Source organism: Gnatocerus cornutus, chromosome 7 (assembly GCF_029298725.1).
Source record: "Gnatocerus cornutus isolate USDA-ARS CGAHR chromosome 7, icGnaCorn1.1, whole genome shotgun sequence".
Lineage (NCBI taxonomy): Eukaryota > Metazoa > Arthropoda > Insecta > Coleoptera > Tenebrionidae > Gnatocerus > Gnatocerus cornutus.
Window position 1 is genome coordinate 19,526,081 of NC_142239.1, and position 71,778 is coordinate 19,597,858.

Here is a 71,778-nt window from a genome sequence, read left to right on the forward strand (position 1 = left end):
AATTTAAATTCAGATCCGACAACAAATAACTGAGTTATGGCCGTTTGAATTTTTGGGTTGTCGCCAGATGGCCAAATTTTTGAAGGTTCCAAACAATTCATGCTCGATATCTCGAAAACTATTTCAGATATTGGAATGCGGTTTGAGGCATCGTCTTTCTCGCGATTTTTTACATAAGAAATCGTGTTTAGATTTTCCAAAAGTCGAAATTTGCAAATTTTCGCAAAAATTCATGACTAAAACTATGGCCAAACTTCTCATATCGATATCTCGCTTATTTTTTAGAGTAAACTCGAGTTATTATACATCAGTGAACGCAGAATTTTACGCAGATTCCAAATCTGGGATTTAAATTCAGATCCGACAACAAATAACTGAGTTATGGCCGATCAAAGTTTCGGATAGTTGATTTTCATTTTTTCTCATTTTTCCCAATTTTCAAAGTTAAATATCTCGGAAACTATTAGAGATATTGAGATGCGGTTTGCGCCATCGTTTTTCTCGGCTCATTTTACGTTAGAAAAAGTGCTTAAAAGCCCAAAATTCGATAGTCGATTTTTCGCGAAAAAAAATTGCGACTCAAACGATGAAAATTTTTATTTTTTTTTTTTTTGGCCATAACTCCTAAACCGTTTGTTTGATCGATCTCAAATTGGGCCAGTGGATAGATTTTGAGCTCCTCTTTCGACTGATATATAATTCAATGCTATTAAACGTCATTTTCATTTTGAAAACATTGATTGAAAATCACCCCAAAATGACCACTTCCAAACAGTTTTTGGTCAATGCTTTCTTTATTTCGTAGGTAAACTCAATAAATTTTGACTCATTTTACGCAGAATCTCACGCTGAATCCTAATCTGGAATTTAAATTTAGATCCGACAACAAATAACTGAGTTATGGCCGTTTGAATTTTTGGGTTGTCGCCAGATGGCCAAATTTTTGAAGGTTCCAAGCAATTCATGCTCGATATCTCGAAAACTATTTCAGATATTGGAATGCGGTTTGAGGCATCGTCTTTCTCGCGATTTTTTACATAAGAAATCGTTTTTAGATTTTCCAAAAGTCGAAATTTGCAAATTTTCGCAAAAATTCATGACTAAAACTATGGCCAAACTTCTCATATCGATATCTCGCTTATTTTTTAGAGTAAACTCGAGTTATTATACATCAGTGAACGCAGAATTTTACGCAGATTCCAAATCTGGGATTTAAATTCAGATCCGACAACAAATAACTGAGTTATGGCCGATCAAAGTTTCGGATAGTTGATTTTCATTTTTTCTCATTTTTCCCAATTTTCAAAGTTAAATATCTCGGAAACTATTAGAGATATTGAGATGCGGTTTGCGCCATCGTTTTTCTCGGCTCATTTTACGTTAGAAAAAGTGCTTAAAAGCCCAAAATTCGATAGTCGATTTTTCGCGAAAAAAAATTGCGACTCAAACGATGAAAATTTTTATTTTTTTTTATTTTTGACCATAACTCGTAAACCGTTTGTTTGATCGATCTCAAATTGGGCCAGTGGATAGATTTTGAGCTCCTCTTTCGACTGATATATAATTCAATGCTATTAAACGTCATTTTCATTTTGAAAACATTGATTGAAAATCACCCCAAAATGACCACTTCCAAACAGTTTTTGGTCAATGCTTTCTTTATTTCGTAGGTAAACTCAATAAATTTTGACTCATTTTACGCAGAATCTCACGCTGAATCCTAATCTGGAATTTAAATTCAGATCCGACAACAAATAACTGAGTTATGGCCGTTTGAATTTTTGGGTTGTCGCCAGATGGCCAAATTTTTGAAGGTTCCAAACAATTCATGCTCGATATCTCGAAAACTATTTCAGATATTGGAATGCGGTTTGCGGCATCGTTTTTCTCGCGATTTTTTACATAAGAAATCGTTTTTAGATTTTCCAAAAGTCGAAATTTGCAAATTTTCGCAAAAATTCATGACTAAAACTATGGCCAAACTTCTCATATCGATATCTCGCTTATTTTTTAGAGTAAACTCGAGTTATTATACATCAGTGAACGCAGAATTTTACGCAGATTCCAAATCTGGGATTTAAATTCAGATCCGACAACAAATAACTGAGTTATGGCCGATCAAAGTTTCGGATAGTTGATTTTCATTTTTTCTCATTTTTCCCAATTTTCAAAGTTAAATATCTCGGAAACTATTAGAGATATTGAGATGCGGTTTGCGCCATCGTTTTTCTCGGCTCATTTTACGTTAGAAAAAGTGCTTAAAAGCCCAAAATTCGATAGTCGATTTTTCGCGAAAAAAAATTGCGACTCAAACGATGAAAATTTTTATTTTTTTTTATTTTTGACCATAACTCGTAAACCGTTTGTTTGATCGATCTCAAATTGGGCCAGTGGATAGATTTTGAGCTCCTCTTTCGACTGATATATAATTCAATGCTATTAAACGTCATTTTCATTTTGAAAACATTGATTGAAAATCACCCCAAAATGACCACTTCCAAACAGTTTTTGGTCAATGCTTTCTTTATTTCGTAGGTAAACTCAATAAATTTTGACTCATTTTACGCAGAATCTCACGCTGAATCCAAATCTGGAATTTAAATTCAGATCCGACAACAAATAACTGAGTTATGGCCGTTTGAATTTTTGGGTTGTCGCCAGATGGCCAAATTTTTGAAGGTTCCAAACAATTCATGCTCGATATCTCGAAAACTATTTCAGATATTGGAATGCGGTTTGCGGCATCGTTTTTCTCGCGATTTTTTACATAAGAAATCGTTTTTAGATTTTCCAAAAGTGGAAATTTGCAAATTTTCGCAAAAATTCATGACTAAAACTATGGCCAAACTTCTCATATCGATATCTCGCTTATTTTTTAGAGTAAACTCGAGTTATTATACATCAGTGAACGCAGAATTTTACGCAGATTCCAAATCTGGGATTTAAATTCAGATCCGACAACAAATAACTGAGTTATGGCCGATCAAAGTTTCGGATAGTTGATTTTCATTTTTTCTCATTTTTCCCAATTTTCAAAGTTAAATATCTCGGAAACTATTAGAGATATTGAGATGCGGTTTGCGCCATCGTTTTTCTCGGCTCATTTTACGTTAGAAAAAGTGCTTAAAAGCCCAAAATTCGATAGTCGATTTTTCGCGAAAAAAAATTGCGACTCAAACGATGAAAATTTTTATTTTTTTTTATTTTTGACCATAACTCGTAAACCGTTTGTTTGATCGATCTCAAATTGGGCCAGTGGATAGATTTTGAGCTCCTCTTTTGACTGATATATAATTCAATGCTATTAAACGTCATTTTCATTTTGAAAACATTGATTGAAAATCACCCCAAAATGACCACTTCCAAACAGTTTTTGGTCAATGCTTTCTTTATTTCGTAGGTAAACTCAATAAATTTTGACTCATTTTACGCAGAATCTCACGCTGAATCCAAATCTGGAATTTAAATTCAGATCCGACAACAAATAACTGAGTTATGGCCGTTTGAATTTTTGGGTTGTCGCCAGATGGCCAAATTTTTGAAGGTTCCAAACAATTCATGCTCGATATCTCGAAAACTATTTCAGATATTGGAATGCGGTTTGCGGCATCGTTTTTCTCGCGATTTTTTACATAAGAAATCGTTTTTAGATTTTCCAAAAGTGGAAATTTGCAAATTTTCGCAAAAATTCATGACTAAAACTATGGCCAAACTTCTCATATCGATATCTCGCTTATTTTTTAGAGTAAACTCGAGTTATTATACATCAGTGAACGCAGAATTTTACGCAGATTCCAAATCTGGGATTTAAATTCAGATCCGACAACAAATAACTGAGTTATGGCCGATCAAAGTTTCGGATAGTTGATTTTCATTTTTTCTCATTTTTCCCAATTTTCAAAGTTAAATATCTCGGAAACTATTAGAGATATTGAGATGCGGTTTGCGCCATCGTTTTTCTCGGCTCATTTTACGTTAGAAAAAGTGCTTAAAAGCCCAAAATTCGATAGTCGATTTTTCGCGAAAAAAAATTGCGACTCAAACGATGAAAATTTTTATTTTTTTTTATTTTTGACCATAACTCGTAAACCGTTTGTTTGATCGATCTCAAATTGGGCCAGTGGATAGATTTTGAGCTCCTCTTTCGACTGATATATAATTCAATGCTATTAAACGTCATTTTCATTTTGAAAACATTGATTGAAAATCACCCCAAAATGACCACTTCCAAACAGTTTTTGGTCAATGCTTTCTTTATTTCGTAGGTAAACTCAATAAATTTTGACTCATTTTACGCAGAATCTCACGCTGAATCCAAATCTGGAATTTAAATTCAGATCCGACAACAAATAACCGAGTTATGGCCGTTTGAATTTTTGGGTTGTCGCCAGATGGCCAAATTTTTGAAGGTTCCAAACAATTCATGCTCGATATCTCGAAAACTATTTCAGATATTGGAATGCGGTTTGCGGCATCGTTTTTCTCGCGATTTTTTACATAAGAAATCGTTTTCAGATTTTCCAAAAGTCGAAATTTGCAAATTTTCGCAAAAATTCATGACTAAAACTATGGCCAAACTTCTCATATCGATATCTCGCTTATTTTTTAGAGTAAACTCGAGTTATTATACATCAGTGAACGCAGAATTTTACGCAGATTCCAAATCTGGGATTTAAATTCTGATCCGACAACAAATAACTGAGTTATGGCCGATCAAAGTTTCGGATAGTTGATTTTCATTTTTTCTCATTTTTCCCAATTTTCAAAGTTAAATATCTCGGAAACTATTAGAGATATTGAGATGCGGTTTGCGCCATCGTTTTTCTCGGCTCATTTTACGTTAGAAAAAGTGCTTAAAAGCCCAAAATTCGATAGTCGATTTTTCGCGAAAAAAAATTGCGACTCAAACGATGAAAATTTTTATTTTTTTTTATTTTTGACCATAACTCGAAAACCGTTTGTTTGATCGATCTCAAATTGGGCCAGTGGATAGATTTTGAGCTCCTCTTTCGACTGATATATAATTCAATGCTATTAAACGTCATTTTCATTTTGAAAACATTGATTGAAAATCACCCCAAAATGACCACTTCCAAACAGTTTTTGGTCAATGCTTTCTTTATTTCGTAGGTAAACTCAATAAATTTTGACTCACTTTACGCAGAATCTCACGCTGAATCCAAATCTGGAATTTAAATTCAGATCCGACAACAAATAACTGAGTTATGGCCGTTTGAATTTTTGGGTTGTCGCCAGATGGCCAAATTTTTGAAGGTTCCAAACAATTCATGCTCGATATCTCGAAAACTATTTCAGATATTGGAATGCGGTTTGCGGCATCGTTTTTCTCGCGATTTTTTACATAAGAAATCGTTTTTAGATATTCCAAAAGTCGAAATTTGCAAATTTTCGCAAAAATTCATGACTAAAACTATGGCCAAACTTCTCATATCGATATCTCGCTTATTTTTTAGAGTAAACTTGAGTTATTATACATCAGTGAACGCAGAATTTTACGCAGATTCCAAATCTGGGATTTAAATTCTGATCCGACAACAAATAACTGAGTTATGGCCGTTTGAATTTTTGGGTTGTCGCCAGATGGCCAAATTTTTGAAGGTTCCAAACAATTCATGCTCGATATCTCGAAAACTATTTCAGATATTGGAATGCGGTTTGCGGCATCGTTTTTCTCGCGATTTTTTACATAAGAAATCGTTTTTAGATTTTCCAAAAGTGGAAATTTGCAAATTTTCGCAAAAATTCATGACTAAAACTATGGCCAAACTTCTCATATCGATATCTCGCTTATTTTTTAGAGTAAACTCGAGTTATTATACATCAGTGAACGCAGCATTTTACGCAGATTCCAAATCTGGGATTTAAATTCAGATCCGACAACAAATAACTGAGTTATGGCCGATCAAAGTTTCGGATAGTTGATTTTCATTTTTTCTCATTTTTCCCAATTTTCAAAGTTAAATATCTCGGAAACTATTAGAGATATTGAGATGCGGTTTGCGCCATCGTTTTTCTCGGCTCATTTTACGTTAGAAAAAGTGCTTAAAAGCCCAAAATTCGATAGTCGATTTTTCGCGAAAAAAAATTGCGACTCAAACGATGAAAATTTTTATTTTTTTTTATTTTTGACCATAACTCGTAAACCGTTTGTTTGATCGATCTCAAATTGGGCCAGTGGATAGATTTTGAGCTCCTCTTTCGACTGATATATAATTCAATGCTATTAAACGTCATTTTCATTTTGAAAACATTGATTGAAAATCACCCCAAAATGACCACTTCCAAACAGTTTTTGGTCAATGCTTTCTTTATTTCGTAGGTAAACTCAATAAATTTTGACTCATTTTACGCAGAATCTCACGCTGAATCCAAATCTGGAATTTAAATTCAGATCCGACAACAAATAACTGAGTTATGGCCGTTTGAATTTTTGGGTTGTCGCCAGATGGCCAAATTTTTGAAGGTTCCAAACAATTCATGCTCGATATCTCGAAAACTATTTCAGATATTGGAATGCGGTTTGCGGCATCGTTTTTCTCGCGATTTTTTACATAAGAAATCGTTTTTAGATTTTCCAAAAGTCGAAATTTGCAAATTTTCGCAAAAATTCATGACTAAAACTATGGCCAAACTTCTCATATCGATATCTCGCTTATTTTTTAGAGTAAACTTGAGTTATTATACATCAGTGAACGCAGAATTTTACGCAGATTCCAAATCTGGGATTTAAATTCTGATCCGACAACAAATAACTGAGTTATGGCCGTTTGAATTTTTGGGTTGTCGCCAGATGGCCAAATTTTTGAAGGTTCCAAACAATTCATGCTCGATATCTCGAAAACTATTTCAGATATTGGAATGCGGTTTGCGGCATCGTTTTTCTCGCGATTTTTTACATAAGAAATCGTTTTTAGATTTTCCAAAAGTCGAAATTTGCAAATTTTCGCAAAAATTCATGACTAAAACTATGGCCAAACTTTTCATATCGATATCTCGCTTATTTTTTAGAGTAAACTTGAGTTATTATACATCAGTGAACGCAGAATTTTACGCAGATTCCAAATCTGGGATTTAAATTCTGATCCGACAACAAATAACTGAGTTATGGCCGTTTGAATTTTTGGGTTGTCGCCAGATGGCCAAATTTTTGAAGGTTCCAAACAATTCATGCTCGATATCTCGAAAACTATTTCAGATATTGGAATGCGGTTTGCGGCATCGTTTTTCTCGCGATTTTTTACATAAGAAATCGTTTTTAGATTTTCCAAAAGTGGAAATTTGCAAATTTTCGCAAAAATTCATGACTAAAACTATGGCCAAACTTCTCATATCGATATCTCGCTTATTTTTTAGAGTAAACTCGAGTTATTATACAGGGTCCGGCAACACTTGTGTCCACCCCCAAAATCGTCTTTATTTTTAAAGATAAAATTTTGAAAATTTGCGTACGCTCACAGTTGACAAAGCTCTAGAAGCTGACGTAAAAATTAGTTTTTTATCACTGATAGTTTTGGCGTCGCGACGCCTTAAAAATGTAAGTTTTAGTTAATTGTGAGGGTTTGTGATATCAACCCCTAATTTATTTTTTTTCAATATAAATATGTTAAAAATATCTCAGTTGTTATTTTAGATTCAATGCAAATTGTCTTCAAAATTTGAGAAAAAAATGCTGTTTTATCAAGTTAGTTTCCAATTTCACTACGTCAAAGTTAAGAACTACGTTTACACCCATCTGTCAGCATCTTGTGTCACAAATGACATCGATCCTTTGGCTCGCTTTAGATTGTAACAAAAGTCTTACTTGGTAATTGTCGCTTTGTCGATGTTAATTAACGATTTCTGGTGTCCATAAAGTGCAACATGCCCGTGTTAATCAAAATTAACCTTTATAAAAGTGAATGAAGTGACTTGTGAAATTTTGGTGTAGACGTAGTTTGCCCCTGCGCTGTCATAATTTTGAAAACTAACTTGATAAAACAACGTTTTTTTCGCAAATTTTAAACACAATTTGCATTAGATTTAAAATAAAAACTCAGATATTTGTATCGCAGTTATGTTGAAAAAAAATTGAATTCGCGAATATTTCCGCAAAAACTTAAAAATGGCTAAAAATTATACTTCTTAGGCGTCGCGACGCCAACCAAACCGTGATAAAAAACAAATTTTTGCATCAGCTTCTAGAGCTTTGTCAACTATGAGCGTATGCAAATTTTCAAAATTGTAACTTTAAAATTAAAGACGATTTTGGGGGTGGACACAAGTGTTGCCGGACCCTGTACATCAGTGAACGCAGAATTTTACGCAGATTCCAAATCTGGGATTTAAATTCTGATCCGACAACAAATAACTGAGTTATGGCCGATCAAAGTTTCGGATAGTTGATTTTCATTTTTTCTCATTTTTCCCAATTTTCAAAGTTAAATATCTCGGAAACTATTAGAGATATTGAGATGCGGTTTGCGCCATCGTTTTTCTCGGCTCATTTTACGTTAGAAAAAGTGCTTAAAAGCCCAAAATTCGATAGTCGATTTTTCGCGAAAAAAAATTGCGACTCAAACGATGAAAATTTTTATTTTTTTTTATTTTTGACCATAACTCGTAAACCGTTTGTTTGATCGATCTCAAATTGGGCCAGTGGATAGATTTTAAGCTCCTCTTTCGACTGATATATAATTCAATGCTATTAAACGTCATTTTCATTTTGAAAACATTGATTGAAAATCACCCCAAAATGACCACTTCCAAACAGTTTTTGGTCAATGCTTTCTTTATTTCGTAGGTAAACTCAATAAATTTTGACTCATTTTACGCAGAATCTCACGCTGAATCCAAATCTGGAATTTAAATTCAGATCCGACAACAAATAACTGAGTTATGGCCGTTTGAATTTTTGGGTTGTCGCCAGATGGCCAAATTTTTGAAGGTTCCAAACAATTCATGCTCGATATCTCGAAAACTATTTCAGATATTGGAATGCGGTTTGCGGCATCGTTTTTCTCGCGATTTTTTACATAAGAAATCGTTTTTAGATTTTCCAAAAGTCGAAATTTGCAAATTTTCGCAAAAATTCATAACTAAAACTATGGCCAAACTTCTCATATCGATATCTCGCTTATTTTTTAGAGTAAACTCGAGTTATTATACATCAGTGAACGCAGAATTTTACGCAGATTCCAAATCTGGGATTTAAATTCAGATCCGACAACAAATAACTGAGTTATGGCCGATCAAAGTTTCGGATAGTTGATTTTCATTTTTTCTCATTTTTCCCAATTTTCAAAGTTAAATATCTCGGAAACTATTAGAGATATTGAGATGCGGTTTGCGCCATCGTTTTTCTCGGCTCATTTTACGTTAGAAAAAGTGCTTAAAAGCCCAAAATTCGATAGTCGATTTTTCGCGAAAAAAAATTGCGACTCAAACGATGAAAATTTTTATTTTTTTTTATTTTTGACCATAACTCGTAAACCGTTTGTTTGATCGATCTCAAATTGGGCCAGTGGATAGATTTTGAGCTCCTCTTTGGACTGATATATAATTCAATGCTATTAAACGTCATTTTCATTTTGAAAACATTGATTGAAAATCACCCCAAAATGACCACTTCCAAACAGTTTTTGGTCAATGCTTTCTTTATTTCGTAGGTAAACTCAATAAATTTTGACTCATTTTACGCAGAATCTCACGCTGAATCCAAATCTGGAATTTAAATTCAGATCCGACAACAAATAACTGAGTTATGGCCGTTTGAATTTTTGGGTTGTCGCCAGATGGCCAAATTTTTGAAGGTTCCAAACAATTCATGCTCGATATCTCGAAAACTATTTCAGATATTGGAATGCGGTTTGCGGCATCGTTTTTCTCGCGATTTTTTACATAAGAAATCGTTTTTAGATTTTCCAAAAGTCGAAATTTGCAAATTTTCGCAAAAATTCATGACTAAAACTATGGCCAAACTTCTCATATCGATATTTCGCTTATTTTTTAAAGTAAACTCGAGTTATTATACATCAGTGAACGCAGAATTTTACGCAGATTCCAAATCTGGGATTTAAATTCAGATCCGACAACAAATAACTGAGTTATGGCCGATCAAAGTTTCGGATAGTTGATTTTCATTTTTTCTCATTTTTCCCAATTTTCAAAGTTAAATATCTCGGAAACTATTAGAGATATTGAGATGCGGTTTGCGCCATCGTTTTTCTCGGCTCATTTTACGTTAGAAAAAGTGCTTAAAAGCCCAAAATTCGATAGTCGATTTTTCGCGAAAAAAAATTGCGACTCAAACGATGAAAATTTTTATTTTTTTTTATTTTTGGGCATAACTCCTAAACCGTTTGTTTGATCGATCTCAAATTGGGCCAGTGGATCGATTTTGAGCTCCTCTTTCGACTGATATATAATTCAATGCTATTAAACGTCATTTTCATTTTGAAAACATTGATTGAAAATCACCCCAAAATGACCACTTCCAAACAGTTTTTGGTCAATGCTTTCTTTATTTCGTAGGTAAACTCAATAAATTTTGACTCATTTTACGCAGAATCTCACGCTGAATCCAAATCTGGAACTTAAATTCAGATCCGACAACAAATAACTGAGTTATGGCCGTTTGAATTTTTGGGTTGTCGCCAGATGGCCAAATTTTTGAAGGTTCCAAACAATTCATGCTCGATATCTCGAAAACTATTTCAGATATTGGAATGCGGTTTGCGGCATCGTTTTTCTCGCGATTTTTTACATAAGAAATCGTTTTTAGATTTTCCAAAAGTCGAAATTTGCAAATTTTCGCAAAAATTCATGACTAAAACTATGGCCAAACTTCTCATATCGATATCTCGCTTATTTTTTAGAGTAAACTCGAGTTATTATACATCAGTGAACGCAGCATTTTACGCAGATTCCAAATCTGGGATTTAAATTCAGATCCGACAACAAATAACTGAGTTATGGCCGATCAAATTTTCGGATAGTTGATTTTCATTTTTTCTCATTTTTCCCAATTTTCAAAGTTAAATATCTCGGAAACTATTAGAGATATTGAGATGCGGTTTGCGCCATCGTTTTTCTCGGCTCATTTTACGTTAGAAAAAGTGCTTAAAAGCCCAAAATTCGATAGTCGATTTTTCGCGAAAAAAAATTGCGACTCAAACGATGAAAATTTTTATTTTTTTTTATTTTTGACCATAACTCGTAAACCGTTTGTTTGATCGATCTCAAATTGGGCCAGTGGATAGATTTTGAGCTCCTCTTTCGACTGATATATAATTCAATGCTATTAAACGTCATTTTCATTTTGAAAACATTGATTGAAAATCACCCCAAAATGACCACTTCCAAACAGTTTTTGGTCAATGCTTTCTTTATTTCGTAGGTAAACTCAATAAATTTTGACTCATTTTACGCAGAATCTCACGCTGAATCCAAATCTGGAATTTAAATTCAGATCCGACAACAAATAACTGAGTTATGGCCGTTTGAAGTTTTGGGTTGTCGCCAGATGGCCAAATTTTTGAAGGTTCCAAACAATTCATGCTCGATATCTCGAAAACTATTTCAGATATTGGAATGCGGTTTGCGGCATCGTTTTTCTCGCGATTTTTTACATAAGAAATCGTTTTTAGATTTTCCAAAAGTCGAAATTTGCAAATTTTCGCAAAAATTCATGACTAAAACTATGGCCAAACTTCTCATATCGATATCTCGCTTATTTTTTAGAGTAAACTTGAGTTATTATACATCAGTGAACGCAGAATTTTACGCAGATTGCAAATTTGGGATTTAAATTTAGTGTCTTTATGATGTCATGGCTTTTGTAGTATCAGAGGAAGATTAACACCTAAAACTATTTGGTTTGTTTTAGTCGGAAAAAGAAATGAACACTGAAATGTCCGACAAGCTGGCTGCGGTTACATCAGCATATAAAAACAACAATGATCTACAAGAATTGAAGAAGTCGTTAAATGAGATATTTTTGAGGAAGCGCCACTTGCGAAGGACTAACCTTGGCTCTTGGCTCTTGGATCAGTTGGAATTAGAGCAATAATCAATTACCATTAATTAAGAATGGATAGTTTCGTCCATTTCAGATTGTTTCCCTCGTCTTTTTTAGGTAAGCCAACAAACATGTTCCTAATGAAACTTTTTCACACTTTTTGCAAGAAGGAGGGAGAGTGTCGAGTTTGTGTTTTTTTATTTTATTAATACTCCTTTAGTTTAATTTGAGGGTATTGTTTTTTATCATTCTTCCTTATTCCTGCAAATGGTTTTGATTCAAAAATTGTAAGTTTTAAAAACAAAAGTTTAGCCCTCTAGTGAGAGGAGGCGTGAACTATCAACTTCGGCGTTATTCCGCTAGGTGGCTTTTATGGAAAAACTTCTCTCACTTTTCGGTGTAAATAAATACAATAAACTACTTAACTTGTTAATTTTAACCTCAGAAAAACGAATCTGAACTTTGATTTAAGATTTACGACTTTGTTAATATTTTATTTAATATTATTTATGGACTAAAGACTGTTGACGCATGTCCTAGCTTCTATGCTTCGTTGACAGATTGCTTGACGCGGGAAATTGAATTTTAAAATTTTTAATTTGCATTTTCTCAAAAAATCTTGCAGATAGCGAGGAACGGAGACCAAAAATGGATGTGGAAATGTCAAATTATGCCATGTGCATAGTTTCGTGTCGATCTGCGAACTTTCGCGTTTTTCGCCAAAAAAAGTTCAAAGACTAAACATCATGGATTTTTGGCGATTTCGACAAAAAATAAAATCTCTTTGAAACCGACTTTTTCCATCAATTTGGACCTCAGGAACAAGAATCCGTCAAAGATTTTTCGATCAGACGCTCCGTTAATGTTTTATTAATTTTTCAAACATTTATTTGGTTTGCAGTTTTTCGATGAAAATTAAAGCAAGAAAATACTCTTTTTATTAATTTTGTCCTCAGGAGTAAGAATCTAAAGTCTGATTTAACATTCACGACTTGGTTACGATTCTATTAATTATTAAAAATTATTGTGTCTCTATCTTAACGTATGTCTTAACTTGACTATTTTGACAGCACACATTGAGGTTATGTTCATGATTTAACAAGAAACTACCAGAATTCTTTACTGTTTACTTTCTCGTTCTTCTGGGCATGGTAGCAAAGAAATTACACAAGTTAAGAAGTTCATTTGAAGCTATTTAGAGTTGGAGTTGATTTGCAACAAATTGATGGGTCTTTATTGAAATTTTTAAACGCAGGTAAGCTGAAAACTGTTTGAATTCCAGCCTTGAAATGTTTCGTGGTATTTCCAGGTTCCAACTTCATTACCAGAGTTTATTATTAAAGAATCGATGGATCGATGGATGATACCCATAGCCTAAGATGTCGAAAAGGCGGTTGTCGTCGCTCAACGCTGAAGGACTCTGCAAGTTATTGCACAGAATTGAAGAAACCACCCATTCAGTGCTCCCAGAGTACAGTGAATTGATCCATCACGAAAAAGGTGCTGCTTTACTGCAATATGGATGAAAAAGGTTAAATTCAAAGTCAAATGTTCTTTTTCCAGTGGTTGAAGATGTCGTTCAGTGACTGGGAGATGTTTCAAGTGTTGCCTTATTGCATTGCGGGAGCACGAAGTTTGCAATGTTGAGTCTACGAGCAGAAAACGAGTATTCTCCTCTAGAGAAGAGCCAAAGGAACTCAACCAACGGAAACAGAGCATCATCGAGATGCAGTTGTCAAGAAAGAAAATATGTACTACAAAGGCTCTGAAGGTCATCTGGTGTCTTGTGAGCTATTTTGTGAAGTCAAGGAAACATCATTTATTGGTTTCTTGAAAACGCGAGATCTGTTTGTTCAGGAAGGATGGAAGGTTTGTTTGTTTTCTTTTCTCTCCATTCATGGTCTCACCTTAATCTCTTAGTTGCAGCTTAACACAACTTTGTTGTCTTTCCTGTTGGTCAAGAAGCAGGCGCAATTAAAAGCTTTGCCGTGAAGAAACAGCAATTGACTGCACAGAGTAAGAAGAGTTTTTCAGGTGAGATAAACAAACATGTTCTTGATGAAACTTTTTTACACTTCTTGCAGGAAGGAAGATGGTGGAAGGCGTGATATTACATCAACACTCAACTCAGGCATAGGAATGATGCCGAAGAGAGGATGCGAAATCTCGAGGTTTTAGAGGCTAAACAACTCCGGACTGACCGGACTATCCAGATACTTTGGGTGACAGTGCGGCGCGCGCGCGCTGTCGACTGAAGAGTCTGTTGATTTCGCTCAAGGATGGAATCGAAAGCGATCATTTCTGTGTCGAAGCTCTTCGAAATCGGGGAAGACTCAAAACCAAACACAAGTTTAGGTTTGTGGTTTTTCTTAAACTAATTTTGTTGATTTAGGAGAAAACGTTGCCAGAATTCGCCGACGAAATAAGAAAGTTGAAGGCGATGATCGTCAAACACGAAAACAGAATTCGAGCGTTGTTGTCTTATCATTTCTAAACAAGTGCTCAAATCGTTTGCAATTTTCGCTTCTACTTAATTATTATGTCATTTTTTATCACCCCAAAGTGGCTCTTTAATATATATTATCTACGATTGTTAAATGTCTAGTTATAGAAGATTATAATATTTTTATGAAACAAATTTTCGCGAAAATTCATGATTAAAAAAACAATGCCAAACTTCTCATATCGATATCTCGCTTGTTTTTTGGTGTAAACTTGCGTTATTATACATCATTTTACCCATCGGCCACGGTGGATTATTCCCACGGACATTTACCCATTGTTAATCCCATCCTGATCTGAAGGCTTTGGATCACATCCCTTTGGTCCGTCCAGAGGTCGATTCTCCACCCACATCTAGCCCTTAAGATCTTGTACTTGAAGTTGGTATGGTTCCTAGCCTTTTTCTTTTTGGCGAAGTCAGAAACGCAGCTGCTGGTGGTGCTGATGCTAGTGACAAGTTGTCACGTTCCAAATGTTGCAGGTGAAGCGAGAGTTCCACGACTTCCGATGCACGTGACGTTGACTCCGCGGAAGCTTAGCCCTTCTTCGTTTTCACCGGCCTCATCTTCAGTCTCTCTGCCTCTTCGTGGTCCTCACCGCCCAAACACGGTACAAGAAATTCACGGCTTTCATCCAAGTCGTCTTCTCGGTTCTAATCCTCCTGAAATCAACCCAGAAAACTGAAAAACGATATTAAAATCCGCTCGGTTTCGAACAGTTTTCGCACCATCTTCGATCACGCAAGCAGTCCGCGAAGAGTGCAGCTCGTTTTACAGCGCGATCAAATCGACAAGAGGTACAACTTGTACACGTTCGAAATCACCACGAAAGTGCAAGCGGGGATTTTAAGGGGGGACACTTTTCAACAACGAGGTGGGGGGTTCAAGGTACAAGTCGGGTTAGACGAAATCGGCTGTCTCGCTTGTAGTAACAACAATTTAACGACGGTCAAAAGACCGAAAGAAGCGAGATTTAATGTAAGGAGTGTAGTCGAGGCGGTTTTCAACGTCTTTCTAAGTCCTGTTGTAGTTTTTAAGTAGAAACTTTGTACTCATTAATTTATTCATGTTAATGTTTGTGTTATTAATAAATTTCTTTAAATTTGCCGGTTCTTATTTGGGCTGTGTGTGATTGGTTGAAAACTAAACAGGTTTCTTCGCGACTGATATTTGAAATTTAATCGAAACCTTCTTAAAACATTTTTTTTTATTAATTTAGACTTCAGGAACAAGATTCTGTACTCTAAAGTCGGATTCAAAACGTAATTATAAGTTTACTTAAAATTAAAATTTGCAATGTGGGTAGGCAACCAATTATACACACATTATGCATTCATTTTTCGGTGTAAATAAATACAATAAACTACTTAACTTGTTAATTTTAATCTCAGAAAAACGAATCTAAACTTTGATTTAAGATTTACGACTTTGTTAATATTTTATTTAATATTATTTATGGACAGATCTGTTGACGCATGTCCTAGCTTCTATGCTTCGTTGACAGATTGCTTGACGCGGGAAATTGAATTTTGAAATTTTTAATTTGCATTTTCTCAAAAAATCTTACAGATAGCGAGGAACGGAGACCAAAAATGGATGTGGAAATGTCAAATTATGCCATGTGCAAAGGTTCGTGCCGATCTGCGAACTTTCGCGTTTTTCGCCAAAAAAAGTTCAAAGACTAAACATCATGGATTTTTGGCGATTTCGACAAAAAATAAAATCTCCTTGAAACCGACTTTTTCCATCAATTTGGACCTCAGGAACAAGAATCCGTCAAAGATTTTTCGATCCGACGCTCCGTTAATGTTTTATTAATTTTTCAAACTTTTATTTGGTTTGCAGTTTTTCGATGAAAATTAAAGCAAGAAAATACTCTTTTTATTAATTTTGTCCTCAGGAGTAAGAATCTGAAGTCTGATTTAACATTCACGACTTGGTTACGATTCTATTAATTATTTAAAAATGGTATTGTGTCTCTATCTTAACGTATGTCTTAACTTGAATATTTTGACAGCACACATTGAGGTTATGTTCATGATTTACTAAACTTATTTTCAGAGTACAACAAATGATTAACAACGATCCTGCTTGCACAAGAGACTACCAGAATTCTTTACTGTTTACTTTCTCGTTCTTCTGGGCATGGTAGCAAAGAAATTACACAAGTTAAGAAGTTCATTTGAAGCTATTTTTAGTTGGAGTTGATTTACAACAAATTTATGGGTCTTTATTGAAATTTTTAAACGCAGGTAAGCTGAAAACTGTTTGAATTCCAGCCTTGAAATGTTTCGTGGTATTTCAGGTTCCAACTTCATTACCAGAGTTTATTATTAAGAGACTGAATGGATGGATGATACCCATAGCCTAAGATGTCGAAAAGGCGGTTGTCGTCGCTCAACGCTAAAGGACTCTGCAAGTTATTGCACAGAATTGAAGAAACCACCCATTCAGTGCTCCCAGAGAACAGTGAATTGATCAAGGAGCATAACATCATGAAAAAGGTGCTGCTTTACTGCAATGTGGATGAAAAAGGTTAAATTTAAACATGTTTTAAGTCAAAGTCAAATGTTCTTTTTCCAGTGGTTGAAGATGTCGTTCAGTGACTGGGAAATGTTCAGAGTGTTGCTGATTTCATTGCGGGAGCACGAAGTTTGCAACGTTTTCAAACCTGATGAGTCTACGAGCAAAAAACGAGTGTTTCTCCAGAGAAGGCTCAAAGGAACTCAACCAACGGAAACAAAGTATCATCGAGATGCAGTTGTCAAGAAAGAAAATACTACAAAGGCTCTGAAGGTCATCTGGTGTCTTGTCAGCTATTTTGTGAAGTCAAAGAAACATCAAGGAATGGAAGTTTATAGAGAATTTTTATTGGTTTTTTGAAAACGCGAGATCTGGAATTCTGGATGCATCGCTGCTTGTTTGAGGAAGGATGGAAGGTTTGTTTTCTTTTCTCTCCATTTATGGTTTTTGGCAAACCTGCGCTAGACGTTAACTGTTACCAATAAACATCCCTAGGGGCTGCTACCAACTTTAGACGAGTGCATTTGATGGTCACGTGCAGTAAAATTCGTAATTTTGGAATGCGGTTTGCGGCATCGTTTTTCTCGCGATTTTTTACATAAGAAATCGTTTTTAGATTTTCCAAAAGTCGAAATTTGCAAATTTTCGCAAAAATTCATGACTAAAACTATGGCCAAACTTCTCATATCGGTATCTCGCTTATTTTTTAGAGTAAACTCGAGTTATTATACATCAGTGAACGCAGAATTTTACGCAGATTCCAAATCTGGGATTTAAATTCAGATCCGACAACAAATAACTGAGTTATGGCCGATCAAAGTTTCGGATAGTTGATTTTCATTTTTTCTCATTTTTCCCAATTTTCAAAGTTAAATATCTCGGAAACTATTAGAGATATTGAGATGCGGTTTGCGCCATCGTTTTTCTCGGCTCATTTTACGTTCGAAAAAGTGCTTAAAAGCCCAAAATTCGATAGTCGATTTTTCGCGAAAAAAAATTGCGACTCAAACGATGAAAATTTTTATTTTTTTTTATTTTTGGGCATAACTCCTAAACCGTTTGTTTGATCGATCTCAAATTGAGCCAGTAGATAGATTTAGAGCTCCTTTTTCGAATGATATATAATACAAAGGTATTAAACGTCGTTTTTACATTAAAAATAGTGATTGAAAATCACCCCAAAATGACCACTTCCAAACTGTTTTTGGTCAATGCTTTCTTTATTTCTTAGGTAAACTCAATAAATTTTGACTCATTTTACGCAGAATCTCACGCTGAATCCAAATCTGGAATTTAAATTCAGATCCGACAACAAATAACTGAGTTATGGCCGTTTGAATTTTTGGGTTGTCGCCAGATGGCCAAATTTTTGAAGGTTCCAAACAATTCATGCTCGATATCTCGAAAACTATTTCAGATATTGGAATGCGGTTTGCGGCATCGTTTTTCTCGCGATTTTTTACATAAGAAATCGTTTTTAGATTTTCCAAAAGTCGAAATTTGCAAATTTTCGCAAAAATTCATGACTAAAACTATGGCCAAACTTCTCATATCGATATCTCGCTTATTTTTTAGAGTAAACTCGAGTTATTATACATCAGTGAACGCAGCATTTTACGCAGATTCCAAATCTGGGATTTAAATTCAGATCCGACAACAAATAACTGAGTTATGGCCGATCAAAGTTTCGGATAGTTGATTTTCATTTTTTCTCATTTTTCCCAATTTTCAAAGTTAAATATCTCGGAAACTATTAGAGATATTGAGTTGCGGTTTGCGCCATCGTTTTTCTCGGCTCATTTTACGTTAGAAAAAGTGCTTAAAAGCCCAAAATTCGATAGTCGATTTTTCGCGAAAAAAAATTGCGACTCAAACGATGAAAATTTTTATTTTTTTTTATTTTTGACCATAACTCGTAAACCGTTTGTTTGATCGATCTCAAATTGGGCCAGTAGATAGATTTAGAGCTCCTTCTTCGAATGATATATAATACAAAGGTATTAAACGTCGTTTTTACATTAAAAATAGTGATTGAAAATCACCCCAAAATGACCACTTCCAAACTGTTTTTGGTCAATGCTTTCTTTATTTCTTAGGTAAACTCAATAAATTTTGACTCATTTTACGCAGAATCTCACGCTGAATCCAAATCTGGAATTTAAATTCAGATCCGACAACAAATAACTGAGTTATGGTCGTTTGAATTGTTGGGTTGTCGCCAGATGGCCAAATTTTTGAAGGTTCCAAACAATTCATGCTCGATATCTCGAAAACTATTTCAGATATTGGAATGCGGTTTGCGGCATCGTTTTTCTCGCGATTTTTTACATAAGAAATCGTTTTTAGATTTTCCAAAAGTCGAAATTTGCAAATTTTCGCAAAAATTCATGACTAAAACTATGGCCAAACTTCTCATATCGATATCTCGCTTATTTTTTAGAGTAAACTTGAGTTATTATACATCAGTGAACGCAGAATTTTACGCAGATTGCAAATTTGGGATTTAAATTTAGTGTCTTTATGATGTCATGGCTTTTGTAGTATCAGAGGAAGATTAACACCTAAAACTATTTGGTTTGTTTTAGTCGGAAAAAGAAATGAACACTGAAATGTCCGACAAGCTGGCTGCGGTTACATCAGCATATAAAAACAACAATGATCTACAAGAATTGAAGAAGTCGTTAAATGAGATATTTTTGAGGAAGCGCCACTTGCGAAGGACTAACCTTGGCTCTTGGCTCTTGGATCAGTTGGAATTAGAGCAATAATCAATTACCATTAATTAAGAATGGATAGTTTCGTCCATTTCAGATTGTTTCCCTCGTCTTTTTTAGGTAAGCCAACAAACATGTTCCTAATGAAACTTTTTCACACTTTTTGCAAGAAGGAGGGAGAGTGTCGAGTTTGTGTTTTTTTATTTTATTAATACTCCTTTAGTTTAATTTGAGGGTATTGTTTTTTATCATTCTTCCTTATTCCTGCAAATGGTTTTGATTCAAAAATTGTAAGTTTTAAAAACAAAAGTTTAGCCCTCTGGTGAGAGGAGGCGTGAACTATCAACTTCGGCGTTATTCCGCTAGGTGGCTTTTATGGAAAAACTTCTCTCACTTTTCGGTGTAAATAAATACAATAAACTACTTAACTTGTTAATTTTAACCTCAGAAAAACGAATCTGAACTTTGATTTAAGATTTACGACTTTGTTAATATTTTATTTAATATTATTTATGGACTAAAGACTGTTGACGCATGTCCTAGCTTCTATGCTTCGTTGACAGATTGCTTGACGCGGGAAATTGAATTTTAAAATTTTTAATTTGCATTTTCTCAAAAAATCTTGCAGATAGCGAGGAACGGAGACCAAAAATGGATGTGGAAATGTCAAATTATGCCATGTGCATAGTTTCGTGTCGATCTGCGAACTTTCGCGTTTTTCGCCAAAAAAAGTTCAAAGACTAAACATCATGGATTTTTGGCGATTTCGACAAAAAATAAAATCTCTTTGAAACCGACTTTTTCCATCAATTTGGACCTCAGGAACAAGAATCCGTCAAAGATTTTTCGATCCGACGCTCCGTTAATGTTTTATTAATTTTTCAAACTTTTATTTGGTTTGCAGTTTTTCGATGAAAATTAAAGCAAGAAAATACTCTTTTTATTAATTTTGTCCTCAGGAGTAAGAATCTGAAGTCTGATTTAACATTCACGACTTGGTTACGATTCTATTAATTATTTAAAAATGGTATTGTCTATCTTAACGTATGTCTTAACTTGAATATTTTGACAGCACACATTGAGGTTATGTTCATGATTTACTAAACTTATTTTCAGAGTACAACAAATGATTAACAACGATCCTGCTTGCACAAGAGACTACCAGAATTCTTTACTGTTTACTTTCTCGTTCTTCTGGGCATGGTAGCAAAGAAATTACACAAGTTAAGAAGTTCATTTGAAGCTATTTTTAGTTGGAGTTGATTTGCAACAAATTGATGGGTCTTATTGAAATTTTTAAACGCAGGTAAGCTGAAAACTGTTTGAATTCCAGCCTTGAAATGTTTCGTGGTATTTTAGGTTCCAACTTCATTACCAGAGTTTATTATTAAGAGACTGAATCGATGGATGATACCCATAGCCTAAGATGTCGAAAAGGCGGTTGTCGTCGCTCAACGCTAAAGGACTCTGCAAGTTATTGCACAGAATTGAAGAAACCACCCATTCAGTGCTCCCAGAGAACAGTGAATTGATCAAGGAGCATAACATCATGAAAAAGGTGCTGCTTTACTGCAATGTGGATGAAAAAGGTTAAATTTAAACATGTTTTAAGTCAAAGTCAAATGTTCTTTTTCCAGTGGTTGAAGATGTCGTTCAGTGACTGGGAAATGTTCAGAGTGTTGCTGATTTCATTGCGGGAGCACGAAGTTTGCAACGTTTTCAAACCTGATGAGTCTACAAGCAAAAAACGAGTGTTTCTCCAGAGAAGGCTCAAAGGAACTCAACCAACGGAAACAAAGTATCATCGAGATGCAGTTGTCAAGAAAGAAAATACTACAAAGGCTCTGAAGGTCATCTGGTGTCTTGTCAGCTATTTTGTGAAGTCAAAGAAACATCAAGGAATGGAAGTTTATAGAGAATTTTTATTGGTTTTTTGAAAACGCGAGATCTGGAATTCTGGATGCATCGCTGCTTGTTTGAGGAAGGATGGAAGGTTTGTTTTCTTTTCTCTCCATTTATGGTTTTTGGCAAACCTGCGCTAGACGTTAACTGTTACCAATAAACATCCCTAGGGGCTGCTACCAACTTTAGACGAGTGCATTTGATGGTCACGTGCAGTAAAATTCGTAATTTTGGAATGCGGTTTGCGGCATCGTTTTTCTCGCGATTTTTTACATAAGAAATCGTTTTTAGATTTTCCAAAAGTCGAAATTTGCAAATTTTCGCAAAAATTCATGACTAAAACTATGGCCAAACTTCTCATATCGATATCTCGCTTATTTTTTAGAGAAAACTTGAGTTATTATACATCAGTGAACGCAGAATTTTACGCAGATTCCAAATCTGGGATTTAAATTCAGATCCGACAACAAATAACTGAGTTATGGCCGATCAAAGTTTCGGATAGTAGTTGATTTTCATTTTTTCTCATTTTTCCCAATTTTCAAAGTTAAATATCTCGGAAACTATTAGAGATATTGAGTTGCGGTTTGCGCCATCGTTTTTCTCGGCTCATTTTACGTTAGAAAAAGTGCTTAAAAGCCCAAAATTCGATGGTCGATTTTTCGCGAAAAAAAATTGCGACTCAAACGATGAAAATTTTTATTTTTTTTTATTTTTGGCCATAAAACCTAAACCGTTTGTTTGATCGATCTCAAATTGAGCCAGTAGATAGATTTCGAGCTCCTCTTTCGAATGATATATAATACAAAGGTATTAAACGTCGTTTTTACATTAAAAATAGTGATTGAAAATCACCCCAAAATGACCACTTCCAAACAGTTTTTGGTCAATGCTTTCTTTATTTCGTAGGTAAACTCAATAAATTTTGACTCATTTTACGCAGAATCTCACGCTGAATCCAAATCTGGAATTTAAATTCAGATCCGACAACAAATAACTGAGTTATGGCCGTTTGAATTTTTGGGTTGTCGCCAGATGGCCAAATTTTTGAAGGTTCCAAACAATTCATGCTCGATATCTCGAAAACTATTTCAGATATTGGAATGCGGTTTGCGGCATCGTTTTTCTCGCGATTTTTTACATAAGAAATCGTTTTTAGATTTTCCAAAAGTCGAAATTTGCAAATTTTCGCAAAAATTCATGACTAAAACTATGGCCAAACTTCTCATATCGATATCTCGCTTATTTTTTAGAGTAAACTCGAGTTATTATACATCAGTGAACGCAGAATTTTACGCAGATTCCAAATCTGGGATTTAAATTCAGATCCGACAACAAATAACTGAGTTATGGCCGATCAAAGTTTCGGATAGTTGATTTTCATTTTTTCTCATTTTTCCCAATTTTCAAAGTTAAATATCTCGGAAACTATTAGAGATATTGAGATGCGGTTTGCGCCATCGTTTTTCTCGGCTCATTTTACGTTAGAAAAAGTGCTTAAAAGCCCAAAATTCGATAGTCGATTTTTCGCGAAAAAAAATTGCGACTCAAACGATGAAAATTTTTATTTTTTTTTATTTTTGGGCATAACTCCTAAACCGTTTGTTTGATCAATCTCAAATTGGGCCAGTAGATAGATTTTGAGCTCCTCTTTCGACTGATATATAATTCAATGCTATTAAACGTCGTTTTTACATTAAAAATAGTGATTGAAAATCACCCCAAAATGACCACTTCCAAACTGTTTTTGGTCAATGCTTTCTTTATTTCTTAGGTAAACTCAATAAATTTTGACTCATTTTACGCAGAATCTCACGCTGAATCCAAATCTGGAATTTAAATTCAGATCCGACAACAAATAACTGAGTTATGGCCGTTTGAATTGTTGGGTTGTCGCCAGATGGCCAAATTTTTGAAGGTTCCAAACAATTCATGCTCGATATCTCGAAAACTATTTCAGATATTGGAATGCGGTTTGCGGCATCGTTTTTCTCGCGATTTTTTACATAAGAAATCGTTTTTAGATTTTGCAAAAGTCGAAATTTGCAAATTTTCGCAAAAATTCATGACTAAAACTATGGCCAAACTTCTCATATCGATATCTCGCTTATTTTTTAGAGTAAACTCGAGTTATTATACATCAGTGAACGCAGAATTTTACGCAGATTCCAAATCTGGGATTTAAATTCAGATCCGACAACAAATAACTGAGTTATGGCCGATCAAAGTTTCGGATAGTTGATTTTCATTTTTTCTCATTTTTCCCAATTTTCAAAGTTAAATATCTCGGAAACTATTAGAGATATTGAGATGCGGTTTGCGCCATCGTTTTTCTCGGCTCATTTTACGTTAGAAAAAGTGCTTAAAAGCCCAAAATTCGATAGTCGATTTTTCGCGAAAAAAAATTGCGACTCAAACGATGAAAATTTTTATTTTTTTTTATTTTTGACCATAACTCGTAAACCGTTTGTTTGATCGATCTCAAATTGGGCCAGTAGATAGATTTAGAGCTCCTTCTTCGAATGATATATAATACAAAGGTATTAAACGTCGTTTTTACATTAAAAATAGTGATTGAAAATCACCCCAAAATGACCACTTCCAAACAGTTTTTGGTCAATGCTTTCTTTATTTCGTAGGTAAACTCAATAAATTTTGACTCATTTTACGCAGAATCTCACGCTGAATCCAAATCTGGAATTTAAATTCAGATCCGACAACAAATAACTGAGTTATGGCCGTTTGAATTTTTGGGTTGTCGCCAGATGGCCAAATTTTTGAAGGTTCCAAACAATTCATGCTCGATATCTCGAAAACTATTTCAGATATTGGAATGCGGTTTGCGGCATCGTTTTTCTCGCGATTTTTTACATAAGAAATCGTTTTTAGATTTTCCAAAAGTCGAAATTTGCAAATTTTCGCAAAAATTCATGACTAAAACTATGGCCAAACTTCTCATATCGATATCTCGCTTATTTTTTAGAGTAAACTCGAGTTATTATACATCAGTGAACGCAGCATTTTACGCAGATTCCAAATCTGGGATTTAAATTCAGATCCGACAACAAATAACTGAGTTATGGCCGATCAAAGTTTCGGATAGTTGATTTTCATTTTTTCTCATTTTTCCCAATTTTCAAAGTTAAATATCTCGGAAACTATTAGAGATATTGAGTTGCGGTTTGCGCCATCGTTTTTCTCGGCTCATTTTACGTTAGAAAAAGTGCTTAAAAGCCCAAAATTCGATAGTCGATTTTTCGCGAAAAAAAATTGCGACTCAAACGATGAAAATTTTTATTTTTTTTTATTTTTGGGCATAACTCCTAAACCGTTTGTTTGATCAATCTCAAATTGGGCCAGTAGATAGATTTTGAGCTCCTCTTTCGACTGATATATAATTCAATGCTATTAAACGTCGTTTTTACATTAAAAATAGTGATTGAAAATCACCCCAAAATGACCACTTCCAAACTGTTTTTGGTCAATGCTTTCTTTATTTCTTAGGTAAACTCAATAAATTTTGACTCATTTTACGCAGAATCTCACGCTGAATCCAAATCTGGAATTTAAATTCAGATCCGACAACAAATAACTGAGTTATGGTCGTTTGAATTGTTGGGTTGTCGCCAGATGGCCAAATTTTTGAAGGTTCCAAACAATTCATGCTCGATATCTCGAAAACTATTTCAGATATTGGAATGCGGTTTGCGGCATCGTTTTTCTCGCGATTTTTTACATAAGAAATCGTTTTTAGATTTTCCAAAAGTCGAAATTTGCAAATTTTCGCAAAAATTCATGACTAAAACTATGGCCAAACTTCTCATATCGATATCTCGCTTATTTTTTAGAGTAAACTTGAGTTATTATACATCAGTGAACGCAGAATTTTACGCAGATTGCAAATTTGGGATTTAAATTTAGTGTCTTTATGATGTCATGGCTTTTGTAGTATCAGAGGAAGATTAACACCTAAAACTATTTGGTTTGTTTTAGTCGGAAAAAGAAATGAACACTGAAATGTCCGACAAGCTGGCTGCGGTTACATCAGCATATAAAAACAACAATGATCTACAAGAATTGAAGAAGTCGTTAAATGAGATATTTTTGAGGAAGCGCCACTTGCGAAGGACTAACCTTGGCTCTTGGCTCTTGGATCAGTTGGAATTAGAGCAATAATCAATTACCATTAATTAAGAATGGATAGTTTCGTCCATTTCAGATTGTTTCCCTCGTCTTTTTTAGGTAAGCCAACAAACATGTTCCTAATGAAACTTTTTCACACTTTTTGCAAGAAGGAGGGAGAGTGTCGAGTTTGTGTTTTTTTATTTTATTAATACTCCTTTAGTTTAATTTGAGGGTATTGTTTTTTATCATTCTTCCTTATTCCTGCAAATGGTTTTGATTCAAAAATTGTAAGTTTTAAAAACAAAAGTTTAGCCCTCTGGTGAGAGGAGGCGTGAACTATCAACTTCGGCGTTATTCCGCTAGGTGGCTTTTATGGAAAAACTTCTCTCACTTTTCGGTGTAAATAAATACAATAAACTACTTAACTTGTTAATTTTAACCTCAGAAAAACGAATCTGAACTTTGATTTAAGATTTACGACTTTGTTAATATTTTATTTAATATTATTTATGGACTAAAGACTGTTGACGCATGTCCTAGCTTCTATGCTTCGTTGACAGATTGCTTGACGCGGGAAATTGAATTTTAAAATTTTTAATTTGCATTTTCTCAAAAAATCTTGCAGATAGCGAGGAACGGAGACCAAAAATGGATGTGGAAATGTCAAATTATGCCATGTGCATAGTTTCGTGTCGATCTGCGAACTTTCGCGTTTTTCGCCAAAAAAAGTTCAAAGACTAAACATCATGGATTTTTGGCGATTTCGACAAAAAATAAAATCTCTTTGAAACCGACTTTTTCCATCAATTTGGACCTCAGGAACAAGAATCCGTCAAAGATTTTTCGATCCGACGCTCCGTTAATGTTTTATTAATTTTTCAAACTTTTATTTGGTTTGCAGTTTTTCGATGAAAATTAAAGCAAGAAAATACTCTTTTTATTAATTTTGTCCTCAGGAGTAAGAATCTGAAGTCTGATTTAACATTCACGACTTGGTTACGATTCTATTAATTATTTAAAAATGGTATTGTCTATCTTAACGTATGTCTTAACTTGAATATTTTGACAGCACACATTGAGGTTATGTTCATGATTTACTAAACTTATTTTCAGAGTACAACAAATGATTAACAACGATCCTGCTTGCACAAGAGACTACCAGAATTCTTTACTGTTTACTTTCTCGTTCTTCTGGGCATGGTAGCAAAGAAATTACACAAGTTAAGAAGTTCATTTGAAGCTATTTTTAGTTGGAGTTGATTTGCAACAAATTGATGGGTCTTATTGAAATTTTTAAACGCAGGTAAGCTGAAAACTGTTTGAATTCCAGCCTTGAAATGTTTCGTGGTATTTTAGGTTCCAACTTCATTACCAGAGTTTATTATTAAGAGACTGAATCGATGGATGATACCCATAGCCTAAGATGTCGAAAAGGCGGTTGTCGTCGCTCAACGCTAAAGGACTCTGCAAGTTATTGCACAGAATTGAAGAAACCACCCATTCAGTGCTCCCAGAGAACAGTGAATTGATCAAGGAGCATAACATCATGAAAAAGGTGCTGCTTTACTGCAATGTGGATGAAAAAGGTTAAATTTAAACATGTTTTAAGTCAAAGTCAAATGTTCTTTTTCCAGTGGTTGAAGATGTCGTTCAGTGACTGGGAAATGTTCAGAGTGTTGCTGATTTCATTGCGGGAGCACGAAGTTTGCAACGTTTTCAAACCTGATGAGTCTACAAGCAAAAAACGAGTGTTTCTCCAGAGAAGGCTCAAAGGAACTCAACCAACGGAAACAAAGTATCATCGAGATGCAGTTGTCAAGAAAGAAAATACTACAAAGGCTCTGAAGGTCATCTGGTGTCTTGTCAACTATTTTGTGAAGTCAAAGAAACATCAAGGAATGGAAGTTTATAGAGAATTTTTATTGGTTTTTTGAAAACGCGAGATCTGGAATTCTGGATGCATCGCTGCTTGTTTGAGGAAGGATGGAAGGTTTGTTTTCTTTTCTCTCCATTTATGGTTTTTGGCAAACCTGCGCTAGACGTTAACTGTTACCAATAAACATCCCTAGGGGCTGCTACCAACTTTAGACGAGTGCATTTGATGGTCACGTGCAGTAAAATTCGTAATTTTGGAATGCGGTTTGCGGCATCGTTTTTCTCGCGATTTTTTACATAAGAAATCGTTTTTAGATTTTCCAAAAGTCGAAATTTGCAAATTTTCGCAAAAATTCATGACTAAAACTATGGCCAAACTTCTCATATCGATATCTCGCTTATTTTTTAGAGAAAACTTGAGTTATTATACATCAGTGAACGCAGAATTTTACGCAGATTCCAAATCTGGGATTTAAATTCAGATCCGACAACAAATAACTGAGTTATGGCCGATCAAAGTTTCGGATAGTAGTTGATTTTCATTTTTTCTCATTTTTCCCAATTTTCAAAGTTAAATATCTCGGAAACTATTAGAGATATTGAGTTGCGGTTTGCGCCATCGTTTTTCTCGGCTCATTTTACGTTAGAAAAAGTGCTTAAAAGCCCAAAATTCGATGGTCGATTTTTCGCGAAAAAAAATTGCGACTCAAACGATGAAAATTTTTATTTTTTTTTATTTTTGGCCATAAAACCTAAACCGTTTGTTTGATCGATCTCAAATTGAGCCAGTAGATAGATTTCGAGCTCCTCTTTCGAATGATATACAGGGTCCGGCAACACTTGTGTCCACCCCCAAAATCGTCTTTATTTTTAAAGATAAATTTTTGAAAATTTGCATACGCTCACAGTTGACAAAGCTCTAGAAGCTGACGTAAAAATTTGTTTTTTTTCACTGATAGTTTTGGCGTCGCGACGCCTTAAAAATGTAATTGTTAGGTAATTGTGAGGGTTTGTGATATCAACCCCTAATTTAATTTTTTTCAATATAAATATGTTAAAAATATCTGAGTTGTTATTTTAGATTCAATGCAAATTGGTTTCAAAATTTGAGAAAAAAATGCTGTTTTATCAAGTTAGTTTCCAAATTCATTACGTCAAAATTGGGAACTACGTTTACACCCATCTGTCAACATCTTGTGTCACAAATGACATCTATCCTTTGGCTCGCTTTAGATTGTAACAAAAGTCTTACTTGGTGAAATTGTCACTTTGTCTGCTTTGTCGATGTTAATTAACGATTTCTGGTGTCCATAAAGTGCAACATGTACGTGTTAATCAAAATTAACCTTTATAAAAGTGAGTGAAGTGACTTGTGAAATTTTGGTGTAAACGTAGATTGCCGCTGCACTGTCATAATTTTGAAAACTAACTTGATAAAACAACGTTTTTTTCGCAAATTTTAAACACAATTTGCATTAGATTTAAAATAAAAACTCAGATATTTGTACCACAGTTATGTTGAAAAAAAAATAAATTCGCGAATATTTCCGCAAAAACTCAAAAATCGCTAAAAATTATACTTCTTAGGCGTCGCGACGCCAACCATACCGTGATAAAAAAACAAATTTTTGCGTCAGCTTCTAGAGTTTTGTCAACTATAAGCGAATGCAAATTTTCAAAATTTTATCTTTAAAATTAAAGACGATTTTGGGGGTGGACACAAGTGTTGCCAGACCCTGTATAATACAAAGGTATTAAACGTCGTTTTTACATTAAAAATAGTGATTGAAAATCACCCCAAAATGACCACTTCCAAACAGTTTTTGGTCAATGCTTTCTTTATTTCGTAGGTAAACTCAATAAATTTTGACTCATTTTACGCAGAATCTCACGCTGAATCCAAATCTGGAATTTAAATTCAGATCCGACAACAAATAACTGAGTTATGGCCGTTTGAATTTTTGGGTTGTCGCCAGATGGCCAAATTTTTGAAGGTTCCAAACAATTCATGCTCGATATCTCGAAAACTATTTCAGATATTGGAATGCGGTTTGCGGCATCGTTTTTCTCGCGATTTTTTACATAAGAAATCGTTTTTAGATTTTCCAAAAGTCGAAATTTGCAAATTTTCGCAAAAATTCATGACTAAAACTATGGCCAAACTTCTCATATCGATATCTCGCTTATTTTTTAGAGTAAACTCGAGTTATTATACATCAGTGAACGCAGAATTTTACGCAGATTCCAAATCTGGGATTTAAATTCAGATCCGACAACAAATAACTGAGTTATGGCCGATCAAAGTTTCGGATAGTTGATTTTCATTTTTTCTCATTTTTCCCAATTTTCAAAGTTAAATATCTCGGAAACTATTAGAGATATTGAGATGCGGTTTGCGCCATCGTTTTTCTCGGCTCATTTTACGTTAGAAAAAGTGCTTAAAAGCCCAAAATTCGATAGTCGATTTTTCGCGAAAAAAAATTGCGACTCAAACGATGAAAATTTTTATTTTTTTTTATTTTTGGGCATAACTCCTAAACCGTTTGTTTGATCGATCTCAAATTGGGCCAGTAGATAGATTTTGAGCTCCTCTTTCGACTGATATATAATTCAATGCTATTAATCGTCATTTTCATTTTGAAAACATTGATGGAAAATCACCCCAAAATGACCACTTCCAAACAGTTTTTGGTCAATGCTTTCTTTATTTCGTAGGTAAACTCAATAAATTTTGACTCATTTTACGCAGAATCTCACGCTGAATCCAAATCTGGAATTTAAATTCAGATCCGACAACAAATAACTGAGTTATGGCCGTTTGAATTTTTGGGTTGTCGCCAGATGGCCAAATTTTTGAAGGTTCCAAACAATTCATGCTCGATATCTCGAAAACTATTTCAGATATTGGAATGCGGTTTGCGGCATCGTTTTTCTCGCGATTTTTTACATAAGAAATCGTTTTTAGATTTTCCAAAAGTCGAAATTTGCAAATTTTCGCAAAAATTTATGACTAAAACTATGGCCAAACTTCTCATATCGATATCTCGCTTATTTTTTAAAGTAAACTCGAGTTATTATACATCAGTGAACGCAGAATTTTACGCAGATTCCAAATCTGGGATTTAAATTCAGATCCGACAATAAATAACTGAGTTATGGACGATCAAAGTTTCGGATAGTTGATTTTCATTTTTTCTCATTTTTCCCAATTTTCAAAGTTAAATATCTCGGAAACTATTAGAGATATTGAGATGCGGTTTGCGCCATCGTTTTTCTCGGCTCATTTTACGTTAGAAAAAGTGCTTAAAAGCCCAAAATTCGATAGTCGATTTTTCGCGAAAAAAAATTGCGACTCAAACGATGAAAATTTTTATTTTTTTTTATTTTTGGGCATAACTCCTAAACCGTTTGTTTGATCCATCTCAAATTGGGCCAGTAGATAGATTTTGAGCTCCTCTTTCGACTGATATATAATTCAATGCTATTAAACGTCATTTTCATTTTGAAAACATTGATTGAAAATCACCCCAAAATGACCACTTCCAAACAGTTTTTGGTCAATGCTTTCTTTATTTCGTAGGTAAACTCAATAAATTTTGACTCATTTTACGCAGAATCTCACGCTGAATCCAAATCTGGAATTTAAATTCAGATCCGACAACAAATAACTGAGTTATGGCCGTTTGAATTTTTGGGTTGTCGCCAGATGGCCAAATTTTTGAAGGTTCCAAACAATTCATGCTCGATATCTCGAAAACTATTTCAGATATTGGAATGCGGTTTGCGGCATCGTTTTTCTCGCGATTTTTTACATAAGAAATCGTTTTTAGATTTTCCAAAAGTCGAAATTTGCAAATTTTCGCAAAAATTCATGACTAAAACTATGGCCAAACTTCTCATATCGATATCTCGCTTATTTTTTAGAGTAAACTCGAGTTATTATACATCAGTAAACGCAGAATTTTACGCAGATTCCAAATCTGGGATTTAAATTCAGATCCGACAACAAATAACTGAGTTATGGCCGATCAAAGTTTCGGATAGTTGATTTTCATTTTTTCTCATTTTTCCCAATTTTCAAAGTTAAATATCTCGGAAACTATTAGAGATATTGAGATGCGGTTTGCGCCATCGTTTTTCTCGGCTCATTTTACGTTAGAAAAAGTGCTTAAAAGCCCAAAATTCGATAGTCGATTTTTCGCGAAAAAAAATTGCGACTCAAACGATGAAAATTTTTATTTTTTTTTATTTTTGGGCATAACTCCTAAACCGTTTGTTTGATCGATCTCAAATTGAGCCAGTAGATAGATTTCGAGCTCCTCTTTCGAATGATATATAATACAATGCTATTAAACGTCATTTTCATTTTGAAAACATTGATTGAAAATCACCCCAAAATGACCACTTCCAAACAGTTTTTGGTCAATGCTTTCTTTATTTCGTAGGTAAACTCAATAAATTTTGACTCATTTTACGCAGAATCTCACGCTGAATCCAAATCTGGAATTTAAATTCAGATCCGACAACAAATAACTGAGTTATGGCCGTTTGAATTTTTGGGTTGTCGCCAGATGGCCAAATTTTTGAAGGTTCCAAACAATTCATGCTCGATATCTCGAAAACTATTTCAGATATTGGAATGCGGTTTGCGGCATCGTTTTTCTCGCGATTTTTTACATAAGAAATCGTTTTTAGATTTTCCAAAAGTCGAAATTTGCAAATTTTCGCAAAAATTCATGACTAAAACTATGGCCAAACTTCTCATATCGATATCTCGCTTATTTTTTAGAGTAAACTCGAGTTATTATACATCAGTGAACGCAGAATTTTACGCAGATTCCAAATCTGGGATTTAAATTCAGATCCGACAACAAATAACTGAGTTATGGCCGATCAAAGTTTCGGATAGTTGATTTTCATTTTTTCTCATTTTTCCCAATTTTCAAAGTTAAATATCTCGGAAACTATTAGAGATATTGAGATGCGGTTTGCGCCATCGTTTTTCTCGGCTCATTTTACGTTAGAAAAAGTGCTTAAAAGCCCAAAATTCGATAGTCGATTTTTCGCGAAAAAAAATTGCGACTCAAACGATGAAAATTTTTATTTTTTTTTATTTTTGGGCATAACTCCTAAACCGTTTGTTTGATCGATCTCAAATTGAGCCAGTAGATAGATTTTGAGCTCCTCTTTCGACTGATATATAATTCAATGCTATTAAACGTCATTTTCATTTTGAAAACATTGATTGAAAATCACCCCAAAATGACCACTTCCAAACAGTTTTTGGTCAATGCTTTCTTTATTTCGTAGGTAAACTCAATAAATTTTGACTCATTTTACGCAGAATCTCACGCTGAATCCAAATCTGGAATTTAAATTCAGATCCGACAACAAATAACTGAGTTATGGCCGTTTGAATTTTTGGGTTGTCGCCAGATGGCCAAATTTTTGAAGGTTCCAAACAATTCATGCTCGATATCTCGAAAACTATTTCAGATATTGGAATGCGGTTTGCGGCATCGTTTTTCTCGCGATTTTTTACATAAGAAATCGTTTTTAGATTTTCCAAAAGTCGAAATTTGCAAATTTTCGCAAAAATTCATGACTAAAACTATGGCCAAACTTCTCATATCGATATCTCGCTTATTTTTTAGAGTAAACTCGAGTTATTATACATCAGTGAACGCAGAATTTTACGCAGATTCCAAATCTGGGATTTAAATTCAGATCCGACAACAAATAACTGAGTTATGGCCGATCAAAGTTTCGGATAGTTGATTTTCATTTTTTCTCATTTTTCCCAATTTTCAAAGTTAAATATCTCGGAAACTATTAGAGATATTGAGATGCGGTTTGCGCCATCGTTTTTCTCGGCTCATTTTACGTTAGAAAAAGTGCTTAAAAGCCCAAAATTCGATAGTCGATTTTTCGCGAAAAAAAATTGCGACTCAAACGATGAAAATTTTTATTTTTTTTTATTTTTGGGCATAAAACCTAAACCGTTTGTTTGATCAATCTCAAATTGGGCCAGTAGATAGATTTCGAGCTCCTCTTTCGAATGATATACAGGGTCCGGCAACACTTGTGTCCACCCCCAAAATCGTCTTTATTTTTAAAGATAAAATTTTGAAAATTTGCATACGCTTATAGTTGACAAAGCTCTAGAAGCTGACGCAAAAAATTATTTTTTTATCTCGGTATGGTTGGCGTCGCGACGCCTAAGAAGTATAATTTTTAGCGATTTTTGAGTTTTTGCGGAAATATTCGCGAATTCAATTTTTTTTCAACATAACTGTGGTACAAATATCTGAGTTTTCATTTTAAATCTAATGCAAATTGTGTTTAAAATTTGCGAAAAAAACGTTTTTTTATCAAATTAGTTTTCAAAATTATGACAGTGCCGCGGCAATCTACGTTTACACCAAAATTTCACAAGTCACTTCACTCACTTTTATAAAGGTTAATTTTGATTAACACGGACATGTTGCACTTTATGGACACCGGAAATCGTTAATTAACATCGACAAAGTGACAATTTCACCAAGTAAGACTTTTGTTACAATCTAAAGCGAGCCAAAGGATAGATGTCATTTGTGACACAAGATGTTGACAGATGGGTGTAAACGTAGTTCCCAATTTTGACGTAATGAACTTGGAAACTAACTTGATAAAACAGCATTTTTTTCTCAAATTTTGAAACCAATTTGCATTGAATCTAAAATAACCACTCAGATATTTTTAACATATTTATATTGAAAAAAAATTAAATTAGGGGTTGATATCACAAACCCTCACAATTACCTAACAATTACATTTTTAAGGCGTTGCGACGCCAAAACTATCAGTGATAAAAAACAAATTTTTAGGTCAGCTTCTAGAGCTTTGTCAACTGTGAGCGTATGCAAAGTTTCAAAATTTTATCTTTAAAAATAAAGACGATTTTGGGGATGGACACAAGTGTTGCCGGACCCTGTATAATACAATGCTATTAAACGTCATTTTCATTTTGAAAACATTGATTGAAAATCACCCCAAAATGACCACTTCCAAACAGTTTTTGGTCAATGCTTTCTTTATTTCGTAGGTAAACTCAATAAATTTTGACTCATTTTACGCAGAATCTCACGCTGAATCCAAATCTGGAATTTAAATTCAGATCCGACAACAAATAACTGAGTTATGGCCGTTTGAATTTTTGGGTTGTCGCCAGATGGCCAAATTTTTGAAGGTTCCAAACAATTCATGCTCGATATCTCGAAAACTATTTCAGATATTGGAATGCGGTTTGCGGCATCGTTTTTCTCGCGATTTTTTACATAAGAAATCGTTTTTAGATTTTCCAAAAGTCGAAATTTGCAAATTTTCGCAAAAATTCATGACTAAAACTATGGCCAAACTTCTCATATCGATATCTCGCTTATTTTTTAGAGTAAACTCGAGTTATTATACATCAGTGAACGCAGAATTTTACGCAGATTCCAAATCTGGGATTTAAATTCAGATCCGACAATAAATAACTGAGTTATGGACGATCAAAGTTTCGGATAGTTGATTTTCATTTTTTCTCATTTTTCCCAATTTTCAAAGTTAAATATCTCGGAAACTATTAGAGATATTGAGATGCGGTTTGCGCCATCGTTTTTCTCGGCTCATTTTACGTTAGAAAAAGTGCTTAAAAGCCCAAAATTCGATAGTCGATTTTTCGCGAAAAAAAATTGCGACTCAAACGATGAAAATTTTTATTTTTTTTTATTTTTGGGCATAACTCCTAAACCGTTTGTTTGATCGATCTCAAATTGGGCCAGTAGATAGATTTTGAGCTCCTCTTTCGACTGATATATAATTCAATGCTATTAAACGTCATTTTCATTTTGAAAACATTGATTGAAAATCACCCCAAAATGACCACTTCCAAACAGTTTTTGGTCAATGCTTTCTTTATTTCTTAGGTAAACTCAATAAATTTCGACTCATTTTACGCAGAATCTCACGCTGAATCCAAATCTGGAATTTAAATTCAGATCCGACAACAAATAACTGAGTTATGGCCGTTTGAATTTTTGGGTTGTCGCCAGATGGCCAAATTTTTGAAGGTTCCAAACAATTCATGCTCGATATCTCGAAAACTATTTCAGATATTGGAATGCGGTTTGCGGCATCGTTTTTCTCGCGATTTTTTACATAAGAAATCGTTTTTAGATTTTCCAAAAGTCGAAATTTGCAAATTTTCGCAAAAATTCATGACTAAAACTATGGCCAAACTTCTCATATCGATATCTCGCTTATTTTTTAGAGTAAACTCGAGTTATTATACATCAGTGAACGCAGAATTTTACGCAGATTCCAAATCTGGGATTTAAATTTAGTGTCTTTATGATGTCATGGCTTTTGTAGTATCAGAGGAAGATTAACACCTAAAACTATTTGGTTTGTTTTAGTCGGAAAAAGAAATGAGCACTGAAATGTCCGACAAGCTGGCTGCGGTTACATCAGCATATAAAAACAACAATGATCTACAAGAATTGAAGAAGTCGTTAAATGAGATTTTTTTGAGGAAGCGCCACTTGCGAAGGACTAACCTTGGCTCTTGGCTCTTGGATCAGTTGGAATTAGAGCAATAATCAATTACCATTAATTAAGAATGGATAGTTTCGTCCATTTCAGATTGTTTCCCTCGTCTTTTTTAGGTAAGCCAACAAACATGTTCCTAATGAAACTTTTTCACACTTTTTGCAAGAAGGAGGGAGAGTGTCGAGTTTGTGTTTTTTTATTTTATTAATACTCCTTTAGTTTAATTTGAGGGTATTGTTTTTTATCATTCTTCCTTATTCCTGCAAATGGTTTTGATTCAAAAATTGTAAGTTTTAAAAACAAAAGTTTAGCCCTCTGGTGAGAGGAGGCGTGAACTATCAACTTCGGCGTTATTCCGCTAGGTGGCTTTTATGGAAAAACTTCTCTCACTTTTCGGTGTAAATAAATACAATAAACTACTTAACTTGTTAATTTTAACCTCAGAAAAACGAATCTGAACTTTGATTTAAGATTTACGACTTTGTTAATATTTTATTTAATATTATTTATGGACTAAAGACTGTTGACGCATGTCCTAGCTTCTATGCTTCGTTGACAGATTGCTTGACGCGGGAAATTGAATTTTAAAATTTTTAATTTGCATTTTCTCAAAAAATCTTGCAGATAGCGAGGAACGGAGACCAAAAATGGATGTGGAAATGTCAAATTATGCCATGTGCATAGTTTCGTGTCGATCTGCGAACTTTCGCGTTTTTCGCCAAAAAAAGTTCAAAGACTAAACATCATGGATTTTTGGCGATTTCGACAAAAAATAAAATTTCTTTGAAACCGACTTTTTCCATCAATTTGGACCTCAGGAACAAGAATCCGTCAAAGATTTTTTGATCAGACGCTCCGTTAATGTTTTATTAATTTTTCAAACTTTTATTTGGTTTGCAGTTTTTCGATGAAAATTAAAGCAAGAAAATACTCTTTTTATTAATTTTGTCCTCAGGAGTAAGAATCTAAAGTCTGATTTAACATTTACGACTTGGTTACGATTCTATTAATTATTAAAAATTATTGTGTCTCTATCTTAACGTATGTCTTAACTTGACTATTTTGACAGCACACATTGAGGTTATGTTCATGATTTAACAAGAAACTACCAGAATTCTTTACTGTTTACTTTCTCGTTCTTCTGGGCATGGTAGCAAAGAAATTACACAAGTTAAGAAGTTCATTTGAAGCTATTTAGAGTTGGAGTTGATTTGCAACAAATTGATGGGTCTTTATTGAAATTTTTAAACGCAGGTAAGCTGAAAACTGTTTGAATTCCAGCCTTGAAATGTTTCGTGGTATTTCCAGGTTCCAACTTCATTACCAGAGTTTATTATTAAGAGACTGAATCGATGGATGATACCCATAGCCTAAGATGTCGAAAAGGCGGTTGTCGTCGCTCAACCCTGAAGGACTCTGCAAGTTATTGCACAGAATTGAAGAAACCACCCATTCAATGCTCCCAGAGTACAGTGAATTGATCCAGGAGCATAACATCAGGAAAAAGGTGCTGCTTTACTGCAATGTGGATGAAAAAGGTTAAATTTAAACATGTTTTAAGTCAAAGTCAAATGTTCTTTTTCCAGTGGTCGAAGATGTCGTTCAGTGACTGGGAAATATTCAGAGTGTTGCTGATTTCATTGCGGGAGCACGAAGTTTGCAACGTTTCCAAACCTGACGAGTCTACGAGCAGAAAACGAGTGGTTCTCCAGAGAAGGCCCAAAGGAACTCAACCAACGGAAACAGCATCATCGAGATGCAGTTGTCAAGAAAGAAAATACTACAAAGGCTTTGAAGGTCATCTGGTGTCTTGTGAGAAATTTTGTGAAGTCAAGGAAACATCAGGGAACGGAAGTTTATGGAGAATTTTTATTGGTTTTTTGAAATCGTGAGATCTGGAGTTCTGGATGCATCGCTGCTTGTTGAGGAAGGATGGAAGGTTTGTTTGTTTTCTTTTCTCTCCATTCATGGTCTTTGGCAAACTTGCCCAAGACGTTAACTGTTTCCAATAAACATCCCTAGGGGCTGTTACGAAGTTTAGACGAGCGCATTGATGGTCACGTCCTCTAGTACAGTAAAATTCGTAATTTTGGTAGTTTTAGTGCTACAGCTATGAAATTTGGGGGAGTTACTATTTTTGCGTCGCAATGACACAGATTTTAGAAATTTTAATTTTTGAGACAAGTGAAAGTTTCCACGTCCTTGACTGAAATTCGTAATTTGGATAATTTTAGTGCAACAGTTATGAAATTTGGGAAAGTTACTTTTTTTGATTCGTATATTGACTCTATTAAATTTCAAAATTGTAGAGCCAAAAACACAGATTTAAAAATGCTTATTTTTGAGACCAATCAAAAATTGCAGACACCTTATAAAAAGTAGGCGCTCATTGCCATCAGTCAACCCCTCGTGTGTAAATTTTCCAAATTTCTTTCTTGTAAATCTGACTTTAAATTCTTTAGATAGAAAATTGAAGAAAAACTGAATTTAGCAAGTTTTGAGGTTAACTCGTTGTGTACATATCAACATCAGGAGAATAATGAAAAATTTAAATAAAAATTTGTGACCTTTGTGCTTATCTGCAACCTAAACTAAACGTAGACTTTTCATTTCCAACTCCAACTCTACCAATTTCAAATTTCAAAAGTCCCGCGCTAGAGTTTGACAGACGGCAGCTGTCGTCAGTTCGGTAGATGTCATTTGTTGTAAGTGGCCGGCTCTCCAATTTCGCGTAAAAACACAAGTTTTTAGTGTTCCCACGTGAAATTTTGTGTTCTGAAACATTCATGGAAGTGTTTCAAGTGTTTTAGTCGTGGTCACCAGCCAAAACCGTGTAAATTAAGGTAAATTTTACGATTTTTCCAACAAAGCCAAGAACGGAGAGTTCTGTTGTAAAGCCAGATGGTTTTTTCAGTTTCTTGCGGAAATATTCAAAGATTATTGGGGGTAAATCAATTCTTTATTAGGGAGAAGGTTAAGAGAAAATTAAATGTTGCGATTTTTGAGGTTAAGTCGTTGGTGATGTTGGTTGTATCAGCGGCTCAATATGATGATGAAACTATAGAACATTTTTTTCCAAAAGAAGGATTTTGAGTTGATTTTGATTTAATTCGTAATTTTGGTAATTTTAGTGCAACAGTTATGAAATTTGGGAAAGTTACTTTTTTTGATTCGTATATTGACTCTATTAAATTTCAAAATTGTAGAGCCAAAAACACAGATTTTAGAAATGCTTGCTTAATTTTGATTGGTTGAACGGTTGGTGCAAACTGGCATCAACCTAAGAAAGAAAAGTTGCTAACTTACGACAAGATTACTAAGGTGTATAATTGGTTGCCTATATGCTGCATGTTGAAGCGAAATAATTCTTACTAATTAAGACTTATTTTCAGAGCACAACAAATTCTTTACTTTCTCGTTCTTCTGGGAATGGTCCAAAGAAATCACACAAGTTAAGAAGTTCATTTGAAGGTATTTAGTCTTGGATTTGATTTGCAACAAATTTCCGGGTCTTTATAGAAATTTTTAAAGGCAGGTAAGCTGAAAATTGTTTGAATCCCAGCTTTATAATGTTTTGTGGTATTTCAGGTTCCAACTTCATTACCAGAGTTTATTATTAAGAGACTGAGTATATAGATGATGGTCTTCTCATGACTACACACATCTTGCAGCATCTTGATGGTACCACCCATAGCCTAAGATGTCGAAAAGGCGGTTGTCGTCGCTCAACGTTGAAGGACTCTGCAACTTATTGCACAGAATTGAAGAAACCACTCATTCAGCTCCCAGAGTACAGTGAAGTGATCCAGGAGCATAACATCACGAAAAAGGTGTTGCTTTACTGCAATGTGGATGAAAAAGGTTAAATTTAAACATGTTTTAAGTCAAAGTCAAATGTTCTTTTTCCAGTGGTCGAAGATGTCGTTCAGTGACTGGGAAATATTCAGAGTGTTGCTGATTTCATTGCGGGAGCACGAAGTTCTTTCTATTGGTTTTTTGAAAACGTGAGATCTGGAGTTCTGGATGCATCGCTGCTTGTTGAGGAAAGATGGAAGGTTTGTTTGTTTTCTTTTCTCACCATTCATGGTCTTTGGTAAACTTGCCCAAGACGTTAACTGTTCCCAATAAACATCCCTAGGGGCTGTTACGAAGTTTAGACGAGCGCATTGATGGTCACGTCCTCTAGTACAGTAAAATTCGTATTTTGGTAGTTTTAGTGCTACAGCTATGAAATTTGGGGGAGTTACTATTTTTGCGTCGCAATGACACAGATTTTAGAAATTTTAATTTTTGAGACAAGTGAAAGTTTCCACGTCCTTGACTGAAATTCGTAATTTGGATAATTTTAGTGCAACAGTTATGAAATTTGGGAAAGTTACTTTTTTTGATTCGTATATTGACTATTAAATTTCAAAATTGTAGAGCCAAAAACACAGTTTTAGAAATGCTTATTTTTGAGACCAATTAAAAATTGCAGACATCTTATAAAAAAGTAAGCGCTCATTGCTGTCAGTCTACCCTCGTGTGTAAATTTTTCTAATTTCTTTCGTGTAAATCTGACTTTAAATTCTTTGAGAGAAAATTGAAGAAAAACTGAATTTAGCAAGTTTTGAGGTTAACTCGTTGTGTACATATCAACATCAGGAGAATAATGAAAGATTTAAATAAAAATTTGTGACCTTTGTGCTTATCTGCAACCTAAACTAAACGTAGACTTTTCATTTCCAACTCCAACTCTACCAATTTCAAATTTCAAAAGTCCCGCGCTAGAGTTTGACAGACGGCAGCTGTCGAAAGTTCGGAATGTGTCATTTGTTGTAAGTGTCCGGCTCTCAAATTTCGCGTAAAAACACAAGTTTTTAGTGTTCCCACATGAAATTTTGTGTTCTGAAACATTCATGGAAGTGTTTCAAGTGTTTTAGTCGTGGTCACCAGCCAAAACCGTGTAAATTAAGGTAAATTTCACGATTTTTCCAACAAAGCCAAGAACGGGGACTTCTGTTGTAGAGCCAGATGGTTTATCCAGTTTCTTGTGGAAATATTCAAAGATTATTGGGGGTAAATCAATTCTTCATTAGGGAGAAGGTTAAGAGAAAATTAAATGTTGCGATTTTTGAGGTTAAGTCGTCGGTGATGTTGGTTGTATCAGCGGCTCTATATGATGAAGAAACTATAGAACATTTTTTTCCAAAAGAAGCATTTTGAGTTGATTTTGATTTAATTCGTAATTTTGGTAATTTCAGTGCAACAGTTATGAAATTTGGGAAAGTTACTTTTTTTGATTCGTATATTGACTCTATTAAATTTCAAAATTGTAGAGCCAAAAACACAGATTTTAAAAATGCTTATTTTAGAGACCAATCAAAAATTGCAGACACATTATAAAAAAGTAAGCGTTCATTGCTATCAGTCTACCTTCCGGTGTAAATATTCGAAATTTCTTTCGTGTAAATCAGACTTTAAATTCTTTAGAGAGAAAATTGATGAAAAACTGAATTTAGCAAGTTTTGAGGTTAACTGGTTGTGTACATATCAACATCAGGAGAATAACGAAAGATTTAAATTAAAATTTGTGACCTTTGTGCTTATCTGCAACTTAAACTAAACGTAGACTTTTTCATTTCCAACTCAAACTCTACCAATTTCAAATTTCAAAAGTCCCGCGCTAGAGTTTGACAGACGGCAGCTGTCGTCAGTTCGGTAGATGTCATTTGTTGTAAGTGGCCGGCTCTCCAATTTCGCGTAAAAACACAAGTTTTTAGTGTTCCCACGTGAAATTTTGTGTTCTGAATCATTCATGGAAGTGTTTCAAGTGTTTTCGTCGTGGTCACCAGCCAAAACAGTGTAAATTAAGGTAAATTTTACGATTTTTCCAACAAAGCCAAGAACGGAGAGTTCTGTTGTAAAGCCAGATGGTTTTTTCAGTTTCTTGCGGAAATATTCAAAGATTATTGGGGGTAAATCAATTCTTTATTAGGGAGAAGGTTAAGAGAAAATTGAATGTTGCAATTTTTGAGGTTTTAGAAATGCTTATTTTTGAGACCAATCAAAAATTGCAGACACCTTATAAAAAGTAGGCGCTCATTGCCATCAGTCAACCCCTCGTGTGTAAATTTTCCAAATTTCTTTCTTGTAAATCTGACTTTAAATTCTTTAGATAGAAAATTGAAGAAAAACTGAATTTAGCAAGTTTTGAGGTTAACTCGTTGTGTACATATCAACATCAGGAGAATAATGAAAAATTTAAATAAAAATTTGTGATCTTTGTGCTTATCTGCAACCTAAACTAAACGTAGACTTTTCATTTCCAACTCCAACTCTACCAATTTCAAATTTCAAAAGTCCCGCGCTAGAGTTTGACAGACGGCAGCTGTCGTCAGTTCGGTAGATGTCATTTGTTGTAAGTGGCCGGCTCTCCAGTTTCGCGTAAAAACACAAGTTTTTAGTGTTCCCACGTGAAATTTTGTGTTCTGAAACATTCATGGAAGTGTTTCAAGTGTTTTAGTCGTGGTCACCAGCCAAAACCGTGTAAATTAAGGTAAATTTTACGATTTTTCCAACAAAGCCAAGAACGGAGAGTTCTGTTGTAGAGCCAGATGGTTTTTTCAGTTTCTTGCGAAAATATTCAAAGATTATTGGGGGTAAATCAATTCTTTATTAGGGAGAAGGTTAAGAGAAAATTAAATGTTGCGATTTTTGAGGTTAAGTCGTTGGTGATGTTGGTTGTGTCAGCGGCTCAATATGATGAAGAAACTATAGAACATTTTTTCCAAAAGATGGATTTTGAGTTGATTTTGATTTAATTCGTAATTTTGGTAATTTTAGTGCAACAGTTATGAAATTTGGGAAAGTTACTTTTTTTGATTCGTATATTGACTCTATTAAATTTCAAAATTGTAGAGCCAAAAACACAGATTTTAGAAATGCTTGCTTAATTTTGATTGGTTGAACGGTTGGTGCAAACTGGCATCAACCTAAGAAAGAAAAGTTACTAACTTACCACAAAATTACTAAGGTGTATAATTGGTTGCCTATATGCTGCATGTTGAAGCGAAATAATTCTTACTAATTAAGACTTATTTTCAGAGCACAACAAATTCTTTACTTTCTCGTTCTTCTGGGAATGGTCCAAAGAAATCACACAAGTTAAGAAGTTCATTTGAAGGTATTTAGTCTTGGATTTGATTTGCAACAAATTTCCGGGTCTTTATAGAAATTTTTAAAGGCAGGTAAGCTGAAAATTGTTTGAATCCCAGCTTTATAATGTTTTGTGGTATTTCAGGTTCCAACTTCATTACCAGAGTTTATTATTAAGAGACTGAGTATATAGATGATGGTCTTCTCATGACTACACACATCTTGCAGCATCTTGATGGTACCACCCATAGCCTAAGATGTCGAAAAGGCGGTTGTCGTCGCTCAACGTTGAAGGACTCTGCAACTTATTGCACAGAATTGAAGAAACCACTCATTCAGCTCCCAGAGTACAGTGAAGTGATCCAGGAGCATAACATCACGAAAAAGGTGTTGCTTTACTGCAATGTGGATGAAAAAGGTTAAATTTAAACATGTTTTAAGTCAAAGTCAAATGTTCTTTTTCCAGTGGTCGAAGATGTCGTTCAGTGACTGGGAAATATTCAGAGTGTTGCTGATTTCATTGCGGGAGCACGAAGTTCTTTCTATTGGTTTTTTGAAAACGTGAGATCTGGAGTTCTGGATGCATCGCTGCTTGTTGAGGAAGGATGGAAGGTTTGTTTGTTTTCTTTTCTCTCCATTCATGGTCTTTGGCAAACTTGCCCAAGACGTTAGCTGTTTCCAATAAACATCCCTAGGGGCTGTTACGAAGTTTAGACGAGCGCATTGATGGTCACGTCCTCTAGTACAGTAAAATTCGTAATTTTGGTAGTTTTAGTGCTACAGCTATGAAATTTGGGGGAGTTACTATTTTTGCGTCGCAATGACACAGATTTTAGAAATTTTAATTTTTGAGACAAGTGAAAGTTTCCACGTCCTTGACTGAAATTCGTAATTTGGATAATTTTAGTGCAACAGTTATGAAATTTGGGAAAGTTACTTTTTTTGATTCATATATTGACTCTATTAAATTTCAAAATTGTAGAGCCAAAAACACAGATTTTAGAAATGCTTATTTTTGAGACCAATTAAAAATTGCAGACATCTTATAAAAAAGTAAGCGCTCATTGCTGTCAGTCTACCCTCGTGTGTAAATTTTTCAAATTTCTTTCGTGTAAATCTGACTTTAAATTCTTTGAGAGAAAATTGAAGAAAAACTGAATTTAGCAAGTTTTGAGGTTAACTCGTTGTGTACATATCAACGTCAGGAGAATAATGAAAGATTTAAATAAAAATTTGTGACCTTTGTGCTTATCTGCAACCTAAACTAAACGTAGACTTTTCATTTCCAACTCCAACTCTACCAATTTCAAATTTCAAAAGTCCCGCGCTAGAGTTTGACAGACGGCAGCTGTCGAAAGTTCGGAATGTGTCATTTGTTGTAAGTGTCCCGCTCTCAAATTTCGCGTAAAAACACAAGTTTTTAGTGTTCCCACATGAAATTTTATGTTCTGAAACATTCATGGAAGTGTTTCAAGTGTTTTAGTCGTGGACACCAGCCAAAACCGTGTAAATTAAGGTAAATTTCACGATTTTTCCAACAAAGCCAAGAACGGGGACTTCTGTTGTAGAGCCAGATGGTTCATCCAGTTTCTTGTGGAAACATTCAAAGATTATTGGGGGTAAATCAATTCTTCATTAGGGAGAAGGTTAAGAGAAAATTAAATGTTGCGATTTTTGAGGTTAAGTCGTTGGTGATGTTGGTTGTATCAGCGGCTCTATATGATGAAGAAACTATAGAACATTTTTTTCCAAAAGAAGCATTTTGAGTTGATTTTGATTTAATTCGTAATTTTGGTAATTTTAGTGCAACAGTTATGAAATTTGGGAAAGTTACTTTTTTTGATTCGTATATTGACTCTATTAAATTTCAAAATTGTAGAGCCAAAAACACAGATTTTAGAAATGCTTATTTTTGAGACCAATTAAAAATTGCAGACATCTTATAAAAAAGTAAGCCCTCATTGCTGTCAGTCTACCCTCGTGTGTAAATTTTTCAAATTTCTTTCGTGTAAATCTGACTTTAAATTCTTTGAGAGAAAATTGAAGAAAAACTGAATTTAGCAAGTTTTGAGGTTAACTCGTTGTGTACATATCAACATCAGGAGAATAATGAAAGATTTAAATAAAAATTTGTGACCTTTGTGCTTATCTGCAACCTAAACTAAACGTAGACTTTTCATTTCCAACTCCAACTCTACCAATTTCAAATTTCAAAAGTCCCGCGCTAGAGTTTGACAGACGGCAGCTGTCGAAAGTTCGGTAGATGTCATTTGTTGTAAGTGGCCGGCTCTCCAATTTCGCGTAAAAACACAAGTTTTTAGTGTTCCCACGTGAAATTTTGTGTTCTGAATCATTCATGGAAGTGTTTCAAGTGTTTTCGTCGTGGTCACCAGCCAAAACAGTGTAAATTAAGGTAAATTTCACGATTTTTCCAACAGAATCGGGTTGGTCCATTTTAACCAAGAAAGGGGAGTTCTGTTTTAGCTTTTGGCTTTTCGAGTTTCTTTTGGAAATATTCGATTATTGGGGGTAAATCAATTATTTATTAGGGAGAAGGTTAAGAGAAAATTGAATCTTGCAATTTTTGAGGTTTTAGAAATGCTTATTTTTGAGACCAATCAAAAATTGCAGACACCTTATAAAAAGTAGGCGCTCATTGCCATCAGTCAACCCCTCGTGTGTAAATTTTCCAAATTTCTTTCGTGTAAATCTGACTTTAAATTCTTTAGATAGAAAATTGAAGAAAAACTGAATTTAGCAAGTTTTGAGGTTAACTCGTTGTGTACATATCAACATCAGGAGAATAATGAAAAATTTAAATAAAAATTTGTGATCTTTGTGCTTATCTGCAACCTAAACTAAACGTAGACTTTTCATTTCCAACTCCAACTCTACCAATTTCAAATTTCAAAAGTCCCGCGCTGTAGTTTGACAGACGGCAGCTGTCGTCAGTTCGGTAGATGTCATTTGTTGTAAGTGGCCGGCTCTCCAATTTCGCGTAAAAACACAAGTTTTTAGTGTTCCCACGTGAAATTTTGTGTTCTGAAACATTCATGGAAGTGTTTCAAGTGTTTTAGTCGTGGTCACCAGCCAAAACCGTGTAAATTAAGGTAAATTTTACGATTTTTCCAACAAAGCCAAGAACGGAGAGTTCTGTTGTAGAGCCAGATGGTTTTTTCAGTTTCTTGCGGAAATATTCAAAGATTATTGGGGGTAAATCAATTCTTTATTAGGGAGAAGGTTAAGAGAAAATTGAATGTTGCAGTTTTTGAGGTTTTAGAAATGCTTATTTTTGAGACCAATCAAAAATTGCAGACACCTTATAAAAAAGTAGGCGCTCATTGCCATCAGTCAACCCTCCTGTGTAAATTTTTCAAATTTCTTTTGTGAAAATCTGACTTTAAATTCTTTAGAGATAAAATTGAAGAAAAACTGAATTTAGCAAGTTTTGAGGTTAACTGGTTGTGTACGTATCAACATCAGGAGAATAATGAAAGATTTCAATAAAAATTTGTGACCTTTGTGCTTATCTGCAACCTAAACTAAACGTAGACTTTTCATTTCCAACTCCAACTCTACCAATTTCAAATTTCAAAAGTCCCGCGCTAGAGTTTGACAGACGGCAGCTGTCGTAAGTTCGGAAGATGTCATTTGTTTTAACATAAGTGGCCGGCTCTCCAATTTCGCGTAAAAACACAAGTTTTTAGTGTTCCCACGTGAAATTTTGTGTTCTGAAACATTCATGGAAGTGTTTCAAGTATTTTAGTCGTGGTCACCAGCCAAAACCGTGTAAATTAAGGTAAATTTCACGATTTTTCCAACAAAAGCGGGTTGGTCCATTTTTACCAAGAAAGAAGAAGAGTTTTCTTGTAGCTTCTCTAGATTCTTGTGGAAATATACAAAAACTATTGAGGGTAAATCAATTCTTTATTAGGGGAGAAGATTAATAGAAAATTGAATGTTGCGATGTTTGAGGTTAAGTCGTTGGTTGTATTAACGCCTTAATCTGATGAAGAAACTATAGAACATTTTTTTTCAAAAGAAGGATTGGTTAACCGAAGGTTTTTGAGTTGATTTTGATTTAATTCGTAATTTTGGTAATTTTAGTGTATGAAATTTGGGAAAGTTATTTTTTTTTATTTGTATATTGACTATTAAATTTCAAAATTGTACAGCCAAAAACACAGATTTGCTGCCAACTTTAGACGAGAGCATTGATGGTCACGTGCTCTAGTATAGCAAAATCCGTAATTTTGGTAGTTTTATTGCTACAGCTATGAAATTTGGGGAAGTGACTATTTTTGCGCCGCAATGACACATATTTTAGAAATTTTAATTTTTGAGACAAGCAAAAGTTTCCACATCCTTGACTAAATTTCATAATTTTGGTAATTTTAATGCTACAGTTCTGAAATTTGGGGAACTTACTATTTTTAAGTTCTGTAACTGTCAAATTGCAAAATTGTAGAACGAAGGACACAGAAAGTTGCAAAATCAGTTTCGTCTACAAATCGTTCGGACACTGTATATTTGGATTTATATTGGAACTCGACCTTGTCCATTCATTTCCCTCGGTTATGGCAATAGCACTACCTGATTATTTTTTGTTCGCTCAAGAAAAAAGTTATAAGATAAGCAATTAGGAAATTACGTAGGTATTAATCTCTTTATTGGAATCAGTTGTGTTTCGACTTTTGATAAAGACGGTCGTTTCGGAAATTTGCTACTCTGATAAAATATCTTGTAAGGTAAAGTACTAGCCCATCATATTCATTTATAGACATTTTGGAGAGTTTTCAATTCATAGAAACGTTGGGTGAAACGTTGTTCATTTTTTCAGTTTGTTAGCGTTAACAAAAGTTGTTTAATATACAGAGTGTTCATGTTTAGTAATAATCGGATTTTAAAGGAAGTTAGGTACATTTAGACTTTTTTGGTTCTTACAAATGTTTATCTAGGATTTGTGTTTGACTGTTGGATATGGCAAACAAAATTTGAAGATTGCTTTCAGAATTTTGAAATTTTTTTATTGAAACGGAAACATTCTTCTCAAAATTAACCGCTCAATATTAATTTTGAGATTTAAATTTTATTTGAAAGCACATATGAAACTCAACTTCATAATCGTCGTAAAAATTTCCATAGTCGTCTCACGCCATAGTGCTGGAATTCACTTAGGTCTTATGTATTCATTTTATCCTTCAATTACTTAATTAGTTGAAGGGCAGACAAGTTGAGCAGTACCGCACCACTGACAAACAATTGTTTTTTTTGGCAAAAAAAGAGTTGGATAACAATATTGAAAACTTCGCGAATATTTTGGCCAATTTCAAGTTCAATTATATGAAAAAAGGTTCACACTAATAGACCTTTGTTGAAATATGCCTCGATTGATTTTCTTTCTGGAGGAAGTATGTATGACAAATTCGCTATAAATCCTAATGTGACCCTGACGTCTTATTGCATACTTAAGAAGGACTTAAAATTAACGCCCCAGCGAAAACCAAATGTTTAAATTTTGTTGCATAGTGAAATTAGTGCTCATTATTTATTCTTTAGGCGTGTAGTGTCTCACTTCGAATTCAAATTTCAAACTTTTCGCGCCACAACGACCGCAGGAATTTTTGCGTTAAGAAGTTGGTGGACTTGGGAGTTCACCACCGCCGCAGCGGAGGAGGCGGGCGACGCCGGAGGCGATTCATTCTTGTTACGAGTTCGGGAGTACTAAGGTGTTGTGCTATCGAGTGCGTTTCGCCATATTTTTCACAGTGTTAATGTTAATCGCTATTTTGTTCTAATTTTTCATTTTTGTTTTTTTTTTAATTTTTTGTTTGTTAAAATCTTTTAAACAATTTTTTTTTACCCATTAATTTTAACGGGAGTGTGGTGTTATTTTAGAGCCCCTTGTAGAAGCGCTTGTGCGTTGTCACCTTTTGGTATGTAATAATTTTTGTCATTTGTTGTCTGAAGAAGGAAGTCACCCCGGATTCATGTAAAGTAGTTATTTTCCCTACAATTCTAAAGTAACGCGTTTTTTTTCCGCTGACGTAAGCGTCTGGATTCAACCAGTGTTCGCCCACCGTCCGATAAGCCACGTGCACAAGCAGTTTAGATTCGTGGAAACCTGATAGTTTTGGGAACTGGAATTTTTATTCGATTCAGTTCAAGGAATTTATACTGTTGAGTTCGAAGGATTAAAAATAGAATAGGATTTTAAAGAAATTGTGAAATACATGAAATTAACTGGGAATGTCTTTTTGGATCACTCTGTGTCATTTGTGAACAAAAACGAGTACATTTTTCCTAAAGTCCACGACTTTCTCTTCCATTGTATTTTATCGAAACTGAAAATTTATATGTTTATGTATTTTATGTATGTCCCTTGATTTCTTAGATGCTTAGACTTTTTTCGTCACAAAAGACACAACATAACAAACAGCCTCTCGCGTTAATGTTAGTACATTCTTTTAGAGTGTGATCAATTCAAAATTAAACTTTGATTTTTGACTTTCGAAAACCCTCCAGTGCTGGAAGCTTGTTACGTGGGACTCTCGGGGTAGTCAGGGTTCACCTAACTAGCGGGTCTTCCGCGGGTGATGTTGGTTACTCTTAATCTGGCCATAATTTGTTAGTACTCTCGATAACACACCGCCTGTATGTTGCGGAATAGGAAAAATTGTCTTCGGGTCTTCCGAAAACATAATCTCGTCCTGTTTCTGTCTGTCGCCTTTGAAAATAATTATCTTTTATTAATGTTTATTGATAAATTGTTTGTACATGTCTACTTGGTAAATTGTGTGTTGTTTTTCATTGTTATTTTGTTTTCAATCATTTTTGTAGTTTGATCACACTCACAACAGAGAGAATGGGAGATTTTTGTAGTTTTTTTGATGTAATTCACTTTCCGTTAATTTGTTTATTGCATCTTTGTACCGAAACGTTTCTTTGTAAAGTGACTTCCTTTGAGATTAAAAATTATTAAGTATTTTGTAACATGATCAAATCGTCTGTTCAAATGCTTGTATTTCTTGAAATGTTAAGAATGGACACGTAGCTGTAAAATTTAAATCAAAACCATTCAAACTTCTAAAGTTTGAATAAAACAAGTTAAACCACATTTGGTCTGGTGTATTTTTATTTTTTTGTGTTGGTACGCTCTTCCTAAAAGACGATGCACTGCTTTGTATCTAATGAACATCCGCCTTCACAACACAACGTAGGTCCTAGCCGTTTCAGACGATCACGGTTTTCGGCCGTTTTATTTATTTTAAAGTTCGCGGTTCTCGAGTTTGGCGGTTCATTTGAATTTTGGCGGAATTGGGTTACAGATCATTACAGGCGTGTTTGTAGTTTCGTTTAAAAAAGACGTGTTTGAAAAATTCGAAATTTGGGTCAATGTGTTATTATAAAATCTGATTATTGCAAAGCACTTTAAATACCGGGTGTTCCAGAGACTGCTGAACATAGGGAAATAACATGGGAAAATGAATTTTATTTTTTTCCTGCTCTCTCGAACTTCCAAATTGAATTTGGTCAGGGGTGGATCATTCTTTGAATGATTCTCAATCAGACCGTATTTTTTTAAATTTCATGCTTTTACGGCATTATTAAAAAAAAACAAATTAAAAACGGTGAATTTTAAAGTTCCCGCCGGAATGTCGGTACATTTGAAATTGAATATTTGTCATTGTGACAGCCGAGTTAATCACCGTGAGTCCAACCTAACCTCACTTTTTAAAGATTTGGAGACTCGTTTTGGAGGACTAACAACGATGTCTAACGTTTCAAAATAATAGTAAAGTAAGTAAAGTAAAGTAATAGATAGTAAAGTTGCTTTAAAAACAATCTTCAAAGTTTGTAACTAAATAGAATGAGCAGCATTTATGCTACAACTGAAATGCACTCATTTGTCAGACGCTCTGTTAACGGATTATTTGCTTCACCAAGAGTCCAAATGCATTTTTGAAACGACAAAAAATATATGGCTGAGACTGTCAAACAGAAGAACACAGCCAAACATGTTTTTGTTTTTAATAAGAGTTCAAAGTTCTCGCAACATTTTGTCAAATTTTAACCATATTTTTGCACAGATTGAAGTTATCTACGTCAGAAATTAACAATTTAAGCTTAGAACAAGAGTTTTGAAACGTTAGACATCGTTGTTAATCCTCCAAATCTTTAAAAAGTGAGGTTAGTTTGGACTCACGGTGATTAACTCTGCTGTCATAATGACAAATTTTCAATTTCAAATGTGCCGACATTCCGGCGGGAAATTCAAAATTAACCGTTTTTAATTTGTTTTTTTTTGAATAATGCCGTAAAAGCATCGAATTAAAAAAATTACAGTCTGATTAAGAATCATTCAAAGAATAATCCACCACTGACCAAATTCAATTTGGAGGGTCGAGAGAGCAGGAAAAAAATAAAATTCATTTTCCCATGTTATTTCCCTATGTTCAGCAATCGCTGGGACACCCGGTACATGTTTTTAATGTAAGGGAAGGAAGTGTTTTAACAAAAATTGCGTCGCATTCTTTAGTAAATTTCCATTTGATAGTTTTAATATTGCCGAAACGGGATTTTCCGCCAGTCTTGGGATGAAATGTCTTTTGAAAACGCGAGGCGAATTAATAACGAAATTGATAGATTTTCAATAAGGAGAAATAATTTTGAATGGCTGTGTGATATTTTTCCGTACGTTTTAGTCCTGTTTTTTTAATGCAGAATACGTAACTAACTGAGCTGCATTGTTCCTAATTAGTGAAAGGACAAATCAATTACAAATAAAATGCTAGAAATTTTTTTCCAAAAAAAAGAGTTAAATAATCATTATTTAATAACCCCCGTAAAGTCATCGTTTATTTAGTTGTACTCCGAGTTTTGTGTAAGAAAGACGTCGTGCTACGGTGGCTCGAAATTTATTTTATTGTAGTTTAGTGATTGCCAGGGTTTAAAGGTAGGACTTGTACTATTAGTGCTACAGCTATAAAATTTGGGAAAATTTAGTAATTCTAAAAACTAGTGTTTTTAAATGAATATTACGGTGTCTGTGTTCGCGAAAGGGGTGTATTGTGGGACTCAAAATGGGGGGGAGTCACTCAGATTTAATTTATTTTTCCTATTCTGCATATTTGTCGACTAGAATTTCTGACATTTTATCTCTTCGATGTTAATCTTTTTATCTATTCAAACTTTCTCTTTTTTTTTCAGTTTCCACCATTGATTTCGAGTGCCGAAATTTTTAGTGCGCGAGATAGATCAGTTCAGTTTCAGTAGTGTCATAATAATAAAACTAACATCGTTTTTAAAACAAAGTGAGTGAGTGGTTCCTGGTTCCTGCTTCCTGGAGGGGGATGCAGTGGTAGGAGCGCGACGATACCACTTAGGGATCAGGATTAAAGGGTAAGTTAACTGCTGGCTTGAAATCGTTGGCCAAATTTCTAAAAAAAAATTTCTATTGCAGTAAGTCCGTGTGCGAAGACGATGGCGACGTTGGATCCAACAAGGTAGGATTTTTTTCTTTCTTTTTTGGGTTGTCGCTAGAGGGCCAAATTTTTGACGGTTCAAAACAATTCGTGCTCGATATCTCGGAAACTATTTCAGATATTGGAATGCGGTTTGCGCCATTGTTTTTCACGCGATTTTTTACGTAAGAAATAGTTTTTAGATTTTCCAATAGTCGAAAGTTGCAAATTTTCACAAAAATTCATGACCAAAACTATGGTCAAACTTCTCATATCGATATCTCGCTTATTTTTTAGAGTAAACTTAAAATCCGGGATTTAAATTCAGATCCGACAACAAATAACCGAGTTATGGCCGATCAAAGTTTCGGATAGTTGATTTTCATTTTTTCTCATTTTTCCCAATTTTCAAAGTTAAATATCTCGGAAACTATTAGAGATATTGAGATGCGGTTTGCGCCATCGTTTTTCTCGGCTCATTTTACGTTAGAAAAAGTGCTTAAAAGCCCAAAATTCGATAGTCGATTTTTTGAGAAAAAAAATTGCGACTCAAACGATGAAAATTTTTCAATTTTTTTATTTTTGACCATAACTCGTAAACCGTTTGTTTGATCGATCTCAAATTGAGCCAGTCGATAGATTTCGAGCTCCTCTTTCGAATGATGTATAATACAAAGGTATTAAACGTCGTTTTTACATTAAAAATAGTGATTGAAAATCACCCCAAAATGACCACTTCCAAACAGTTTTTGGTCAATGCTTTCTTTATTTCGTAGGTAAACTCAATAAATTTTGACACATTTTACGCAGAATCTCACGCTGAATCCAAATCTGGAATTTAAATTCAGATCGGATAACAAATAACTGAGTTATGGCCGTTTGAATTTTTGGGTGGTCGCCAGATGGCCAAATTTTTGAAGGTTCCAAACAATTCATTCTCGATATCTCGAAAACTAGTTGAGATATTCGAATGCGGTTTGCGGCATCGTTTTTCTCGCGATTTTTCACATAAGAAATAGTCTTTAGATTTTCCAATAGTCGAAAGTTACAAATTTTCGCAAAAATTCATGACTAAAACTATGGCCAAACTTCTCATACCGATATCTCGCTTATTTTTTAGAGTAAACTTGAGTTATTATACACCAGTGTACGCAGAATTTTACGCAGATTTCAAATCTGGGATTTAAATTCAGATACGACTGCAAATAACGGAGTTATGGCCGATCAAAGTTTCGGATAGTTGATTTTCATTTTTTCTCATTTTTCCCAATTTTCAAAGTTAAATATCTCGGAATCTATTAGAGATATTGAGATGCGGTTTGCGCCATCGTTTTTCTCGGCTCATTTTACGTTAGAAAAAGTGCTTAAAAGCCCAAAATTCGATAGTCGATTTTTTGAGAAAAAAAATTGCGACTCAAACGATGAAAATTTTTCAATTTTTTTATTTTTGACCATAACTCGTAAACCGTTTGCTTGATCGATCTCAAATTGGGCCAGTAGATAGATTTCGAGCTCCTCTTTCGAATGATATATAAAACAAAGGTATTAAACGTTGTTTTTACATTAAAAATAGTGATTGAAAATCACCCCAAACTGACCACTTCCAAACAGTTTTTGGTCAATGCTTTCTTTATTTCGTAGGTAAACTCAATAAATTTTGACTCATTTTACGCAGAATCTCACGCTGAATCCAAATCTGGAATTTAAATTCAGATCGGATAACAAATAACTGAGTTATGGCCGTTTGAATTTTTGGGTGGTCGCCAGATGGCCAAATTTTTGAAGGTTCCAAACAATTCATGCTCGATATCTCGAAAACTATTTGAGATATTCGAATGCGGTTTGCGGCATCGTTTTTCTCGCGATTTTTCACATAAGAAATAGTCTTTAGATTTTCCAATAGTCGAAAGTTGCAAATTTTCGCAAAAATTCATGACTAAAACTATGGCCAAACTTCTCATACCGATATCTCGCTTATTTTTTAGAGTAAACTTGAGTTATTATACACCAGTGTACGCAGAATTTTACGCAGATTTCAAATTTGGGATTTAAATTCAGATACGACTGCAAATAACGGAGTTATGGCCGATCAAAGTTTCGGATAGTTGATTTTCATTTTTTCTCATTTTTCCCAATTTTCAAAGTTAAATATCTCGGAATCTATTAGAGATATTGAGATGCGGTTTGCGCCATCGTTTTTCTCGGCTCATTTTACGTTAGAAAAAGTGCTTAAAAGCCCAAAATTCGATAGTCGATTTTTTGAGAAAAAAAAATGCGACTCAAACGATGAAAATTTTTCAATTTTTTTATTTTTGACTATAACTCGTAAACCGTTTGCTTGATCGATCTCAAATTGGGCCAGTAGATAGATTTCGAGCTCCTCTTTCGAATGGTATATAAAACAAAGGTATTAAACGTTGTTTTTATATAAAAAATAGTGATTGAAAATCACCCCAAAATGACCACTTCCAAACAGTTTTTGGTCAATGCTTTCTTTATTTCGTAGGTAAACTCAATAAGTTTTGACTCATTTTACGCAGAATCTCACGCTGAATCCAATTCTGGAATTTAAATTCAGATCCGATAACAAATAACTGAGTTATGCCCGTTTGAATTTTTGGGTGGTCGCCAGATGGCCAATTTTTTGAAGGTTCCAAACAATTCATGCTCGATATCTCGAAAACTATTTGAGATATTCGAATGCGGTTTGCGGCATCGTTTTTCTCGCGATTTTTTACATAAGAAATAGTCTTTAGATTTTCCAATAGTCGAAAGTTGCAAATTTTCGCAAAAATTCATGACTAAAACTATGGCCAAACTTCTCATACCGATATCTCGCTTATTTTTTAGAGTAAACTTGAGTTATTATACACCAGTGTACGCAGAATTTTACGCAGATTTCAAATCTGGGATTTAATAAATGCAGATACGACTGCAAATAACCGAGTTATGGCCGATTAAAGTTTCGGATAGTTGATTTTCATTTTTTCTCATTTTTCCCAATTTTCAAAGTTAAATATCTCGGAAACTATTAGAGATATTGAGATGCGGTTTGCGCCATCGTTTTTCTCGGCTCATTTTACGTTAGAAAAAGTGCTTAAAAGCCCAAAATTCGATAGTCGATTTTTTGCGAAAAAAAATTGCGACTCAAACGATGAAAATTTTTATTTTTTTTTATTTTTGACCATAACTCGTAAACCGTTTGCTTGATCGATCTCAAATTGGGCCAGTAGATAGATTTCGAGCTCCTCTTTCGAATGATAGATAAAACAAAGGTATTAAACGTTGTTTTTACATTAAAAATAGTGATTGAAAATCACCCCAAAATGACCACTTCCAAACAGTTTTTGGTCAATGCTTTCTTTATTTCGTAGGTAAACTCAATAAATTTTGACTCATTTTACGCAGAATCTCACGCTGAATCCAAATCTGGAATTTAAATTCAGATCGGATAACAAATAACTGAGTTATGGCCGTTTGAATTTTTGGGTGGTCGCCAGATGGCCAAATTTTTGAAGGTTCCAAACAATTCATGCTCGATATCTCGAAAACTATTTGAGATATTCGAATGCGGTTTGCGGCATCGTTTTTCTCGCGATTTTTTACATAAGAAATAGTCTTTAGATTTTCCAATAGTCGAAAGTTGCAAATTTTCGCAAAAATTCATGACTAAAACTATGGCCAAACTTCTCATACCGATATCTCGCTTATTTTTTAGAGTAAACTTGAGTTATTATACACCAGTGGACGCAGAATTTTACGCAGATTTCAAATCTGGGATTTAATAAATGCAGATACGACTGCAAATAACCGAGTTATGGCCGATTAAAGTTTCGGATAGTTGATTTTCATTTTTTCTCATTTTTCCCAATTTTCAAAGTTAAATATCTCGGAAACTATTAGAGAAATTGAGTTGCGGTTTGCGCCATCGTTTTTCTCGGCTCATTTTACGTTAGAAAAAGTGCTTAAAAGCCCAAAATTCGATAGTCGATTTTTTGAGAAAAAAAAATGCGACTCAAACGATGAAAATTTTTCAATTTTTTTATTTTTGACGATAACTCGTAAACCGTTTGCTTGATCGATCTCAAATTGGGCCAGTAGATAGATTTCGAGCTCCTCTTTCGAATGATATATAAAACAAAGGTATTAAACGTTGTTTTTACATTAAAAATAGTGATTGAAAATCACCCCAAAATGACCACTTCCAAACAGTTTTTGGTCAATGCTTTCTTTATTTCGTAGGTAAACTCAATAAGTTTTGACTCATTTTACGCAGAATCTCACGCTGAATCCAAATCTGGAATTTAAATTCAGATCGGATAACAAATAACTGAGTTATGGCCGTTTGAATTTTTGGGTGGTCGCCAGATGGCCAAATTTTTGAAGGTTCCAAACAATTCATGCTCGATATCTCGAAAATATTTGAGATATTCGAATGCGGTTTGCGGCATCGTTTTTCTCGCGATTTTTTACATAAGAAATAGTCTTTAGATTTTCCAATAGTCGAAAGTTGCAAATTTTCGCAAAAATTCATGACTAAAACTATGGCCAAACTTCTCATATCGATATCTCGCTTATTTTTTAGAGTAAACTCGAGTTATTATACATCAGTGAACGCAGAATTTTACGCAGATTCCAAATCTGGGATTTAAATTCAGATCCGACAACAAATAACTGAGTTATGGCCGATCAAAGTTTCGGATAGTTGATTTTCATTTTTTCTCATTTTTCCCAATTTTCAAAGTTAAATATCTCGGAAACTATTAGAGATATTGAGTTGCGGTTTGCGCCATCGTTTTTCTCGGCTCATTTTACGTTAGAAAAAGTGCTTAAAAGCCCAAAATTCGATGGTCGATTTTTCGCGAAAAAAAATTGCGACTCAAACGATGAAAATTTTTATTTTTTTTTATTTTTGGCCATAACTCCTAAACCGTTTGTTTGATCGATCTCAAATTGAGCCAGTAGATAGATTTCGAGCTCCTCTTTCGAATGATATATAATACAAAGGTATTAAACGTCGTTTTTACATTAAAAATAGTGATTGAAAATCACCCCAAAATGACCACTTCCAAACAGTTTTTGGTCAATGCTTTCTTTATTTCGTAGGTAAACTCAATAAATTTTGACTCATTTTACGCAGAATCTCACGCTGAATCCAAATCTGGAATTTAAATTCAGATCCGACAACAAATAACTGAGTTATGGCCGTTTGAATTTTTGGGTTGTCGCCAGATGGCCAAATTTTTGAAGGTTCCAAACAATTCATGCTCGATATCTCGAAAACTATTTCAGATATTGGAATGCGGTTTGCGGCATCGTTTTTCTCGCGATTTTTTACATAAGAAATCGTTTTTAGATTTTCCAAAAGTCGAAATTTGCAAATTTTCGCAAAAATTCATGACTAAAACTATGGCCAAACTTCTCATATCGATATCTCGCTTATTTTTTAGAGTAAACTCGAGTTATTATACATCAGTGAACGCAGCATTTTACGCAGATTCCAAATCTGGGATTTAAATTCAGATCCGACAACAAATAACTGAGTTATGGCCGATCAAAGTTTCGGATAGTTGATTTTCATTTTTTCTCATTTTTCCCAATTTTCAAAGTTAAATATCTCGGAAACTATTAGAGATATTGAGATGCGGTTTGCGCCATCGTTTTTTTCGGCTCATTTTACGTCAGAAAAAGTGCTTAAAAGTCGAAAATTCGATAGTCGATTTTTCGCGAAAAAAAATTGCGACTCAAACGATGAAAATTTTTCATTTTTTTTAATTTTTGGCCATTATTTGCAAACTATTTGTCTATATAGACTATATTGTCCTATAGATCTCAAATTTGGCCAGTAGATAGATTTTGAGCTCCTCTTTCGACTGATATATAATTCAATGCTATTAAACGTCATTTTCATTTTGAAAACATTGATTGAAAATCACCCCAAAATGACCACTTCCAAACAGTTTTTGGTCAATGCTTTCTTTATTTCTTAGGTAAACTCAATAAATTTTGACTCATTTTACGCAGAATCTCACGCTGAATCCAAATCTGGAATTTAAATTCAGATCGGATAACAAATAACTGAGTTATGGCCGTTTGAATTTTTGGGTGGTCGCCAGATGGCCAAATTTTTGAAGGTTCCAAACAATTCATGCTCGATATCTCGAAAACTATTTGAGATATTCGAATGCGGTTTGCGGCATCGTTTTTCTCGCGATTTTTTACATAAGAAATAGTCTTTAGATTTTCCAATAGTCGAAAGTTGCAAATTTTCGCAAAAATTCATGACTAAAACTATGGCCAAACTTCTCATACCGATATCTCGCTTATTTTTTAGAGTAAACTTGAGTTATTATACACCAGTGTACGCAGAATTTTACGCAGATTTCAAATTTGGGATTTAAATTCAGATACGACTGCAAATAACGGAGTTATGGCCGATCAAAGTTTCGGATAGTTGATTTTCATTTTTTCTCATTTTTCCCAATTTTCAAAGTTAAATATCTCGGAAACTATTAGAGATATTGAGATGCGGTTTGCGCCATCGTTTTTCTCGGCTCATTTTACGTCAGAAAAAGTGCTTAAAAGTCGAAAATTCGATAGTCGATTTTTCGCGAAAAAAAATTGCGACTCAAACGATGAAAATTTTTCAATTTTTTTATTTTTGGCCATAACTCCTAAACCGTTTGTTTGATCGATCTCAAATTGAGCCAGTAGATAGATTTCGAGCTCCTCTTTCGAATGATATATAATACAAAGGTATTAAACGTCGTTTTTACATTAAAAATAGTGATTGAAAATCACCCCAAAATGACCACTTCCAAACAGTTTTTGGTCAATGCTTTCTTTATTTCTTAGGTAAACTCAATAAATTTTGACTCATTTTACGCAGAATCTCACGCTGAATCCAAATCTGGAATTTAAATTCAGATCGGATAACAAATAACTGAGTTATGGCCGTTTGAATTTTTGGGTGGTCGCCAGATGGCCAAATTTTTGAAGGTTCCAAACAATTCATGCTCGATATCTCGAAAACTATTTGAGATATTCGAATGCGGTTTGCGGCATCGTTTTTCTCGCGATTTTTTACATAAGAAATAGTCTTTAGATTTTCCAATAGTCGAAAGTTGCAAATTTTCGCAAAAATTCATGACTAAAACTATGGCCAAACTTCTCATACCGATATCTCGCTTATTTTTTAGAGTAAACTTGAGTTATTATACACCAGTGTACGCAGAATTTTACGCAGATTTCAAATTTGGGATTTAAATTCAGATACGACTGCAAATAACGGAGTTATGGCCGATTAAAGTTTCGGATAGTTGATTTTCATTTTTTCTCATTTTTCCCAATTTTCAAAGTTAAATATCTCGGAAACTATTAGAGAAATTGAGTTGCGGTTTGCGCCATCGTTTTTCTCGGCTCATTTTACGTTAGAAAAAGTGCTTAAAAGCCCAAAATTCGATAGTCGATTTTTTGAGAAAAAAAAATGCGACTCAAACGATGAAAATTTTTCAATTTTTTTATTTTTGACGATAACTCGTAAACCGTTTGCTTGATCGATCTCAAATTGGGCCAGTAGATAGATTTCGAGCTCCTCTTTCGAATGATATATAAAACAAAGGTATTAAACGTTGTTTTTACATTAAAAATAGTGATTGAAAATCACCCCAAAATGACCACTTCCAAACAGTTTTTGGTCAATGCTTTCTTTATTTCGTAGGTAAACTCAATAAGTTTTGACTCATTTTACGCAGAATCTCACGCTGAATCCAATTCTGGAATTTAAATTCAGATCCGATAACAAATAACTGAGTTATGCCCGTTTGAATTTTTGGGTGGTCGCCAGATGGCCAATTTTTTGAAGGTTCCAAACAATTCATGCTCGATATCTCGAAAACTATTTGAGATATTCGAATGCGGTTTGCGGCATCGTTTTTCTCGCGATTTTTTACATAAGAAATAGTCTTTTGATTTTCCAATAGTCGAAAGTTGCAAGTTTTCGCAAAAATTTATGACTAAAACTATGGCCAAACTTCTCATACCGATATCTCGCTTATTTTTTAGAGTAAACTTGAGTTATTATACACCAGTGTACGCAGAATTTTACGCAGATTTCAAATCTGGGATTTAAATGCAGATACGACTGCAAATAACCGAGTTATGGCCGATCAAAGTTTCGGATAGTTGATTTTCATTTTTTCTCATTTTTCCCAATTTTCAAAGTTAAATATCTCGGAAACTATTAGAGATATTGAGTTGCGGTTTGCGCCATCGTTTTTCTCGGCTCATTTTACGTTAGAAAAAGTGCTTAAAAGCCCAAAATTCGATGGTCGATTTTTTGAGAAAAAAAAATGCGACTCAAACGATGAAAATTTTTCAATTTTTTTATTTTTGACCATAACTCGTAAACCGTTTGCTTGATCGATCTCAAATTGGGCCAGTAGATAGATTTCGAGCTCCTCTTTCGAATGATATATAAAACAAAGGTATTAAACGTTGTTTTTAAATTAAAAATAGTGATTGAAAATCACCCCAAAATGTCCACTTCCAAACAGTTTTTGGTCAATGCTTTCATTATTTCGTAGGTAAACTCAATAAATTTTGACTCATTTTACGCAGAATCTCACGCTGAATCCAAATCTGGAATTTAAATTCAGATCGGATAACAAATAACTGAGTTATGGCCGTTTGAATTTTTGGGTGGTCGCCAGATGGCCAAATTTTTGAAGGTTCCAAACAATTCATTCTCGATATCTCGAAAACTAGTTGAGATATTCGAATGCGGTTTGCGGCATCGTTTTTCTCGCGATTTTTTACATAAGAAATAGTCTTTAGATTTTCCAATAGTCGAAAGTGGCAAATTTTCGCAAAAATTCATGACTAAAACTATGGCCAAACTTCTCATACCGATATCTCGCTTATTTTTTAGAGTAAACTTGAGTTATTATACACCAGTGTACGCAGAATTTTACGCAGATTTCAAATTTGGGATTTAAATTCAGATACGACTGCAAATAACGGAGTTATGGCCGATCAAAGTTTCGGATAGTTGATTTTCATTTTTTCTCATTTTTCCCAATTTTCAAAGTTAAATATCTCGGAAACTATTAGAGATATTGAGATGCGGTTTGCGCCATCGTTTTTCTCGGCTCATTTTACGTTAGAAAAAGTGCTTAAAAGCCCAAAATTCGATAGTCGGTTTTTTGAGAAAAAAAATTGCGACTCAAACGATGAAAATTTTTCAATTTTTTTATTTTTGACCATAACTCGTAAACCGTTTGTTTGATCGATCTCAAATTGAGCCAGTCGATAGATTTCGAGCTCCTCTTTCGAATGAAATATAAAACAAAGGTATTAAACGTTGTTTTTACATTAAAAATAGTGATTGAAAATCACCCCAAAATGACCACTTCCAAACAGTTTTTGGTCAATGCTTTCTTTATTTCGTAGGTAAACTCAATAAATTTTGACTCATTTTACGCAGAATCTCACGCTGAATCCAAATCTGGAATTTAAATTCAGATCGGATAACAAATAACTGAGTTATGGCCGTTTGAATTTTTGGGTGGTCGCCAGATGGCCAAATTTTTGAAGGTTCCAAACAATTCATGCTCGATATCTCGAAAACTAGTTGAGATATTCGAATGCGGTTTGCGGCATCGTTTTTCTCGCGATTTTTTACATAATAAATAGTCTTTAGATTTTCCAATAGTCGAAAGTTGCAAGTTTTCGCAAAAATTTATGACTAAAACTATGGCCAAACTTCTCATACCGATATCTCGCTTATTTTTTAGAGTAAACTTGAGTTATTATACACCAGTGTACGCAGAATTTTACGCAGATTTCAAATCTGGGATTTAAATGCAGATACGACTGCAAATAACCGAGTTATGGCCGATCAAAGTTTCGGATAGTTGATTTTCATTTTTTCTCATTTTTCCCAATTTTCAAAGTTAAATATCTCGGAAACTATTAGAGATATTGAGTTGCGGTTTGCGCCATCGTTTTTCTCGGCTCATTTTACGTTAGAAAAAGTGCTTAAAAGCCCAAAATTCGATGGTCGATTTTTTGAGAAAAAAAAATGCGACTCAAACGATGAAAATTTTTCAATTTTTTTATTTTTGACCATAACTCGTAAACCGTTTGCTTGATCGATCTCAAATTGGGCCAGTAGATAGATTTCGAGCTCCTCTTTCGAATGATATATAAAACAAAGGTATTAAACGTTGTTTTTAAATTAAAAATAGTGATTGAAAATCACCCCAAAATGTCCACTTCCAAACAGTTTTTGGTCAATGCTTTCATTATTTCGTAGGTAAACTCAATAAATTTTGACTCATTTTACGCAGAATCTCACGCTGAATCCAAATCTGGAATTTAAATTCAGATCCGATAACAAATAACTGAGTTATGGCCGTTTGAATTTTTGGGTGGTCGCCAGATGGCCAAATTTTTGAAGGTTCCAAACAATTCATGCTCGATATCTCGAAAACTAGTTGAGATATTCGAATGCGGTTTGCGGCATCGTTTTTCTCGCGATTTTTTACATAAGAAATAGTCTTTAGATTTTCCAATAGTCGAAAGTTGCAAATTTTCGCAAAAATTCATGACTAAAACTATGGCCAAACTTCTCATACCGATATCTCGCTTATTTTTTAGAGTAAACTTGAGTTATTATACACCAGTGTACGCAGAATTTTACGCAGATTTCAAATTTGGGATTTAAATTCAGATACGACTGCAAATAACGGAGTTATGGCCGATCAAAGTTTCGGATAGTTGATTTTCATTTTTTCTCATTTTTCCCAATTTTCAAAGTTAAATATCTCGGAAACTATTAGAGATATTGAGATGCGGTTTGCGCCATCGTTTTTCTCGGCTCATTTTACGTTAGAAAAAGTGCTTAAAAGCCCAAAATTCGATAGTCGGTTTTTTGAGAAAAAAAATTGCGACTCAAACGATGAAAATTTTTCAATTTTTTTATTTTTGACCATAACTCGTAAACCGTTTGTTTGATCGATCTCAAATTGAGCCAGTCGATAGATTTCGAGCTCCTCTTTCGAATGAAATATAAAACAAAGGTATTAAACGTTGTTTTTACATTAAAAATAGTGATTGAAAATCACCCCAAAATGACCACTTCCAAACAGTTTTTGGTCAATGCTTTCTTTATTTCGTAGGTAAACTCAATAAATTTTGACTCATTTTACGCAGAATCTCACGCTGAATCCAAATCTGGAATTTAAATTCAGATCGGATAACAAATAACTGAGTTATGGCCGTTTGAATTTTTGGGTGGTCGCCAGATGGCCAAATTTTTGAAGGTTCCAAACAATTCAGGCTCGATATCTCGAAAACTATTTGAGATATTCGAATGCGGTTTGCGGCATCGTTTTTCTCGCGATTTTTTACATAAGAAATAGTCTTTAGATTTTCCAATAGTCGAAAGTTGCAAATTTTCGCAAAAATTCATGATTAAAACTATGGCCAAACTTCTCATACCGATATCTCGCTTATTTTTTAGAGTAAACTTGAGTTATTATACACCAGTGTACGCAGAATTTTACGCAGATTTCAAATTTGGGATTTAAATTCAGATACGACTGCAAATAACGGAGTTATGGCCGATCAAAGTTTCGGATAGTTGATTTTCATTTTTTCTCATTTTTCCCAATTTTCAAAGTTAAATATCTCGGAAACTATTAGAGATATTGAGATGCGGTTTGCGCCATCGTTTTTCTCGGCTCATTTTACGTTAGAAAAAGTGCTTAAAAGCCCAAAATTCGATAGTCGATTTTTTGAGAAAAAAAATTGCGACTCAAACGATGAAAATTTTTCAATTTTTTTATTTTTGACCATAACTCGTAAACCGTTTGTTTGATCGATCTCAAATTGGGCCAGTAGATAGATTTCGAGCTCCCCTTTCGAATGATATATAAAACAAAGGGATTAAACGTTGTTTTTACATTAAAAATAGTGATTGAAAATCACCCCAAAATGACCACTTCCAAACAGTTTTTGGTCAATGCTTTCTTTATTTCGTAGGTAAACTCAATAAATTTTGACTCATTTTACGCAGAATCTCACGCTGAATCCAAATCTGGAATTTAAATTCAGATCGGATAACAAATAACTGAGTTATGGCCGTTTGAATTTTTGGGTGGTCGCCAGATGGCCAAATTTTTGAAGGTTCCAAACAATTCATGCTCGATATCTCGAAAACTATTTGAGATATTCGAATGCGGTTTGCGGCATCGTTTTTCTCGCGATTTTTTACATAAGAAATAGTCTTTAGATTTTCCATTAGTCGAAAGTTGCAAATTTTCGCAAAAATTCATGACTAAAACTATGGCCAAACTTCTCATACCGATATCTCGCGTATTTTTTAGAGTAAACTTGAGTTATTATACACCAGTGTACGCAGAATTTTACGCAGATTTCAAATCTGGGATTTAAATTCAGATACGACTGCAAATAACCGAGTTATGGCCGATCAAAGTTTCGGATAGTTGATTTTCATTTTTTCTCATTTTTCCCAATTTTCAAAGTTAAACATCTCGGAAACTATTAGAGATATTGAGATGCGGTTTGCGCCATCGTTTTTCTCGGCTCATTTTACGTTAGAAAAAGTGCTTAAAAGCCCAAAATTCGATAGTCGATTTTTCGCGAAAAAAAATTGCGACTCAAACGATGAAAATTTTTAATTTTTTTTAATTTTTGGCATAACTCGCAAACTATTTGTCCTATAGATCTCAAATTTGGCCAGTAGATAGATTTTGAGCTCCTCTTTCGACTGATATATAATTCAATGCTATTAAACGTCATTTTCATTTTGAAAACATTGATTGAATATCACCCTAAATTGATGTTTTCAAAACAGTTTTTTGCCAATACCTCGTTTATTTATTAAGCAAACTCAACAAATTTGGTCTCATTTTACGCAGAATTTCACGCTGAATCGAAAAATATGATAATTTTTTAAAATTTGTCAATAAATAACCGAGTTATGGCCGTTTGAAATTTTGGGTTGTCGCCAGAGGGTCAAATTTTCGAAGGTTCAAAACAATTCGTGCTCGATATCTCGGAAACTATTTCAGATATTGGAATGCGGTTTGCGCCATCGTTTTTCTCATAATTTTGTACCTAAGAAACAGTTCTTTGATTTTTCTACAGTCGAAATTTGCAAATTTTCCCGAAAGTTCATGACTAAAACTATGGTCAAACTTCTGATATCGATTTTTTACAGTAAACTCGTCATTATACGTCACTGCGCCACTGATGGTGAACGCAGAATTTTCAATTGTTTTTACTTCCTGAAACTGACCTGATCTGACCTCACGCGTCCTGACCTGACAAAACCTGATCTGACCCGACATGAGCCGATCTGACATGGGGGCGACTCCCCAGGTTCTTCGCCGACCTCTCCCTCTTCCGGATCTTTCCGTTTTTTCGTGATTTCCCGCGATTTTCTTGGTATCTCGCGGTTCAGTCGGTCTCTTGCGGTCCTCCGCGGTCAACTCAATCACCTGCGGTCTATTGCGATCTACTCGGTCCCCTGCAGTCTGCCGCGGTCTACTACTCGGTCTGCTGCGGTCTACTACTCGGTCTGCTGCGGTCTCCCGCGGTCCATTCGGTCCCCTGCAGTCTCCCGCGGTCCACTCGGTCCTCTGCAGTCTCCCGCGGTCTACTCGGTCTCCCGCGATCTCCGGCGGTCTACTTTGTATCCAGCGGTCTACTCGGTCCCCTGGAGTCTCCCGCGGTCTGCTCGGTCCCCTGGAGTCTCCCGTGGTCCACTCGGTCCCCTGCAGTCTGCTGCCGTCTACTCGGTCCCCTGCAGTCTACTGCCGTCTACTCGGTCCCCTGCAGTCTGCTGCCGTCTACTCGGTCTGTTGCGGTCTCCCGCGGTCCACTCGGTTCCTTTGCAGTCTCTCGCGGTCTACTCGGTCTGTTGCGATCTTTCGCGGTCTACTCGGTCTGTTGCGGTCTTCCGCGGTCTACTCGGTTCCCTGCGGTCTGTTGCGGTCTATCGCGGTCCCCTACGGTCTGTCGCGGTCCCCTACGGTCTCCCGCGGTCTCCCGCAGTCTACTCGGTCTCCCCTGGTTTCCCGTAGTCTACTCGGTCTTCCGCGGTCTCTCGCGGTCCACTCGGCCCCCCGCGGTCCACTCGGCCCCCCGCGGTCTCTCCCGGTCTACTCGGTCCCTCGCGGTCTCTCCCGGTCTACTCGGTCCTCAGCGGTCCCCCGCGGTCTCCCGCGGTGTACTCGGTCTTCCGCGATCTCCGGCGGTCTACTTTGTCTCCCGCGGTCTACTTTGTCTCCCGCGGTCTACTTTGTCTCCCGCGGTCTACTTTGTCTCCCGCGATCTCCGGCGGTCTACTCGATCTCCGGCGGTCTACTCGGTCTCTCGCGATCTCCGGCGGTCTACTCGGTCTCTCGCGATCTCCGGCGGTCTACTCGGTCTCTCGCGATCTCCGGCGGTCTACTCGGTCTCTCGCGATCTCCGGCGGTCTACTCGGTCTCTCGCGATCTCCGGCGGTCTACTCGGTCTCTCGCGATCTCCGGCGGTCTATTCGGTCTCCCGCGGTCTACTCGGTCTCCCGCGGTCTACTCGGTCTCCCGCGGTCTACTCGGTCTCCCGCGGTCTACTCGGTCTCCCGCGGTCTACTCGGTCTCCCGCGGTCTACTCGGTCTCCCGCGGTCTACTCGGTCTCCCGCGGTCTACTCGGTCTCCCGCGGTCTACTCGGTCTCCCGCGGTCTACTCGGTCTCACGCGGTCTACTCGGTCTCACGCGGTCTACTCGGTCTCCCGCGGTCTACTCGGTCTCCCGCGGTCTACTCGGTCTCCCGCGGTCTACTCGGTCTCCCGCGGTCTCCCGCGGTCTCCGGCGGTCTAATCGGTCTCCCGCGGTCTCCCGCGGTCTCCGGCGGTCTAATCGGTCTCCGGCGGTCTAATCGGTCCCCCGCGGTCTCCGGCGGTCTAATCGGTCCCCCGCGGCCTCCGGCGGTCTAATCGGTCCCCCGCGGCCTCCGGCGGTCTAATCGGTCCCCCGCGGCCTCCGGCGGTCTAATCGGTCTCCGGCGGTCTAATCGGTCTCGGGCGGTCTAATCGGTCTCGGGCGGTCTAATCGGTCTCCGGCGGTCTAATCGGTCTCCGGCGGTCTAATAGGTCTCCGGCGGTCTAATCGGTCTCCGGCGGTCTACTCGGGTCTCCGGCGGTCCACTCGGTCTCCCGCGGTCTACTGGGTCTCCCGCGGTCTCCGGCGGTCTACTGGGTCTCCCGCGGTCTCCGGCGGTCTACTGGGTCTCCCGCGGTCTAATCGGTCCTTCGCGGTCTCCGGCGGTCTACTCGGTCTCCGGCGGTCCACTCGGTCTCCGGCGGTCCACTCGGTCTTCCGCGGTCTCCGGCGGTCTACTGGGTCTCCCGCGGTCTAATCGGTCCCCCGCGGTCTCCGGCGGTCTACTCGGGTCTCCGGCGGTCCACTCGGGTCTCCGGCGGTCCACTCGGGTCTCCGGCGGTCCACTCGTTCACCGGCGGTCTACTGGGTCTCCCGCGGTCTAATCGGTCCCCCGCGGTCTCCGGCGGTCCACTCGGTCTTCCGCGGTCTCCGGCGGTCTCCGGCGGTCTCCGGCGGTCCACTCGGTCTTCCGCGGTCTCCGGCGGTCCACTGGGTCTCCCGCGGTCTAATCGGTTCCCCGCGGTCTCCGGCGGTCTAATCGGTCTCCGGCGGTCTACTCGGTCTCCGGCGTTCTACTCGGTCTCCGGCGGTCTACTCGGTCTCCCGTTGTCTGCGGCGGTCCACTCGGTCTCCGGCGGTCTGCTCGGTCCCCTGCAGTCTCCCGCGGTCTACTCGGTCCCCTGTAGTCTGCTGCCGTCTACTCGGTCCCCTGCAGTCTACTGCCGTCTACTCGGTCCCCTGCAGTCTGCTGCCGTCTACTCGGTCTGTTGCGGTCTACTCGGTCTGTTGCGGTCTCCCGCGGTCCACTCGGTTCCTTTGCAGTCTCTCCCGGTCTACTCGGTCCTCAGCGGTCCCCCGCGGTCTCCCGCGGTGTACTCGGTCTTCCGCGATCTCCGGCGGTCTACTTTGTCTCCCGCGGTCTACTTTGTCTCCCGCGATCTCCGGCGGTCTACTCGGTCTCTCGCGATCTCCGGCGGTCTACTCGGTCTCTCGCGATCTCCGGCGGTCTACTCGGTCTCTCGCGATCTCCGGCGGTCTACTCGGTCTCTCGCGATCTCCGGCGGTCTACTCGGTCTCTCGCGATCTCCGGCGGTCTACTCGGTCTCTCGCGATCTCCGGCGGTCCACTCGGTCTCCGGCGGTCCACTCGGTCTCCCGCGGTCTCCGGCGGTCCACTCGGTCTCCCGCGGTCTCCGGCGGTCTGCGGCGGTCTGCGGCGGTCTGCGGCGGTCTGCGGCGGTCTGCGGCGGTCTACTCGGTCTCCCGCGGTCTGCGGCGGTCTACTCGGTCTCTGGCGGTCCACCGCGGTCTCCCGCGGTCTCCGGCGGTCTACTCGGTCTCCCGCGGTCTCCGGCGGTCTACTCGGTCTCCCGTTGTCTGCGGCGGTCCACTCGGTCTCCCGTTGTCTGCGGCGGTCCACTCGGTCTCCCCCGGTCTCCAGCGGTCTACTGTGTCTCCCGCGGTCTAATCGGTCCCCCGCGGTCTTCGGCGGTCATATCGGTCCCCCGCGGTCTCCGGCGGTCTACTCGGGTCTCCGGCGGTCTACTCGGTCTCCCGCGGTCTCCTCGGTCTCCGGCGGTCTATTCGGTCTCCGGCGGTCTACTCGGTCTCCCGCGGTCTCCGGCGGTCCACTCGGTCTCCCGCGGTCTACTCGGTCTCCGGCGGTCTGCGGCGGTCTACTCGGTCTCCCGCGGTCTACTCGGTCTCCCGCGGTCTACTCGGTCTCCGGCGGTCTGCGGCGGTCTACTCGGTCTCCCGCGGTCTCCGGCGGTCTACTCGGTCTACTCGGTCTACTCGGTCTCCCGCGGTCTACTCGGTCTCCCGCGGTCTCCGGCGGTCTACTCGGTCTCCCGCGGTCTACTCGGTCTCCCGCGGTCCACTCGGTCTCCCCCGGTCCCCCGCGGTCTCCGGCGGTCTACTCGGTCTCCGGCGGTCCACTCGGTTTCCGGCGGTCCACTCGGTTTCCGGCGGTCTACTCGGTCTCCCGCGGTCTCCCGCGGTCCACTCGTTCTTCCGCGGTCCACTCGTTCTTCCGCGGTCCACTCGTTCTTCCGCGGTCCACTCGTTCTCCCGCGGTCCACTCGTTCTCCCGCGGTCCACTCGTTCTCCCGCGGTCCACTCGTTCTCCCGCGGTCCACTCGGTCTCCGGCGGTCCACTCGGTCTCCGGCGGTCTACTCGGTCTACTCGGTCTCCCGCGGTCTACTCGGTCTCCCGCGGTCTACTCGGTCTCCCGCGGTCTACTCGGTCTCCACCGGTCCCCCGCGGTCTCCGGCGGTCTACTCGGTCTCCGGCGGTCCACTCGGTTTCCGGCGGTCTACGCGGTCTCCCGCGGTCCACTCGTTCTCCCGCGGTCCACTCGTTCTCCCGCGGTCCACTCGTTCTCCCGCGGTCCACTCGTTCTCCCGCGGTCTACTCGTTCTCCCGCGGTCTACTCGTTCTCCCGCGGTCTACTCGTTCTCCCGCGGTCTATTCCGTCTCCCGCGGTCTCCGGCGGTCTACTCGGTCTCCCGCGGTCTTCGGCGGTCTACTCGGTCTCCCGCGGTCTCCGGCGGTCTACTCGGTCTACTCGGTCTCCCGCGGTCTCCGGCGGTCTACTCGGTCTCCCGTTGACTGCGGCGGTCCACTCGGTCTCCCCCGGTCTCCCCCGGTCTCCAGCGGTCTACTGTGTCTCCCGCGGTCTAATCGGTCCCCCGCGGTCTCCGGCGGTCAAATCGGTCCCCCGCGGTCTCCGGCGGTCTACTCGGGTCTCCGGCGGTCTCCGGCGGTCTACGCGGTCTCCCGCGGTCCCCGGCGGTCCACTCGGTCTCCCGCGGTCCCCGGCGGTCCACTCGGTCTCCCGCGGTCTCCGGCGGTCTACTCGGTCTCCCGCGGTCTCCCGCGGTCTCCCGCGGTCTCCCGCGGTCTCCCGCGGTCTCCCGCGGTCTCCCGCGGTCTCCCGCGGTCTCCCGCGGTCTACGCGGTCTCCGGCGGTCTACTCGGTCTCCCGCGGTCTACTCGGTCTCCCGCGGTCTACTCGGTCTCCCGCGGTCTACTCGGTCTCCCGCGGTCTACTCGGTCTCCAGCGGTCTACTCGGTCTCCAGCGGTCTACTCGGTCTCCCCCGGTCTACTCGGTCTCCCCCGGTCTCCGGCGGTCTACTCGGTCTCCCGCGGTCTCCGGCGGTCTACTCGGTCTCCCGCGGTCCCCGGCGGTCTACTCGGTCTCCCGCGGTCCCCGGCGGTCTACTCGGTCTCCCGCGGTCTCCGGCGGTCTACTCGGTCTCCCGCGGTCTACTCGGTCTCCAGCGGTCTACTCGGTCTCCGGCGGTCTACTCGGTCTCCCGCGGTCTACTCGGTCTCCCGCGGTCCCCGGCGGTCTACTCGGTCTCCCGCGGTCTCCGGCGGTCTACTCGGTCTCCCGCGGTCCCCGGCGGTCTACTCGGTCTCCCGCGGTCCCCGGCGGTCTACTCGGTCTCCCGCGGTCTCCGGCGGTCTACTCGGTCTCCCGCGGTCTCCGGCGGTCTACTCGGTCTCCCGCGGTCTCCGGCGGTCTACTTGGTCTCCCGCGGTCAACTCGGTCTCCCGCGGTCTACTCGGTCTCCCGCGGTCTACTCGGTCTCCCGCGGTCTACTCGGTCTCCCGCGGTCTCCGGCGGTCTACTCGGTCTCCCGCGGTCTACTCGGTCTCCCGCGGTCTCCCGCGGTCTCCCGCGGTCTACTCGGTCTCCCGCGGTCTCCGGCGGTCTACTCGGTCTCCCGCGGTCTCCGGCGGTCTACTCGGTCTCCCGCGGTCTCCCGC

At 37.0% G+C, this 71,778-nt stretch overlaps 4 protein-coding genes and 2 long non-coding RNA genes across 9 annotated transcripts; all 6 read left to right on the top strand.

Moving 5' to 3' along the window:
* The first annotated feature begins 16,961 nt into the window (after positions 1–16,961).
* Positions 16,962–17,450, top strand: LOC148172184 (uncharacterized). 2 transcript variants are annotated; one of them, XM_088041987.1, is made up of 2 exons: positions 16,962–17,052; positions 17,101–17,450. In XM_088041987.1, the coding sequence occupies exons 1-2, from the start codon at positions 17,038–17,040 to the stop codon at positions 17,398–17,400; spliced, it is 315 nt and encodes a 104-aa protein (XP_087898113.1). In that variant the 5' UTR covers positions 16,962–17,037; the 3' UTR covers positions 17,401–17,450. The 2 variants fall into 2 exon arrangements, with proteins under 2 accessions (XP_087898113.1, XP_087898114.1); XM_088041988.1 differs by having other exon boundaries at positions 16,965–17,052; positions 17,110–17,450.
* A 3,368-nt stretch (positions 17,451–20,818) lies between these two features.
* Positions 20,819–25,705, top strand: LOC148172185 (kinase D-interacting substrate of 220 kDa-like). Of its 2 annotated transcripts, none has more exons than XM_088041538.1 (3): positions 20,819–21,060; positions 21,114–21,343; positions 21,392–21,516. In XM_088041538.1, the coding sequence occupies exons 2-3, from the start codon at positions 21,181–21,183 to the stop codon at positions 21,412–21,414; spliced, it is 186 nt and encodes a 61-aa protein (XP_087897664.1). In that variant the 5' UTR covers positions 20,819–21,060; positions 21,114–21,180; the 3' UTR covers positions 21,415–21,516. The 2 variants fall into 2 exon arrangements, with proteins under 2 accessions (XP_087897664.1, XP_087897663.1); XM_088041537.1 differs by lacking the exon at positions 20,819–21,060 and adding an exon at positions 25,650–25,705 and having other exon boundaries at positions 21,236–21,343; positions 21,392–21,747.
* A 1,554-nt stretch (positions 25,706–27,259) lies between these two features.
* On the top strand, positions 27,260–27,715 carry LOC148172186 (uncharacterized). Its single transcript, XM_088042414.1, has 2 exons — positions 27,260–27,367; positions 27,416–27,715. Exons 1-2 carry the CDS (start codon positions 27,353–27,355, stop codon positions 27,713–27,715), a joined length of 315 nt encoding a protein of 104 aa, XP_087898540.1. The 5' UTR covers positions 27,260–27,352.
* Positions 27,657–36,966, top strand: LOC148172187 (uncharacterized). Of its 2 annotated transcripts, XR_015770433.1 has the most exons (3): positions 27,657–27,771; positions 36,095–36,343; positions 36,852–36,966. It is a non-coding gene; the product is annotated as an uncharacterized LOC148172187 (long non-coding RNA). The 2 variants fall into 2 exon arrangements; XR_015770432.1 differs by lacking the exon at positions 36,852–36,966 and having other exon boundaries at positions 36,095–36,716.
* Positions 36,967–37,776: 810 nt separating this feature from the next.
* Positions 37,777–39,699, top strand: LOC148172188 (uncharacterized). The gene is made up of 2 exons (XM_088041308.1): positions 37,777–38,166; positions 39,620–39,699. The coding sequence occupies exon 1, from the start codon at positions 37,799–37,801 to the stop codon at positions 38,117–38,119; it is 321 nt and encodes a 106-aa protein (XP_087897434.1). The 5' UTR covers positions 37,777–37,798; the 3' UTR covers positions 38,120–38,166; positions 39,620–39,699.
* Positions 39,700–44,714: 5,015 nt separating this feature from the next.
* Positions 44,715–44,984, top strand: LOC148172189 (uncharacterized). The gene is made up of 3 exons (XR_015770373.1): positions 44,715–44,742; positions 44,789–44,880; positions 44,933–44,984. It is a non-coding gene; the product is annotated as an uncharacterized LOC148172189 (long non-coding RNA).
* Positions 44,985–71,778: the final 26,794 nt, after the last annotated feature.

Bases quoted from the DNA above. Each gene is read 5' to 3' on its own strand.
- LOC148172188 (XM_088041308.1), top strand. From the start codon at position 37,799: ATGTTCTTTTTCCAGTGGTCGAAGATGTCGTTCAGTGACTGGGAAATA.